This window comes from Hakea prostrata, chromosome 3, assembly GCF_041222555.1.
Source record: "Hakea prostrata isolate BN-2017 chromosome 3, UWA_Hpros_2, whole genome shotgun sequence".
Taxonomy (NCBI): domain Eukaryota; kingdom Viridiplantae; phylum Streptophyta; class Magnoliopsida; order Proteales; family Proteaceae; genus Hakea; species Hakea prostrata.
In genome coordinates this window covers 75,440,453-75,512,541 of record NC_142602.1, presented here as the reverse complement: position 1 = coordinate 75,512,541, position 72,089 = coordinate 75,440,453, and the positions used below count along the sequence as shown (strand labels likewise).

The following is a 72,089-nucleotide window of genomic DNA, read 5'->3' as shown; positions in this document are numbered from 1 at the left end:
CCAACACAGACAAAGATCCTTGTGTGAGAACCATAAACTCAGCTTCCTTCGCATCCTTCACCGCCTCGGGGAAATAATTCATACAAAAAGCCTCTTTGAACAACTCCCAAGTTACAACTCCTGCATGCAAACCTTCCAAAACAGCCGAGTGGAGATCCACCATGCATCAACTTCTTGTTGCAACTTCGTTCAAGCAAACGGAATCTTCTCGAACTTCCGAGCATTGTAGATGTCGGAAAGCCTTCTCCAACTCACGAAGCCACTTGTTAGGAAACAAGGGGTCCTTGGTAACTCCAGTGAAAGTGGGTACTTGCATCTTCAGAAAACTCTCCATCAAGCGAGTATGAGGAGTTCCAGCTAAACCTCCCGCATTCAGGACTGCGGCATGAGGATTCACATTAGCACCAGTTCGAGTCTCATTATGCAGAGTCATGAAACCCACCAACATCTGGTTGAACTGAGCTGCTTGTTGCTGCATCATATTGCCCATAATATTGGCAATATCACGGAAGCTTCCAACATTCGGGGCACCGGGTATCTCATGGGTACCCTGATCAACATTAGGTATCTCACCACCTCCATGAGGTATTTCACCACCACCCCTGAGGTATTTCACCACCTCCTTGACCACCTGGATTCTCCACGCCCACTTCTCGAGTAACCATTCTCGCAAAACCGAGAACATCAAAATACCGAATTTCGAAGTTTCAACATAAACCACAAGTCCAAATGATTTGAAAACTTAAATCATGCTTAAATATACCCATATAGTCATCAAACAATAATCCATAAGGCAAAAATCACATTTTCCAAAAATTCAACAGCAAAAGAGGTCTCTGTGACCATTGGTAGAGTGATTGGTCGACTGACCCATTCGACCAATGCAGACAGAATGCGAAAATTCGCATTATAAGCCTAATTTCCACATTCCAACTTCATTCTATCCTCTTCCAAAGGTGAGAGAGCTCTAGGGAAAATCTCCAAAGGTTCTCACAAGTGTTCTTGAGGTGTTTTGGTGCTTCAACAACAACACATCAACACACAACCATCACAAACAAGGTAAATCTCTCATTCTTTCTTCCATTTTCATCTTCTCATGCTTGCATTTCAATCAAAACCATGCTTTGCTTGTATCCAATGCTAGAAATCATGCTTAGGAATACTTAGAAACATATTCCCTAGGTTTTAAACACAATGCCATGCATAGACAACAAGTTCTAACATATTGGTGTTCATCTCGCAACGTTTTCATACCGAAATCGTTATCTTTAGAAAATTTTCATTTTCTCTCAAACCGCTTGAAATTTTCGCACGAGATCAAATGCTACATGCTCAAGATGATATTGTAGATAGGTCCATAAAATTTGATTTAACAAATTTCAACTTTTCAAAAATCCAATTTTGACCTAAATTGCAAAATCCCCAAATTTCCTTCTTGCTGAATTTTTCGCTTTAATTCAAGTTTTCGATCGATTTTCTTCAAACAAACTTCATAGACATGAAATTCCAAGTATTGCGCACATGATAGTATGTTCAAATCAAATTTCCCCCAAATTTGAAATTTTCCGAAAAATTACGAAAATACCCTTTTGGCTCAAATCTTATAGTAGCACTAACTGGAAATGTCTCTTGTCTCTTTCACAAATACACTATGCAGAGGGGAGGGGGAGGGCGAGGACGAGGTAGAGGTCGTGGTCGCATTGTAGGGGCACTTAGGGGCAGAGGTCAGGTTCCTTTAGAGCCTAGACAGGAGGTTCGGAGACCGGACATGTTCGACACACCTCAGGCCGAGTTTTTGTACGAGGCCTACATTAGTTACTGTAACATCGAGTTGGGACGTCTACTTCACCTACGCCAGCTCAGAGTCTTTAGGATTCTTTAGAGATTCGACACGTTGCAGTGGACTCATCTCTTCACCGAGGATCTGCCGGTATACCTGGAGCTAGTGAGGTTGTTCTTCAGCAACCTAACCTACACAGAGGAGGCTCGAGGTCAAGGACATTCACTTAGACTTGTCCTAAGGAGCAGGGTCTTCCGGACTCAGATTCGCTTTTCCACCCGAGCACCGGGCTGAGATCTTGCGGGTTCCTTACTATCCACAAGCAGTGTGTGTGGATACCTGCAGGAGCAGATTTGGACAGCCATCTGATGTCGTACGAGCTTCGCGAGATATGCTCTACGCTATGGGATAGTCGTCGATGCTTCACTCCATGGACCAGCGGACGGATGACGGATTCTGCACGGATTATCGATCGCATAGTCGGCCGAAACATTATGCCGAAGGCCGGACATCACCATCGGGTCACAGTGATGGAGGCCTTAGTCATCTACCGCATCTACATGGGCTTCGAGATCGATCTCTCCTACATCATTCAGCAGAGGTCATGCTTGGACTTGGTTCTGCGGCCTAGCATGCGGAACCTTTGCTATGGGAGGCTACCGACCTTGATCTTCGGGCATTTCGGGGTGAGTTTCGAGGATACACCGGTGGACACCGGTTCACGGGGATACTCTATCGGGACTCGGACCATTCGTCGGATGAGACTGCAGCAGTCCGAGAGATCTCTCCTGGTCCGGAGGGTGAGGATGATGAGGAGTCGGAGGATGAGGATCAGGAGTCGGAGGATGGAGGAGAGGATATCGGTCCCGATAGTGATGATCAGGCCGGAGATGATAGAAAGATGCACGAGGCTGGGCCAGTGCATCACGAGTTTCCTTCATCGCACTTCGAGGCAGGTGGCCCCTCTCATGCGGTTCCGAGAGACTTCCGATCTTGGGGCACGGATGAGATCGATGACTTCCATGCTAGAGAGGATGGAGGTCGGACAGAGCAGATGTATGAGAGGATGGAGTCACGACGGGATAGGATAGAGCATCGGGTGACTCGGCTAGCGGAGGAGTTCAGAGCATACGAGAGATCGGAGAAGATCACCTAGATAGACTGTACCCTAGGATTTTCATTTATGCATTTCAGATGTAATCGTTGTAAAAGCTTTTGAAATTAATGAAGTTCATTTTGTTTCACTTAATTATTGTATATTATGCACCTTTCTTTTATTTGCATTAGTGACATTTGTTTAAGTATAATTATGGTATGTTATTCGGAAATGTTCTGTTATGCTTCATAGGTTAAGTTTCTAATCCAAGTGTTCTATTATTCACTCCTAAGAGTAGAGGAGTCATTTCAGATCAATGACTCAGGAATGTTTAGTTATTGTCTTTTGTGGTTAGGATTTCCTCGAACCTTGGGCTCTGATACCAATCTGTCACATCCTCCCAGCCGGTACCCTATCTGGCATACCCGAGAGTGTGATCCACAGCCCGAAGATCAGGTATCGAGTAATCAACCTCCCACATAAACGATAACATAATCATGAACAATAATAATAAAAGTGCGGAAGATAAACCATAGATCCAAATAAGGAAAGAATGAATCATATATAAATCAGAGTACTAGATAAAATCAGTGTCTAAAACAGATAAGTAAAGTGAGGCAAAATCCCACTCTACAACCAGCGGAAAAGTAGTTCTAAAAGAGAATAAACAAGATAGAATCTAATCCCAATAGCAGGTACAATGGGTAACTAAATTGTTCTCAACTTTATAGACAACATCCCTATAAGTATAAATCTCATAAACGGCACAAGGGCGCTTCCACTCTATGGTCGGACTAAGCATCGTACGGAGCATAACCACTCGCGGGATCTTCAGTGTAATGGTTGTAACCGCAATCACTTTCCTGGAGATATGCCTCTTCTCCTTGCGCTTCTTCATAGGGGCCGTCATGATATTCAGTACCTGTAGAATAGTCTAACAAACATTGTACAATAAAGGAATGAGTTTCAAAGAAACTCAGTAAGGCAGTTAAATCCATAATAACATAAATGGCAGGATTTCAAAACAAACATAAATGCAATATGGTATGAGACAAACAATGAATGTATGAATCTAACTCTACATATGCTGGTCTCTATTGGCAGACATGCTTTAAGTCATAGCACCGTACTTCTTTAGGAAAGTCTCATTCACTCATCATCAGTTGGTAATGGGTCCGGCATCCCTCGGGACATTCCATGGCTGGGGGTATAGGTCACCACTCTCTCACATCACCATTGGTCTAAGTACCGGCGCATGTCAGGGTAAAGCCTAGCCAAATGCAAGTCTTCTACTTAGTTACATCAAGTCAGATCCAGATACGTCCATTCCTCGTCCCTGACGATCCTTTCCGGTATCCTTCACACTAGAGTCCTCATAGTCCCTGACTACGGACTCATCAACCCTACTGGTCATCCACATATGGTAAACGGGAAGCTCTCACGTCCTCTCACGGGTTGGTTACCGGTCCTAAGCGCCCGTGAGCCCAAGTCTATCCATATGCAACCCTACCAATAAATGGCCCCCACAATGTGATTCCTGTCCTCTCACGGGTTGGTTACCGGTCTTGAGCGCCCATGAATCCCCATTGCTACCACGGGTCGTTCGGTCTCAATACCCCTCCGATTAGGGTCTAACATAACGGGACATCCTAGCCAAACACTACTAGACAGTCCTAAATATGTCATCCAACAGTTTAGGAAGGTGTCCAGAGGGCATCTCCGGAAACATCCCATAATATTCCCGTAGTAGTCCAAGGACGGACGTGTCAAAAGGACACCTCTCCTTTCCAAACCATACTTAAGCATACACAAGCATCAATTCATAACATCACATATATGGTAACTTCATATATGGAAAGAAATCAATAATTACAATCAACTTGCATATAACTGGTAAGTAAATCATACATGAGTCAATTCAATATGAACTAAGTAATGCTACTGATATCAAGACAGTACCACAGTAGTATAACATTATAAGAATCTAATTAAAGAAATAAATTAACAAGATTCAAATATAGAAACTAAGATATGTAATTTATGTTGTTAAAGAAATAACCATCCTTACCTTTTATAACTTGCAAAGGAATCCTAAGAAATCAAGTAAGATCTTGACAAACTTGAGAAGAAGGTCCTAAACAAGTGCATACAACATATTAGGAAAGATCCCTAACAGAAAAGATACCAAAACATCCACAACAGACCAATTCTGGAGTTGCTGTACTCATTGGTCGAGTGGATTGGTCGACTGGTCCAGTCGACCAATCAGTCGACCAATGCAGACAGTAGCCTATAAAATCAGAGTTTTGAGATATAAAATCCGAATTTGGTGGTTCAAAAGGGTACTAATCAAGGGGTAAACTACATTAGTAGTATCCTAACATATAGGGGATCTCAAAACACTAATCAAATCAAGTCATCAAGATCCAAATTAGGAAACAAAAAGTTACCATAATTAGATCAATCATGGATCTTGAAGAATTCAATATAGAAATCAAAGACAAGAACAATAGGAGAATGGATCATTGATTCAGGTAAAGGTATCATGAAAAGCATACTTAGATCTTCAAGAAAATAGACCTAAGAGCATAAATCTAAATAAGGAAACAAAACCTACCATATATGTAACTATCATGATTTATGAAGAAAACATGGTATGGTAGAAGAGAAACAACTAGAGATTGATAGATCATGGATTATGAAAAGAAAACACAGCAATTGACTACTAACATGATCAACATAGTAGATCCAAGGAGATCAGAATTCAAATCAAAAGATAAACAAAGACTAGATCATGGTTTGATCATGATTCCTTCAAAAGCTTGCAATGATCATGGTTAAGATCATTGTTTTAGCCATTAATCCTTAAGAAGATCATGAGAGACAAGTCCAGAGATGTTTGCAACAGAGAATGCAGCATCTCCTCTACTGTCTCAACTCAAAAAGGAAAGAAAAACAGAGATGGAGGAGAAGAAGTGATGCAAAAGGAAGAGTTTTGACGAAGATCCGTCAAGAAAATCACCAAGGATGCAAGGGAGATGACTTGCAGAGGTCTTTGGTTCGTTCCAAAGAGTTTGGAGGCAGAAAATACGAAGTAGACTCGAGATTGGACTTAAATAGAGCAAACAAGACCTAATTGCCAAAGACAGCACTCATTGGTCGAGTGGATTGGTCGACTGGTCCAGTCGACCAATGCAGACAGCAATTCCAAAACAGGGAATTGAAGACCCAGATCAAATCCAATCCTAAAGGGGTTTTGTACACATACCAAGTGACTTACCTAATAGGTAGAAATGCCTTCAAACCATGATAGAGAGCACTCCAAGTCCATCAACTAATCCGATCTTCATCAAGATTCAGTTTCCATAAATAGAACCTCATCATCAACTCTCATAGATTCAAAGCCAGACACCAAGTCCTCCACTGGGATGGCCCAAAGCTGACTTCTTACTTTACTTCGGGTCACTGGACCTACAAATAACAAGGTTTCCGAGTCGAGGTTAGGGCTGTGTTTTACAAAAGCAACAGATAATAGATATCATGAAAAAGACAAGATTCAACTAATCAGAGTGCGGAAATAGATAATATCAATGTCTAAGTGTAATCATAAAGATGAGAGAATAAGTGAAAAGTCACTCTCAAAGCAGCGGAAATGTAGTACTAATCAAGTTAATTACAATCCCATGTTTTAAAAGTAATCCAGAGAAAGTTAATTACATATCCAAATATTCCATAATAAACCAGGGAAATGGGGCACTAGACAAGGGTTTCTTCTATTCTAATGATCGTCTCCTCATAGGTGTGGACGAAGAAAGCCCAACTCTACTGCTCCCGCACAATAGTGGGGCTAACCCTGGTACGAAGAGTAATCCTCTTTGGCACCAAAACTCTGATCTTCACCAAAGCTACCACCCGGAGGGTAGTATGCGGGATCAAAGTCCGTCTCGAAGAATGTACCATCAGAGTCTTCAGTACCTGCAGGATAATCTAACAACATTTGCACAAAAGGAATGATTCAAAGAACTCAGCAAGGCAGTTATTCCATAATTTAACATCATACAAATACAGATCATAACATAATGCAATGTGATATGAGACATGTGATGCGAATATGATTCTAACTCTATGAATGCTAGTCTCTATGGTAGACATGCTAAGTCATAGCACCATACTTCTTTGGGTAGTCAGTCACTCTCCCTCAACCCATTTCGTATCTTGGGAATGTTGTGGTAATTGGGTAAAGTCCTCTCAAACCATGGTAGGGGAATCAGTCACCACTGTCTCACATCACCATTTGGTATAAGTATTGGCGCATGTCACAGTAAGCCTAGCCCAATGCAAGTAATCTACTCTGTCGTATCAAGTCAGATCCAGATACGTCCATTCCTCGCCCCAGGCGATCCTTTCCGGTATCCTTCACATTAGAGTCAGTGTAATCCCAGATTACGAACTCATCAACCCTATTGGTCATCCAAAAATAGTAAACGAGAAGCTCTCACGTCCTCTCACGGGTTGGCTACTGTTCTTGAGCGCCCGTGAGCCCAAGTCTAGCTATTTGCAACCCTACCAATAAATGGCCCCTTTCGGGTATCCATAGCATGGTTTATGTCCTCTCCCAGATTGGTTACCGGTCTTAAGCGCCCATCAGACCATACACTACCACGGGTCGTTCGGTCTCAATGCCCTTCCGATTCGGGTCTGACACGACAAGGACAATCCTAGCCACACAACTAGACAATCCTATGTATGTCATCCAATTACCCGGGAAAGTGTCGATAGGCACCTTCGGAGAACATCCCATACTATTCCCTCCGATGCCCAAGGACAAAAGCGTCAATAGGACACTCCCCAATCCCAAGTTATACTTAGGTAATCACGTATTCAAGTCCATCATTTCTCATACATTCAATACATCTTCATGTTAAGAGTTAAATCATAATATCGAATTGATCCATCATGAATATAAATAACAAGAGTAATAAATCATTCTAACAAGAGTATAAGAAATCACAATACTACTGTTCTAAAACATGTATTACAGTCCTATAAGAATTAAAAGCGATTAAGAGACTATGTTCTTTAAGTTTAAGCCCCAAACATATGTTTATGGTCTATATGTTTATGGAGATAACCATCCTTACCTTAGGTTGAGTTGATGATAAATCGAGAATTACCAAGAAATGGTCCAAAAGTAATGTTAAGACCCTAAACAAACATCAATAATAAGTTAGAGAAGAAATCGGGAAGATCGGATGTTAAACGGATCAAAACTGGCTAAGGTTACTGCCAGCAATAACTTTGGTCGATGGTCTTTGGTCGATGGCATCGACCAAGGAGGATCGACCAAATTGTCTTCGGGACAGAATAGTGGGTTTTGGTCCTAAATTGGTCTTCCGGGGTTCGGATCGATCCGGAACTTGGAGGAATGCTTAAGAACAGTATGAGGACACTACAAATCAAGGAATTAACATAATCCAATGGTCCAAATAAAAAGCCCCAAATTGAGCTACTAAGTTCAAGAGACAAGCATCATAGCATGAATTGAAATTGATTGCATTGACAATGAAAAGGCATGCATTAGCTAAGGGAACTTATAGAAATTCGATTAGGATCATATGCTAGTGATAAACATGTACATAGCATACTATATACCTCAGTTTTGTACAAGATGGCATGATGTTAAGAATAAAATCAAAGAATGTATATGCTAGGCTTGAAATGGGGGCATAGCATTAATAGGTAAGTAAGAGGATCATAGGTTAAGCAAGAGTGGACACTTGGAGTCAGGGGCGGACCTATGAAGGGGCCGGAGGGGGCCATGGCCCCTCCCCCCCCCCGGATTTTTTAAAATTTTATGCGTATTCCCTTAATTCCTTTAATTTTTTGGTTTTCTCTTCCCACATGTGAAATGTCACTATTTGCCCCCCCCCCCCCCCCAAATATTGTGAACAAATTTTTAAAGGTAAAATGATGGGTATAAATGTCATTCCTAATAAAAAAAAACTATTTCATCAATCCCTATTTATTCTCTCCTCTCTTCTCTCTCATCTTTTCTTCCTATTTATTCTCTTCTGTTTCTATAAACGTGGGTTAAAGGAAATTTTTGAAAAAAAATCTTATTAGGTATTGAAAAATCAAAATGTTATTTCTTAGAAATTAACTCTTCAATCCCTATTTATTCTCCTATCTACTCTCTCCTCTCTCTCCTCTCTCTCCTCTCTCTTTCCTATTTATTCTCTTTCCTTTCTAGAAGCGTGGCTTAAGAAAATTTGGAAAAAAATCTACTCCACAATTAGGTCTCTTTCTCAATTTATTTATTGTTTCTAATTCTTTTTAATTTGATTTTATATTCTATGTTTCTTTATTTCTTTTGCAATTTTTGTTATTTTATTTTGTATTGTGAATAAAATGTCTATAATTAGTAGGTAACTAACTATCATTGATTTGCATCTCTTACCTAAAAAAAAATTTAGTTTACATCTCCTACCAAATTTTTTTTTGGTTTGCATCTAACTTTTTAGGATTGAAGTCATGTGAATATTTTTTTTTTTATATTGTTGCTTTAATTTTACCTATATTTTGTCAAAGAAAAAATATCATTATCAATAATTTATCATTTTTTTCAAATATGTGTGGGCCCCACAAAATATGTGGCTCTATTCTTTAATTTAATAAAATAGTTTAGAGGTGGGACCCCAAATGGGAAGGTTATGTGGCTTTCATTCTTCGGCCTCCCCCACCATTGCATCCTGGGTCCGCCACTGCTTGGAGTGATGGTTGTAAGGTTGCAGCACCATCTCCAAGGTTTCAATAGCAAGAGAGGGATAGAAAAGAATAGAAAAAGATAGAATAGAGAGTGGAATGATGAACCATACCTTGTAGTTGTAGATGGAGACAAGAAACAATGATTAACAATGAGTTTTGGTGGAGTCTCCTTCACAAATGCCTAGGAGTTGCTTTGGGAAGCTCCCCCCACGTTCTCAGGAGTGAAAATGATTGCAATAGGGCTCAAAACACAAGGCTAGTATAAAAAGAATAGGGAATATTCCAAAGAATCATTAACTTGTCTGACTGGGCAACTTTGGTCGATGGTCCTTGGTCAATGGCATCGACCAAAGAGGATTGACCAAAATGTTTCTCAGCAGAAAATCAAGTTTAGTTCAGCAACTTCAGACAGGGACTTGGAGGGCTATATAAGGTCAAATTGAATGGGGTTTTCTTCTACAATTTAATCAAGAAGTCTAGTTTCGGGGAATACCTTTGGATTGTGCACGGGAGTTCATTAGGTACTTCAACTAAATCATTCTTCTCCAATGTGCAGACTTTCATTAAACACTGACAATGTACTCAAGTAAGGGGTATCATCATCAATGTCCATGGGCTCGGTCTCCAACTCATAAATATCAATCAAAAGGGTCCATAAGTCTCTTCTACCACCGCTTCGGGTCTTCGGACCTAAAAGCAACAGTGGATCCGAGTTAGGGTCAGGGTTAGAATAGGGGTGGATTATGATGAAATTTGTTCCGCTGTTGCCAAGTATAAAACTATAAGGTTGTTGTTATCCCTAGTTGCTCAAGCAAAAATGACAATAGAGCAAATGGACGTCAAAACTGCCTTTCTTCATGGCAACTTAGAAGAAAGGATTTATATGCAACTTCCTTTAGGCATCTCAGCAGCAGGAGATGGATCTCAAGCTTGCTTGTTGAAGAAATCCCTCTATCGACTCAAACAAGCCCCTAAGCAATGGAACAAACTATTTGATTAATTTGTTTTGAGTGTTGGTTTTAAGAAAAGTGTTTATGACAGTTGCCTCTATTTTCTCATTTCAGATTTTGTTGTTTTGTATCTAATATTGTATGTTGATGATATATTGATTGCTTGTGTTGATTCCAATCTTATTCAAGATGTGAAAGACAAGGTAAAAGTCTGAATTTGAAATGAAGGAACTTGGGACAGCCAAGAAGGTGCTAGGGATTGAAATTTATAGAAGTAAGGGGGAGGATACAATGTTTGTCTGTTAAAGTTTATATTTTCTAAAGGTTCTTGAGAAATTTAATATGTTAAATTGTAAACCAGTGAATATTCCTTTAGCTGCTAATTTTAAACTTTCTAATGATCATTGTCCTAGAAATAGTTTTGAAAATAATGAAATTTCTAAAGTCCCTTATTCTAGTCTTTTAAGTTCTCTTATGTATCTCATGATATGTACTAGACCTGATATTGCTCATGCTGTTAGTGTATTGAATAGATTTATGTCCAATCCTGGTAAGAAGCACTGGCTTGCTCTCAAGTGGCTTTTGAGATATTTGAGAGGTACTGTTCATAAAGGGTCTTGTGTTCAAGTGCTCATCTGATGACCTAATTCTTGAAGGATATACTGACTCTGATTATGCTAGTAATAAAGATAACAAGAAATCATTATCTTCTTATTTCTTCATGTTATTTGGTAATTGCATTAGTTGGAAGGTGCAACAATAGCCTGTAGTTGCCTTGTCTACTACAGAGGCTGAGCTTGTTGCTACATCTGAGTGTGTGTGAAGTATTGCATATGGTTAAATGGCTTGTTATGTGAATTGGGTGTTTTAAAGATTAAGCCTATTGTATTTGTTGATAATCAAAGTGCTATTTTCTTGTGTAAAACCCCAGTTTATCATGATAGGACCAAACACATTGATATTAAGTACTTCTTCCTTAGAGAGAAAATAACTGATGGTGTGCTTTTGATTGACAAAGTAAGTATTGAGCATAATCCTGCAGATTGTGGTACTAAGGCATTGCCTCTTTCCAAGTTTTTACATTGTCTTGATTTGTTGGGAGTTGGTGATGTTGTTTCTTAGTTGTAAAGATATTTTCCAGTATTGAGTTGTATATTAATTGTTCTTTTAGGTTGTGGTGTGTGTTGTGGTATTTTATGTTTATCAAGTTTGCTTTGTTGCACTTTTAGGGGAGATGCTGCTCAATTTTTTACAGCTCTTGTTTGTTTTATCTCTTTTATGGGATGTATGCCTAGTTGGTGCATGTTTACTGTCAATGGTATTTGGTTGAGTGGTGAACTGTGAGTTGTTGTTTAGGGGCTTCTCTACCTATTGCGTTGGTTGCATGGTGTGCTTGCAGGTAGTCCTTTGTTGTTGCATATGTTTAGATATTTGCATATTTGTATTTGTTGGTCTTTTCTTTTGTCTTGTAGGTACACTTGGACGATGACGGTTGAAGTCCAGTCTTTTATAGGTATTTTATGCTTACAGATTAATGGGGAGATTTGTAAGGGTAATCTGGTCTTTTTAGGTTTATTAATTGGTTTGAGCCAGTTCTTTGAACCGGCTTGGTTCACATGTATTGTATATATAACTTTGCTGGTTCGGTTCATTTATTATGTGCGCAATCGTATTTGTGGTTTTCTGATTCGAGAGAGAGCTCTGGCGATGGCGATGGCGATTCCTCTCTATTCTTCAGCATCGTACTTGTTCTTGGAGAGTTTTCTAAGCCGTTGCAACTGGTGATGATCCAGCGAGGAAGAAGAACACTCGATGGTTGATTGAGGGTGCTTCGGTGCCTATTTTGATTACTCTTTGATATGGGAAAAACCGTTGTCGAATCGGGTCCGCCCCTGTTTCAACCCTCGACCCCGGTCGGGAAGAAACAGACCGACTCACATCTGAGCGGGCCGGGTTTAAAAATAACTTGCTGAGGAAGAAACCTGACTCAGTCAACAAGCACGCCCGAATCCGTAATCTTTGGAGTGGACAAATCGTCAAGGAGACGGTTAATGGCATTTACGAGACAAACAATCGTGCTTACTCAGATAACTGTCGAGCTATGATCGTGCTAAGAAAGGAAGTTATCCATTATCCCATCAACGAACGGATCTATCCCCAACAGATCTAATCCTTATGATCGGATGGTCATCCAAAGAAGGCTCGAATAAATCCAACGAAGGAGATTAGAAGGTAAACACTATATAAGACATGACCTACATACAAGAAAGGTGACTGAATCGTATTCCCAATATTAGTATTCATACTTCTGCTCTGTACTCAAGCAAAGCCTTTGTGATCAGTTCATCAACTGACTTAGCCTTCAGAGGAGGACTCCTGACCCCCACCGTCAGGCCACATCTAACGATTGTTTTTGCAGGTCATTCTCAAGTGATCTAAGGGCTGAGCAGATTTTGGACGCATCATTTGGCGCCGTCTGTGGGAAATGCTTTAGAAAATCATGGTTACCAGGTTAGTAGCAGCGGCCGCTGCAGCTCAGCAAGACGCGGACGTTCCACTTCCTGAAGGAAACAACCCTAATGATATCCATGAAGGAAGTCGAGCTCATGAAGTACAAGAAGATGGAGGACAGGGGGTAATGATCAACAACATCCTCCCAATCCTCTCCAACAACAGTTGGATCAAATGCAGCTCCAATTTAGAGATGAACTAGACGCTTCGTGCGTTGGTTAGGCAAGTGGTGGCGCTACAGGCTCCTGATCAGTGAGAAGCGAGAAGGCGTGTGAGAGAAGGCGAGGAAATATTTTCCTCGCTTTCACGAGGACGTTCCCCAAGGAGGGAAAGAAGGTTACCGGAAGGCCAGAATGTTGGCCAGAATTTTCGGGAAGATGCTTGGAGGCAAGGTGGCGAATCAAGAAGAACTGGGGAACTCCTCAGAAGAGATGATCGAGTTATATGACCGCAAGGAAGCTCAACTCATTCAACGACAAGGTTGGATGTTGGAGTGCGAACTCATTCACCAACCTCCAGGCGTATGGTCCGGGACAATGCCCGTATCACCGGTGGACAATCGGTGCGTATTGGCCAAGAGTTGGCTAATATTAATCAGAGGCTCGGGCAACTAGCTAGAGGAAAAATGACTGATAATATATATTCGGTCATTAGGAAGACCTCGTTCGCTGAAGCCATAGCCGGATATAAATTTCCTCAAAATTTCCGGTTACCTACTTTTCTTCGTTTGACGGTTCGGGAGATCCAATCGCTCACATAAGTTACTACCAACAAACAATGGCTGTGGCTGGTAACTCAGATGAAATCCTTTGCAGGGTGTTCGATTCATCATTAACTGGAGCAGCACAAAAATGGTTCTCGAATCTTCCCTTAGGAAGAATCATAGATTTTGAGGAGTTGGCACGAAAATTCATCGGTCGATTCCAAAGCGGAATTCAGATCAAGAAGATCGAGGAAACCTTGTTTACCATTAGGCAAGGGAAAAGTGAATCAATTCGAGAATACTTGAAAAGATTCAACAGGGTCACGATGGAAATCAAGAATTTAGATGAACAGGTAGCTAAATCTGCTTTATTCACTGGACTCACCAACCGAAGACTCTTGGAGTTATTACTCCAAGATATGCCTACCACCTATGCTGAACTGGTACAAAGGTGTCAGAAGCAGGCGGAGGTAACAAAAATTCTGGATGCGCGTCAGGGAGACACGAAGGCCTCTACAAAAGAGCAGAAAGCTCCCGACAAAAAGCAAAAGCCCAAACAGCAAGCTCAAGATCAAGTTGGAAGGCCTCGTACAGCGTGGCAACAGAGGTCTCCTGATCAAAGTGAGTATACACCCTTGAATACCCCCAGTCAAAGATCTTAAATATCATAAAAGGAAAAAATCTCCTAAAATGGCCACCAAAGGTTCCAGCAAAACCCGGGGAGCGAAATATGGAAAGGTATTGTCGTTTTCATAAAGATTACGATCACTATACCAATGATTGCAGACGTCTGAAGGTTGATATCAAGAGATTGATATCTCAAGGTCACCTTTCCAATTTCATCAAGGGAAGACAAGGAGAATCGCGAGCAACTGGAGAGAAAAGGGAGCGTTCGGTAAGTCGGGAGTGGCGAACCGAAGCTCCTAAGTCTAAGAAGGGCAAGTAAGTGATCGATGCCACCCGATCACCAATATTGACGATATTCGGGGGACCCGAGCCTGAGTCGCTCCGAAAGCTAAGTTCATTGGAACTGGAGAAACGCAGAAGCGAAAAAGACCGAATGGTGAGGGTTCGATCACCTTCGATGAAGAAGATGAAAGAGGCATCTGCATGCCTCATGATGACGCCATAGTCATTAAGGTGGAGATTGCCCACCGAGAAGTACACAGAGTGCTAGTTGACACAGGATCTGCTGTAGACCTTTTGTCTATGAAGCTTATTAAAAGCTTAAAATTGAGGAAGATCTAATGGAGCCGTCATCCACACATCTTTATGGTTTTGTCGGGTCGTTTGCTATAGCTGAAGGATCATTACAACTGGATCTGTTAGTTGGAAACTTCCCCAAAGAAGCTACAATTCGGGTGAGCTTCTTGGTGGTTCGGGAACTTTCGGCTTATAACATCATTCTCAGCAGGCCGTCTTTAACAAAGTTAGGTGTTGTAGTTTCGACTAAGCACTTGAAGATAAAATTCCCAACTAGTATGGGAATCTGCCAGGTCTCATCTGACCAAAAAATCTCCCGACAATGCTACGTGGCATATCTAAAAGACAAAGAAGGCCCGAAGAAGGCCACGACATTGCCAATAGAAGTACGTGACGATCGGAATGAGGCAGAAATGCAGAGACTCGAGCCAGTAGAAAAGTTGGAACGAATCCAGTTGGATTCCGACAATGAAAAAAGAACTACTCATATCAGATCCGAGCAAATGGAAGAGTTCAAAACAGAACTGAAGCTATTCCTTCGGGAAAATAGAGATGTGTTCGCATGGTCTGCAAAGGATATGCTAGGAATAAATCGTCAAGTAGCGGAGCACAAGCTTTGGATAGATCCAAAGGTAAAACCAATTATCCAGAAGAGGAGAAACTTCTCGATCAAAAAGCACGAGGCCATCAAGAGCGAAGTCGAAAAGCTGAAGAATTCAGGGTTCATTGAACCCATTGAATGCCCAACCTGGCTGGCCAATGTGGTGATGGTAAAGAAGGCGAATGGAAAATGGAGAATGTGTACAGATTACACGAATCTCAACAAGGCCCGCCCAAAAGACTGCTATCCGCTGCCCCGGATAGATCTTTTAATAGATGCCACCGCTGGATATGAAATGTTAAGTTTTATGGATGCATACTCGGGGTACAACCAGATCCTCATGAATCAGAAGGATGAAAAGAAAATCGCTTTCATGACCGATCGTGAAAGTTTCTACTACAAAGTCATGTTGTTCGGCCTGAAGAACGCAGGAGCTACTTACCAGAGGGCAGTCAACAAAATATTTAGTGATCTGATTGGAAAAAACATGGAAGCATACGTCGACAATATTCTAATAAAAAGCACAGCAAGGACAAAGCATGTCGAACACTTGGCAGAAGTATTTTTGGTGCTCCGAAAATACCAGATGAAGCTAAACCTAGAAAAATGTGTCTTCGGGGTATCATCAGGGAAATTCTTAGGTTTCATGGTATCTCAGAGAGGTATCGAGGCCAACCTGGCGAAAATATAGGCTTTGATTAACATGGAACCTCCCGAACAGGTTTGGGATGTGCAATGCCTAACGGGGAGAGTAGTTGCGCTGAACCGATTTATCTCACAGTCGGGAGAAAAATGCCTCCCTTTCTTCAAAGCACTCAAGGATTTGAGGGGTAGCAGGGAGGCTCGATGGTCAGAAGAATGCCAAAGGCGTTCGAAAATCTGAAGGAAACACTCGGCAAGCCACCACTTTTATCCCGACCAGAGAAGGGAGATGTTTTGCAAGTCTATTTAGCAACATCTCTTTCGGTGGTAAGTGCGGTACTTGTTCGGTAAAAAGAAAAGAAGCAATGGCAAGTCTATTATGTCAGCCACGTGCTCCTCGACACAGAGACGCGATATTCCCAGATCGAGAAGTAGGCCCTGGTTCTTATGACAACGGCCAGGAAGCTAAGGCCGTACTTTTAGGCACATCTGATAGAGGTATGGACTACTTTTCCTCTGAATAAAGTCCTTAATAAACCTGATTTGTCTGGATGAATGGTGGCGTGGTCAGTCGAACTTGGTGAGTTCCATGTGAGCTTCAAGCCACGCACAACATTCAAGGCCCAAGCATTGGCCGATTTCGTGGTAGAAACCATTGCCCCGGCTACCCCAACCGAAGAAGAGGCCGAACCTATTATTCCAACCATGTGGGAGGTATACGTGGACGGCTCGAGCAATAAGCAAGGAGCTGGCACTGGGATCCTTTTGAAAAGCCCAGCAGGATTCATTATTCGCTACGCTTTGAGGTTCACATTTGAAGCAAGCAACAACGAGGTGGAATATGAGGCCTTAATAGCTGGACTTCGCCTGTCAAAGGCCCTGGCAATAGCTGAGGTAACTATCTTCAGTGATTCACAGCTTATTGTCGATCAAGTGCAAGGGGAGTATGCTATCAAGGAGCCCTGACTGTAGAAATATCAAGAAATCGTGCAAGCTTCGCAGAAAGAATTCAAGAATCTGAAAGTATGTCAGATTCCAAGAAAAGAAAATGCGATGGCAGATGAACTTTCAAGATTGGCTAACGCCAAGGAGAAGACGCTCGACCCTTCAGTCTACATTGAGGAATTAACACTCACAATGTAAAATCCAGCTTTTACCTAACCTTGACCCGACCCGGAAATTGTTATGTTTGTAGGTCCGAAGACCCGAAGTGGTGGTAGAAGGGACTTGTGGACCCTACTAGTTGATGACGTGGTGTCAGAACTCCATTCTATGGACATTGATGATGTTGCTCCTTCCTTGAGCACATTATCAGTGTTAAGTTAGAATCTGCGCACTCATGAAGAGTGAGACAATTGAGATATCAAACGGACTCCTTTGCACAACCCGAAGGTGTTCCCCGAAACTAGACTTCTTGAGTGAACTATAGGAGAAAACCCCATGCAATTTGACCTTGTATAGCCCTCCAAGTCCATACCTTAAGTTGCTGAACTATTCTGAAAAAAATTCTGCTGAAACATGTTTGGGTCAGATTTAAAGATTCTCTGGAATATTCTTCACTCTATTTAATCATTTCTCGTGGTTGGAGCCCTATTCCAATGATTGCAACTCCTGAGAACGTGGAAGAGCCTCTCAAGAACACCTCCTTGGTAATGGTGAAGCATCTTCCCCATTAATCATTGCCAACTACTCACTTCCACTCTCTTGCTCTACTCTCAAGGTATGACTCTCTCTCCTAGTCTCTTTCTCACTCATCTTTACTCTCATTTCTGATGTTGGGACCATGGCCAAGGTGCTGCAACTTTGCAAACACCTTGCCATGAGTCTTCTTTACCTCATACATTAATGTTTTCAACCATCTTGCTATGTTCTACTTACCTTTTGATCAATTAATATACATTTCCATGATTTGTTGCTTACCAACTTACTTTATTTACCAAAATTGAGATGAAGCCTATGATTAACCTAATCTATACCTTGCATATGATTTCAATATTGCTCCTAAGTTATTCCCTACCTAATCCACTATGTTTTCCCCCAATTTGCATTAAGAAATAGCCAATGCCATGATTAACAACTCTTGAACTTGATATGCCAATTTGGGGATTTCTAATTTGACTATTTGATGATGTTAATTCTTTGATAATTAGTATCTCTATATTGTGTTTAAGCTGCTCCCCAAGTTTCGTATCGATTCGAGACCTGGAAGACCAACTTTGAGCCAAAAACCCAACTTGCTGTCCGAGACCCTTTGGGTTGATACAGTGGATCAATACCATCAACCCAAGGTATTGACCAACAGTGTTGCTGTCAGAAACTTTTGCCTAGTTTTGATTCGTTCGATCTCCAATTGTTCTGATTTCTTCTCTAATCCTTCATATATGTTTGTTTAGGGTTTTAAGACTAATTGGGCCACTTGCTTGTGATCTTGGACCATCTTCTTCTCCAACTCAAGGTAAGGATAGTTATCACCATAATTACATGGGATGTGTGATTTTGGCACGATGTTCCTAATCTAATGAACATAGTCTCTATCTCATATTCTTACTATTTTAGAATTGTTGCATATGTCTTACGACAGTAACAATGTGTTTACATTAGTTCCATTACAATGCCTTATTATGTTTATCAATTTCAATATATGATGAACTATGTCAATGTTATGAATTTGATTTCTACTTTGATGATGTATCTTGTGAATTGATATGATGGACTTGGGCATGTGATTGCCTAAGTATAACTTGGGATTGAGGAGTGCCCTATTGGTGCTTCTGTCCTTGGACATCGGAGGGAATAGTATGGGATGTTCTCCGAAGATGCCCATCGACGCTTTCCCGGGTTATTGGATGACATACTTAGGACTTGTCTAGTGGTGTTGGCTAGGATGTCCCTGTCATGTCAGACCCGAATCGGAAGGGCATTGAGACCGAACGACCCGTGGTAGTGTATGATTTGATGGGTTCTCAAGACCGGTGAGATGATCCGTGAGAGTACATAAATCATGTTACGGATACCCGAAAGGGGCCATTTATTGGTAGGGTTGCATATGGATAGACTTGGGCTCATGGGCGCTCAAGACCGGTAACCAACCCGTGAGAGGACATGAGAGCTTCCCGTTTACTATATGCGGATGACCAATAGGGTTGGTGAGTCCGGCGAGTAATATCCGTGACTCTAGTGTGAAGGATACCGGAAAGGATCCCTAGAGGGGAGGAATGGAAGTATCTGAACCTGACTTGGCATGACTAAGTAGATGACTTGCATTGGGCTAGGCTTCACCTTGACATGCACCAATACTTAGACCAAATGGTGATGAGAGAGAGTGGTGACCAAATCCCCTACCATGGTTTGAGAGGACTTTACCTAATTACCCTGGCAGACCCAAGATATCTTGTATGATTGAGGGGGAGTGACAGACGACCTAAAGAAGTATGGTGCTATGACTTAAAGCATGTCTACCCCAGATGACCAGCATACTTAGAGTTAGAATCATATTGCATTCATATGTCTCATATCATCTGCATTATTTTATTATTGTTATCATGTGGATTATGTGTTGTGGAATAACTACCTTGCTGAGTTCTTTTGAACTCATTCCTTTTCTGTTGCAATATTTTGTTAGACTACTCTACAGGTGATTATTCAGATGGTATGTTCCCCGAGGCGGACCCGGATACCCCATACCACTATCCGGAGGCTAGCTACAATGAAGTCTTCGGTGACGGTACCAAAGAAGATCCTTCAGCGTATCAGAGTTAGCCCTTGGATAGTTTGGGAGCAGCCATGTTGGATCTCTATGGTCTTCACTTTTGAAGAGAACTTATATGTTGTAGGGGAGACTTATGAGTAGATGCCCACCCCCTTTCTTTTGTGTCTGTTAAACTTGGAGAATTTGTAATAACTTTTGATTTATCCTTATAACTTGGGATCGTAATTAACTAGATTTGACCACACTTTCCGCTTGATTGAAGCAGTGGATTCCGCCCACTGCCTTTTTATCTTATCTGTTAAGATATTTATTTCGGCACTCTGATTATCTTTGGTATCTCATTTCCGAATTCTATTATTATCAATTGCTTAGCTTGATATTGATTGTTTATGATTGTGTTATCATCGATGTGGGTGGTATGGTCCCTGGACTAAGGATCTTTGGGGTGTGGATCACATCCCAGGTATGCCAGATAGGGTACCGGCTGGGTGGATGTGACACCCAAGCATTCAAGGAAAGAAAATATCCTATATTGAAGCCGAACATTGCTGGATGGACCCAATCGTAGAATATCTCAGAGATGATAAGCTATCGAAGGATCCAAAGGAGGCAAGAGTAATAAAGGTGCAGGCGTTAAGGTTTATAATGCAGAATGGAAGACTGTACCGAAGGTCTTATGTCAGAACCCTCTTAAGGTGCTTGGGTCCCGAAGGATCAAATACGGCTTTGGCAGAGGTTCATGAAGGGATATGTGGGGCGCATATGGGTGGTCGAGCTCTAGCCCACAAAATCCTAAGACTCAGTTTATATTGGCCAAAACTTCAAGAGACAGCAATGGAATACGTTCGTCATTGCAAAAACTGTCAAATTCATGCCACAATCTCCAAAAGGCCAGCTGAAACCCTAACTTCAATTCTCGACCCCATCCCCTTTGCGATGTGAGGAATTGATATTATGTGAAAATTCACCAAGGCCACTGGCGGACGGGAGTATCTCATCATAGCAGTCGATTACTTCACAAAATGGGTAGAAGCTATAGCTCTGGCGACCATCACCAAAAGAAGGGTGGAGAAATTCGTGTTGGAATCTATCATCTATCGGATCGGGATGCCAAAAATCCTTGTAACCGACCATGGTACACAATTCGACAACCCACAGTTCGAGCAGTTTTGCAACACCTACCGAATTGAACATCGAATGTCATCAGTAGCATACCAACAGAGCAACGGGTAAGTGGAGGTTACAAACCGAACGCTACTCGATGGAATAAAGAAAAGACTCGAGTCTGACAAAGCCTTATGAGTTAAAGAGTTGCACAATGTTCTATGGGCTTATCGAACTACGGTTCGGACTCCCACTGGAGAAACTCCATTTAAATTAGCCTATGGATCTGAAGCATTGGCACTCGTCGAAGTAATGGCTGGAACACTTCGAGAAAGAGAGTTCGAGGAAAAAGCAAACGAACAAGGATTACTAGATAGCCTTGAGCTGCTAAATGAAGTTCGAACAAAAGAAATCGCCCGAACTCAACATTACCAGCGAAGGATAGCATCAAACTACAATTCCCGAGTAAAGCATCGCCAGTACCGAGCGGGAGACCTAGTTCTAAGGAACACTTTAGCTTCAGATCCACGTCATCAGAAGAAACTAGATCCGTCATGGGAAGGACCATATATAGTAATCAAGCCGGTCGACAAGGGGGCGTATAAGCTGAAGAACATTGCAACAGAATGAGAGTTGGATCGTTCATAGAATGCAAGACAGCTGAAGAAGTACTATCCCTAGAAGTTTATCATTTTCATTCCTGATGTAGAGAATTCAGCTCAATCAATGCAATTTCCTGTTTACAACACCATATCTTTTGATTGGGGGCTACACGCATCATCCAACAAAAGTAGGAAAAATCAAAAGGCATTGGTTCAAAACCCGAGTGAGACCTTCGAAAGCTTAATGAATTTATAAGGAAACTCTTAAGTAGTCATAGAGGCATCGGTTTAAAACCCGAGTGGGACCTCCGAAAGCTTAGAAGAATTCTTCAGAAATCTCTAAGTAAAGGCATTGGTTTAAAACCCGAGTGAGACCTTCAAAAGCTTAATGAATTTCTAAGGAAACTCTTAAGTAGTCATAGAGGCATCGGTTTAAAACCCGAGTGGGACCTCCGAAAGCTTAATGAATTTCTAAGGAAACTCTTAAGTAGTCATAGAGGCATCGGTTTAAAACCCGAGTGGGACCTCCGAAAGCTTAGAAGAATTCTTCGGAAATATCTAAGCAAAGGCTTCCTAGCGAATTGCTCAAGAGAAGACTTTGGTGAATAAATAAATATCTTCGTCGACAAAGCATGAGGATAAAGTTAATTCTTTATTTCTTTAAATGACCAGAAGGGGTTAACCGTTACAACATCAAAAAGTTCTCAGAAAAAATACATGTGAGACAACAAGTGTTGAGGTCAAATCTTAGTTCGGTCGAAAAACAACGAATTCTAAGTATCATCATCGGTGATTGCGAAGAGTTTTGGAAACTTTCCTTTGTTAAAACAGAGTCGGGAAGACATAGTTATACTGCTGGCCGTGGAGACATAGGTCCTCTCATCATTTGACCGATCCCTCTCATCCTCGGTGATTGCGAAGAGTTCTGTAAGCTCCCACCTACAGGGCAAAATCCTCCGCAATTCCATACCCTTCATTGGGCTTTCCCAGGGAAAAATAAGGAACTCTAAGCTTCCTTACCCTTTTGGACCGATGAAGAAGCCTGGCCTTTAGTTAGACCTGCACTCGAGGCAAGCTCTTCATAGCAAATCCTCTAAGGGGGGACAAGGGAGGAGAGTCATCAAGATAATGAATTATATCTGGATCCGGAACGGGCCGGTCCACCACATCTTTAGCCGAAGCAGGAAGAGGAAGTCGCAGCTTTTCAAACACTTCGAGATGACAAATTTGATGGTGGGGAGCCATGTTGAAGTAAGGATTCCTTTTTAGGATCGACTCCCTGACCTAGTTCTCACCGTCCCGATAAGCCTGCAAATTATAGGTATTCAGCATATCAACAAATGGCTTACTCTGCAAGTATTTGAAGATGCAAGCCCTGCGAACATCAGTCGGGAGAGTTTCGGGCAGAGAAGTAATGGCTTGCCTTTGAGGCGTATGAGCTTTGGCTCCATATCCCTTCAGCTCTCCCGAAAGCCTCTCAACTTCCCGCTCCAGCTTACGGATGCGCTCCTTAGCACCATCCAAATCCGAAGAAAGCCGCCCGATTGCAGAATTCTTCACTCGGGCAACTTCCCAAAGATTGTCCCGAAGGCGGGCGATCTCAGCATCTTTAGCTTTGGATTCTTCCCAAAGCCGGGAAAGACCACTACTTAAGCTACTAAGCCGAAAGGCTGATTCCACTTGCTTGTGGAAATTATCAGCAAGGCTCCTGCAGTACCGCAAGAGTTAGTCGGGGGCAGAAAATATTTCAGAAAGAAAAACGATGAAGAAATACTTACATCACAGATGACCTTATAAAGGCCTTGTCTGGAACAACATTGAAGGCTCTATTCTTGGCAGGCATTTGAGCAAAGGTGCACCACTCTAGTGCCTTTTCAAAACGCCCGTCGCCAAATCAGACCTTTTCAGCGACCAGGAAGGCCTGTATACTTCATCATCAGACCAGGGACACTTCCTCTTGGAAGCGGAACCCTCGGCCTCTTGGAAAACCTCCTCCACTGTCGGAGGAACAGTGTCTATGACTGCATCCATGAATGTTGAAGGCGTGGAGGAAGATGCCAACGAGGCGCCAACCAAGGTTTCGGAGATCTGGGCGGCAACAGAAGGAACCACATCTTCTTTGGCAAGCCGAACGGTCTCCATCATGGAAGAAGACGCAAATGAGGCACCAGCTAAGGTTGTGGGAGTTTGAACTTTGGAAGTATCAACAACATCAACCTCTTCGCGTCGAGAGACCTTTATCTATACTGGAGTAGTCTTCTTGACAGCCTTTACCCTAACTGCATCCAAGTTAAGCTTTGGAGGCACTGTAAGGGAAGACGGACATCATCAGTTACAAAAGGCCAAAACAAAAGGGAAAACCCTAGACTTCTGAAGTTCACGAGTACTTTCTGATATCAAAAAGAAACATTCCATCAACAGGACAAAGCTTCCAGAACGAATAACCCCAAGTTAACTACTTTGGAGTTATTCAAGGGAGAGAAGTCAAGAAACCAGACGGAAAAGAATGAGAAAAGGGAAACTTACTTGTTCAAGTCTGGTATGAATGTCACTACAAGTCTTCAGATAGAAATGCAGAAGCAGAACTGGCGGAGAGAAAGTATTTAGACAAAGAAGCAACTGTTTGAGCAAAGGATGAAGGCAAGTTTGAAACACACCTGAGGGATTTAAATAGCCCTAGGGGGTGATGCAACGGGTTAGGGCTCGTGTGAATCAAGGGCCAAGGAAGAGGGACAGTTCGAATACCGGAAACCAAATCCAACATCAACGGTCAGGAGACAATGACGTTTCAAATTCGGAATGTAAAGTAGTCCCAAGTCTCCACGTGGAGCGTTGCATACTTGATTCAAAGGAGCGCAGCTAAAAATAAACCCAACCGTTTCACCAATATTAAATGAAGAGAGCTTTTTCAATTTCTTGAGAAGGATAACCCATGAACCAATACGAGGAGACGTTTAGTTTTCGTCATAAAGTAGGTACAAACTCGAAGAGAAATGCTCCAAGTAAATCATGGGGGCTTCGGATCGAACCAAACCCTCTTTAATGCAGAAGCATATCCCAAGATTCCCGAACTTTAACCTCAACCAAAGTTCCCAAACGTGGCTCCAGAAGAAGAAAAGGAGCCAATTCTCTAAGTACATTAATAACAGAATTCCACTAGTCCACCACAATAGCTATTGCAAGAGCTTGAGGATAAAGGAGGCAAAAATTCATTTCATTATCAAAAGGCCATGGGGGCCAACAAAAAAAAATAAAGAGAGAGAGAGAGAGAGAGAGAGAGAGAGAGAGAGAGAGAAAATTCAGGGGTTTGTTTCCTTTTTTCCTTGATCAGGTTCTGCAGAAGGATCCACGATAGGAGTTGGTTTTCTAGGCTCTTCGGGGAGAGGTGGCGAATCATTAAGAAATTCCTCGATGTCTGGATTCACCGGAAATGGATCTTCGTCTTTCTAAGCCCATTTGGGGAGAGGCTGCTCAAGCTTCCCGAAGACTTCTTTGTGGCAAACACCTTGAAAAGGAGTCGTGTCGAAAGAAGGGTCTACCGTGAGGATAGCCTCCCATACATCGTTCTGCCCCGCCTGGTAGGCTTGAAGATTGTAAGGAACCATCAGATCACTGAAGGGGACACTGTTCAGGTACTTGCGACTGCAGTTCCTCTGAAGATCTTGGGAGAGATGTTTAGGTTTGCAGGGAACGATCGTATTCTTAAGACGTTCATTTTCAAGGGCCAAAATCTCAACCCTATCACTACACTCGGAGGCGAGGTTCACGTTCCAAAGCACCAATACGGCTAGCGGACAAGTCAAGGTCCTTTTCAAGGTGTCGACTTTCACATTCTCTTCCTTTAGCACTGCAGCTTCTTTCTTCAGTCGATCCACTTCAAAATTCACCAGCACCAACTACTCCTCACAACTTTGGAGTCGGGAGCCACCACGACCAATTCGGTTAAAAGCCTCAATGTGCTGGTAGAAATTCTCCAAAGCAGACCTGAAAACCCTAACAATTATTAAGAAGTCCAAGAAAGAGTTATAAGGTAGACGACAGAGGAGAAAGGAAACACAGTACCTGGTAGAGAGACGAACGAGTGTATCGTGGCTCAAAGGCTCAAGAGCTTGACGGTCGGCTGGCATCAAGCAAAGAGGACTCCACTCGGCAGCCTTTTCATGTTCTTGCGTGACCCGATCCAACACGCTCAATGTCCATTGTGGAACGAAAATTTCCTCGGAGTTTTTACTCTTCTAAGACTTTTTCAAGACAAAGGCTTCGGTCGAATCATGCTTCCTTTTGTTTGGGCTGGAGAGGGAACTTCTGCCTCATCTCCAATCGGCCTCTTCCCTTTCCCCGAGGCTTCGACCACTGGTTTCAGATTCCTTACACCCTTGTAAGAAGGGTCTGGAGGAGGAATAGCATCTATCTCCTCTGGTGACAGTACCCGAGGAGACCTTTTCTCTGCAGCCACAACTGCCTTGGCTGCCTTTGCCCGAAGGGCATCTGGGTTAACTCTGGGAGGCACTGCAAAGAAGGCTAAAGTCAAAAAACCAAATAAGGTTGCGGTATATTCAAAAAGACAAATGCAAGAATTAGAAAGCTCACAATGAGCCAGCCCCCAATATTGAAGAATCGGGGTGTATTCCATCTCATAACCATGTATCTCTTGGTACCATGGAATTGACTTGATCTTCTTGGCAGCTGCTTTTTTGGCTTTGGATAAGGGAAGGACACGGTTACCCTCGGAATATGAAGTAAGCAGCTTCCAGGTGATCGGGAAGTTAAGATCTGATTAAGGCGCTCGGGCAGAAAAATATCGTTTGCGCCACCCTTTGTGATTGGAAGGACAGGTTCCCCTAGCAAAGATACTATCCGACCATCCAAGCTCAACCTTATTACGCTTGGAAAGAAAAACCCAATCCGAAGGGTTGGAAAGAGACAAAACATGAAAATGTACAAAGAGAGGAAGAGAAGGATCAATGCTAAGTTCAAAACACGAGCCCAAAAAGCCAACGATAAGACACCAGCTATTGGGGAGAAGCATTCCAGGACAAATGTCCCAATGATTTAAAACAGCAGAAAACAAAGAATTGAAGAATGGAAAACGGACTCCACTCTCCAGAGTATCTAAGTACAAAGAAAACTCTTCGGGCAGGTTCAAATTGGCCCTTCCATCAGGATTAGGAGCTTGAAGAAAGTATGAAGAAGTAAGGGTGTCAATCGGTACGGTTTCGGTAATTCGGTACGGTTCCGGTACGGTACCAACTTTGATATCGAAAACCAGAACGTACCGTACCGAATTTAAACGGTACGGTACAGTTTCGGTATTTAGAAAAATGGTTCGGTACAGTTTCGGTATTAAATCGGTACGGGAAAACGGTTCAAACACGGCATCTAGTGCGGTATAATTTTGGTACGAATGAACTTATGCCACTGTTGTTATTAGTTCATTAAGATCCTAATGAAATTGTGATCAACCAATCAATAGAATTTGAAATTAACAGAAATAAAGCAAGTAAATGTAATTAACAAAACAAAACAAGTAAATCTAAGAAGAGAAATGAATGATAAAACGAAAAACTGAAATAGGGAATTAGGGATATGGTAAAGATAGAGTGTTTTAATTGTAAAATTACAATTTATATCCCTTAATTTGGTACGGTACCAATTCGGTACGGTTTCGGTACATACCGACGGTATGAGTACCTAAACCGGATTCGTACCGAAGAAATTGGGTTTCGGTACGTACCGTACCGAATTTTGAACGGTACGGTACGGTGCGGTTTTAGACGGCGTGGTTTGGTACGGTTTAATGGTTTCGGTACGCAATTGACACCCTTATGAAGAAGGAAGGTCAAAACATTCAATTGCTGAAGAAAGTTCAACTTCGGTAAAGGTGGAAGGAACGAAGTCAGGTTCCTCCTTGGGTCTGCTAGGTTACTTAAATTGCCGAGAGGCCTCGGCAACCATCTTAAGAGTTCTGGACAGTCCAGACTCAGGAGGCAAGAAAGGAACTTCAATATCTTTCTCTACATTTCTCTTTTGGCTCACTTCTTCAAACTCACCCCAAATGGAGGACAAAATTTGCTTGTCACTATCTGACTGTTCAATGAGGACAAAGACAGAAGCCTCACCGCCTGAGTTGCCCTTACCGGCGCTATGTTTAGAAGGACCTTCATCAAAAGTCCTGCCACTTCTCATCACTAGAAAAATCTGATTTTGGTTTTCAATAGAAAAGAAACAAGAGACGAAAGCAAAAGGAAAGATCAAGGCAATTAAAGGATACAAAAGAGTCAATGAACTTACTTGTTCACCAAAGCAGAGAGTGTAAAAGCGAAGACTGTTAGGGCTCAAGGAAAACGACGAAGTTTCAAACTCCAGACACAAAGAATGAAACATGTGAAGACAACGAACAGCTTTTAAGCACCCAGATTATCGAGGACGTGTACGATCAGGATAAGTTCAGGATCGACGATCATGATCGGGAGACGTTTCGAAAAAGTTTGAACGAATCGAATCAGTACAAAACATTTTGAAAAACCGTCATTTCGATTTCACAAGCAATGATGATTTTGGCTGCAGTAAACACGTGGCGTCACCCGCATAAAAAAAAATTAAAAAAAAAAAAAAAGACATTCTCGAAACTTGAGGAAAAAGTAATGCAGTGGCATTAAATGTGATTCGACATTTAATAAGTGAGAGGTAATTTGAAAGCCTCGTTCGACAAATGGATCCAGTTCAAACCAAGCCCTTGGAGTTACCCGAAAGCTTGGTCTGGGGGGCTCGTGAGACGGGAAAAACCGTTGTCAAATCTGGTCCGCCCCTCGACCCTGGTTGGGAAGAAACGGACCGACTCGCATCTGAGCAGGTCGGGTTTAAAGATAACTTGCTAAGGAAGAAACCTGACTCAGTCAACAAGCACGCCCGAATCCGTAATCTTCGGAGTGGACGAATCGTCAAGGAGGACGGTTAACGGCATTTACGGGACAAACGATCGTGCTTACTCGGATAACTGTCGAGCTATGATCGTGCTAACAAAGAAAGTTATCCATTATCCCATCAAAGAACGGATCTATCCCCAACAGATCTAATAGTTATGATCGGATGGTCATCCGAAAAAGGCTTGAATAAATCCAATGAATGAGATTAGAAGGTAAACACTATATAAAACATGACTTACGTACAAGAAAAGTGACCGAATCGTATTCCCAATATTCGATTAAAAAATAAAAAATCAATGTCTAAAGATATATATGCTGCTATTTTATTTGATATTGACGGATTGCCTTGTACATATGTGGTGTAATCATGATGGCTTGTAGCTGGCAGCAATCGCTGAGGCAAGTAAATATCCCCTCCCAAGATTGATGAAAAAAGAGAGTATGTATTTGTACTTTTTGCCACCTGCTATATTAGATGGGAGCTGAGAAATTATGATTACTAGGTTGGGTTCATTGTCTCCCAGGTCAAAGTAAACCTCATTCCCAGCCTTACCCAAAAAGAAGTAGACCCTATTCCTTAACCTGATTATTGTCCTTTTTAATTTTGTAGAAGCTACTCGAATTTTGAAATCCAGGCTGCCAAAATCGAGAAAAGCAAAAAGAACAAGTCTGCACCGACAAAGGCAAACGAAGAAACACTGCTCTAAGTTATCCCTACGGCATGAAATGGACAAACGGGCAGCGGTGGTACCAATATTGCTTGTTAGGTCTGTCACCATTCGGGGGGAAGTAAGGGAACCTGGATCAGCTCTTCCTCAGGGTAGAATAACACTTTTGAAGTGTAGTAGTTTGGTCTGTGCGTTTTCTTCCACGCATGCTAGCGGAGAATAGAAAACGGTTCCTCTTGCTCATCAAACTTATAAGCCAAGTTTTTAAATAAGCCATCCCATATTCCCATCCCAAAAAGAAAGATAAAAAAAAAGGTTTGCTGCGGAAAACACCCCCCGCCCCGGCAACGATTCTATCGGCACTGCTGTGGAACCAAAAGACACAAAATTGCTTCTGCCATTAAGAAGTCCAAACACCCTTTTAAAAGGACACTCACTGCCACTGGGTGAAACAGTCGGTGGTCCATGTCGCTGTTCTTCCTTTTTTTTCTGTTTTATTGATTATTATTATTATTATTATTCATTAACTTCAGACTTTCAATAGTTTATAGCGGGAAAAAAAAATTACATCAAACCATTCACTTTTTCCCTCACCTACTATATTTATTTAGATAAAATAGCAAATTACATATAATCACGGGAAAAAATCGTCTGCTGTGCACATCTCTCTACTGTGCACAGCAGTGCACTACCACAATGTAACACGTGGATTATACTAGATCAATGGTTGAAATTAAGTTACCCGTTTTAAGTGGAAAGGAATTTGAAACTCATTTTACAAATACCCGCCCGTTTCTAGCTACCCGGTTGGACGCCTCATTTCTTCCTCTTTCTTCTTCTCTTCTGGAACTAAAGCACACGTTTATAAACTTATCTGAGGGGCTCCTCTTCCCAGCAAAGAATCCTGCAACTGTACCTTATCGTTGTTGTCTCCATGATCTTGTGCTTTAAATATCAATTTCCTTCGATGATTCTGAAAACCCAGTAAAGAAAACACTGTTAACTCTGTGTTTGCAGACCCAAATCTCTCCCAGCCCTTTCTGGTTTGGTGTTCGATTAACATGTAAGTCAATCTCCTTATGTGGTTCTTTATTTCTTTGTAGGTGCAATTTAATTTTCTAACATGATTATTACCGTGGAGGTAAGAGCAGAGATAAAGAACTGAAGGATGCTTTCAATATGTACGATCGGGACAAGAACAGTTTGATATCGGTTACAGAGCTTCATATGGTGATGAAGCACTTGGGGGAGAAGTGTTCTCACCGTGATTGTTCTAGGATGATTAGCTTTGTTGATGCTGATGGTAATGGAAACGTTAACTTTGAAGAGTTCAAGAAGATGATGACTAATAGCAGAGCTTCCACTCATTAGAGATATTAATAAACTGAAATCAACGCCACAATATTTCTTTAGTTTGTTCTAACTTGAATACAAGTCAGCTATGGTAAGATAATTTCTGTCAGTGATTTCCTCCTTAAAAAGAAAAAACTCAATTCAAAGGAGGAAGTGATGATCTATTCGGTTGTTAAGGCTTTTATTCAGTTATTTTTGATGGGTTTGTGCTTCAGTTCAAGAAGAAAAGAAGAAAAGAAGAAAGGTGGACTCGGGTATTATCGGCTAAATGGGTGGGTATTGGTTAAACGGGATGTAAAATTAGGTGTCTTTCCACTTAAAATGGGTAACTTAATTTCAACGTTTGATTTGGTATAATCCACATGTTACATTGTGGTGGTGCACTGCTGTGCACGACAGAGAAGCAGACGATTTTTTCCCTATAATCACCCTGGAATTGCAACCAGTTAAATTTATTATCCCTGAAAAACAATCAATTACAAATTCACCCCTAAAAAGTTAACTCTATTATTAAATTTAAAATTAATAAATCCTAATATTATTACTTATTCATCTTGATATTAATTAAGATGACTTTATTACCCATACTACCACACTTAAAATCCAAGTTGGATACCAACCCCATTTAACATAGCGAGGCTAGCAGCTAGGGGTGTCAACGGTGCGATTTCGGGCTGGGCCTAACAGTTTTGGGCTAAAAAACACTTAGTCCAAATACGGCCCATTAACAAAATAACGGTTTCGAACCGGTTTCGGTTTGGGCTAACTAAAGGTTTAGATTCGGGTTGACTAACTGTTTATGGTGTGTAAGAAAAATAACAAGAACAAACAATTGAGCATCCTACAACAAAAGCAAAAATTATATGGAAAACAAAGTTGCTATTGGTCAATTTCCATTAAAAAAAAAACCCATCCATTCTATAGAAATCAAGAACCTAGATGTTAAGTAGTAAAATGACTATTTGATCTTTAAATTCATACTTAATTTTTTTAATGGTCTATACCAACTACCTAATGATAATATAATGATTCAAATCTTACCAAAAAAAAAATATATAATGATTCAAATACTATTTAATGTAAAATTACAAAACGGGTTATAACATATTGCGGTTCGGTTTCGGGTTGGTGCGGGCTCCACAACTCTCAGCCCAATTACGACCCATTAAGGTTTGGTTCAGGCCGGTGCGGTTCGGTTTTAACGATTTGGGCTATTAATTGACACCCCTACTAGCAGAGAAAGCCCTTAAGCTCCAATACCCTAGAAACAATGGCAAAGGTTTTGTTCTTCATTACTTTAGTTTCATTGCTCCCATTGCTTGACAGCTCATTCTCTTCTGAAAAACCATACAGATATATAAGAGGGGGTTACCAGGTTAGAGTGTCATCTCCCTCCTCCTCTCAAGGTGACGATCGTTCATCTCAATCGTGGTGGTTCTTTCGACCAATTCACTGGAGTATAACTCTCTCCTGAACCAAAGTGTTAGATCCCATTGCCAAAATACATTAATTGTCTCCATTAAATTTAACCTACGAGATTCATTATCAGTGTAAAATCGAGAAGTTTCCAAGGAAGCCATCATCCTTCTATTTCAATTTTTTTTGTGATCTACTTCCATTTAGGAAAAGAATTTTTTTTTTAAGAGATTTCTTCCTTTCATTAATCATGAATCTACAACTATTGCTTTTCTGAGTTTGATTTAGTGTTGCTTGTCAATGGAGATGTGTTGCTCCAAAATCTGACTTGTGTTCCAACTGGTTCGTTCAAGGAGTGAACATGATTCTTGGTTTCTGAAAAACATGCAAAGTGAGAGTAGGCCGCCTCTGGGGACGGGAAGCCACCTCCAATGATTAAGTCAGATTCTGTTGAACATAATCCTCGTAAGGAAGAGTAAATGCTCCCAGAAGATGAAGAAAAAATGTGTTCTTGGATAGTTGCAGGAGAGTAATAACCAGTGTTAATGGTCAATAATAAAGAAGAGTCAACCATAAACGGAGGTAGAAGATGCAACCAAGATGTAACCAAAGAGAGCTTTGCTACTCCTTTGGCTAAAAATCTGCAAAAAGGTTTCCTTCCCTAGGAGCAAAATGAAAATAAACATGATAAATAGAAGAGGACAACTTCCAAATATTAGTAACATCAAGCTTTTGTTTAGTATAAAAAAAACTTCCTAATATTAGTAAGAAGACCAATACTCCTCCAATATAAGGAGGAAGAACGATCCTGCAAAGCTGAAATTGCTTCCATGCAATTAGAGTTGACTTGTTAATTTAAAATTTCCATCGAAGTCAAAAGCAAAATACCATCTCCAATTGCTTTAAGCTCCAAAACTACTACTTAACCACCAAGACCATTCTTGCAATTAGCTGATACTTTCTTTTTAAGGGTAATACAACGTAATTTATACAACGGCATTTTTTTCTTAGGTAGATATATACAACAGCACCTTATGTAGCAAGACATAGTGTAGTCTCTTTTTCTTCACCCAAAAAGGAAAAAAAAGTGTTCTCTTTTGCTGATTCTATAGGTTTAAATTTGAATATTTCTCAGTTTCACCCAAAAAATTATATTCATCTTTAAGCCCTTTTGCCTTTAGTATTTTTGCACTTCATCTTACAGAGACACACTCCCTCCTCTTCAGGCTCCAGTCTTCTCTTCCGTTGTCTTCTTCGATCTTCACACGCAAACACATGACTGCTTCACCAATCGGACATGGGTTTTCTCTTAATTACTGGTCATAAAAGTTTCCTCCTTTAAAGCCATTTAATTCCATAAGCATATTTCTCTTTTTCTCCCTTTCTCTGTGTCTATTATGAGAGCTACATTTACTCAAGACGTTTTTCAACAGAGCAGAGGGATTTGAAGTAATTGGTTGGAGATTTGAAACGTAATAGTAAATGTGAAATCCAAGGGTTGGTTACCGAATCTGAGATCTTAGAGGGCTTAGAGGCCGTGAAGAGAGAAGCAATGAGGATTTTGGGGGAGGCTTCTTGGTGTTTCTGTAATGGAGGAGGGAAGTCCGAGAGGATGAAAGGGAGCATTTTCTGCAATAAAGGTGCGGCCATGTCGAGGGTCGGTGGTGGGACTGGTTTTCTCATCCATAGGAACCTGTTGTTGACGACCCACGTTAACCTTCCTTCGGTGTCGGCAGCTGATGGGTTGGAGATCCGGTTGCAGGACCGTATTGCTGCTAAGCTTTTCCCTCACAGGTATGGCTTTCATTTGCTTGCATCCTTAATGTGGGTCGTTAACTCTTCCCATAGTCTGTTTTGGTGGATAGGATCCAAATTCAGTGTCTCTGAATTTTGCTATTTGTGATGGGCTGTTGCTGTATCAATTAGCTGAACCCTAACATGTTCTCTCTTTGCATTGCACTTGGTAAACCAAAAATCCATACTTTTGAGGTAATAGTGAACCTGGGGAGTCTTCACTTAAATCCGGTCATGGACATGATGTTCTTCTGGTCTCTACTTCAGAAGTGTATCTGCAGATTTGTCTACTTCAGATAATGCAAATATAAAGTTAAATTGATGTTAGCTCCTGTTGGTTCTGATTGTTTTTGAAAATGGTCGAGTCACACATACCCCTTGTTGCTAAATTTTGCTTTCAACTCTGGTTGGTTTTGATCTGTCAAACATCAGACACAACAACCAACCCTCTCTTCTCCTCCAACACCCCCCAACCATAAAAAATAAAAAAAAATAAATAAATAAAAAAACACAACACACACTCGCACAACCCCAAATAAATAAATAAGAAGCTACCGCTTGCGTTACCCCATATTGATAAAGTTTGCGTTTGTAAACTTAGAAAGAAAAGCGAGTGAGAGATTTTAGTACATTTACAAGGGGTTGTAGATGAATAACAGCATGAACAATCTGTAGTTGAGCATACTTCTGATGATGTTAATCTGATCTCACAACCAAGCATGTTGCTGGAATTGGAGGCTTCTTCCAAGTAAAATATGTTCACAAGTCACTGTGAGTGGTGTTTGACCTGATCTTGACATTTCCTTTTGATGAAATTAAAAAACACTACATTAGATTAAAAGGCAGAGTTACATAGAGTCTCTTGAGTACAACCAACCTCGTGACTTTATTGTAATTCCATGAGAGCTAAAGAGGTTACATACATCACATTAGGTAGATCATCAAAACAATAAACAGTAGATGAGAGGACTTTTAGATACATGTACCAGCATATGAATTAGATAACAGAGCCATGGTTTAGTAGGTTGTGGTAATAATGTATCCAAAAATCAACAACTGAGTCTTCACAAGCACTGGCTTGCCAGATACATCAAAATCCTGATTTGTAGCCTCAAAAAGGCCATATACTAGTGCAGCTGATAAGTCTACCTAATGCAAGAGTTGATCTCGAACCAGATAAACAGCGGACGATTGATTGCAACCAGGAATCAATACACTAATGAAGACAAAAGTATAGTAATTTGGACTTGACAAAAGTATAATAAACTGAAGTCCTAAATCTCTCAAGAATAAAATCTTCATGTAATCTGATCTTGGGCCTGACAAATCCTCTATTGAACATTTCTGATATGCCAAAATGATGTGCTGTGATCCTGTTCACGTGAATAGTGATGTGAACAGTGTTTTGACCCTTCTAAAAGACCATCTGAACTGAACTGAATGGGCTGGCTTGAGATGGCCTGGTCCATTGCTGTCCAATTGGTCCTATTTCCATGGTTTTCCTCTTTCCAGCCTCTGATTCTATATCACTCCCTTTTGTAGTGTCCCTGCCTTTTGCAGAATGCACCTGCATGCTGTACAAAACAGAGGCACCAAGCTTGGTCTTCAGATTTATCAACAGTTAGTCTTCACAAGTACTAGCTTGCCAGACCTAATGTTGACTTATAACCATGCATATTTATCATTTTTTTCTCATTGTGTCTGATCGGGTTGCAGGTTCTTCATTAGCAGCTCTGTCCTTGATCTTACCATTGTGGGTTTAGATTCTACTGACGGAGACTCAAATACCCAAGGGCATCAGCCTCAGTGCTTGAAGACCTGCTTGAATCCAAGTCTTGATTTGGGCAGCTTAGTTTATCTTCTAGGCTACACGGACAAGAGGGACTTGACAGTAGGTGAGGGAAAGGTGGTGATAGCTACTGATAATCTCATAAAAGTATCAACGGATGGAATAACATGGAGCCCTGGGTCTGCTGGCTTTGATGCCCAAGGTAATCTTGCTTTCATGGTTTGCGATCCTATGAAGCTTGCTACATCTCCAACTGCCAAGTCTGCATCAACCTCATCATCTTCGTCATCGTCATGGAAGAAGGATGGTGCTATGCAATTTGGCATCCCCATTCCCATTATCTGTGATTGGTTATACCAGCACTGGGAGGGCAGCCTGGATGAAGTGAACAAGCCAAGGCTACCACTCATTCGGTTGATGTCCTCAGGGCATAAGAGTGAACATTCCTGTGCTTCCTTCACAATGCGACAGGTATTTAAATCAACGGTTGGTGAAAAAAAAGACACCTCGACATCATCACACACTGTATCGGGGCAGCAAAATCAGCAAGGACTTAGCTGTTCTGCTGCTGCAAATGTATTCCAGGAGGACATCCCAGTTACTGATGTGTGTTCTACTATTCATGAGCAGGGTATTCCAACTCCTGAGATTTATGAATCTCCAAGATTGATCTCAACACCTGTTCAAAAGAAGGAAAAACCCCAAATCCAGCTTCTGGATATTAATTTCCCTCCAGTTGCCCCCAGAGCTATAGTCTTGCCACAGATCATTAAAATGATGCCACCTAGCTCCAATGGAAATTGTTTTGCAGAACTTGCATCCACAACTGCATTGAGAGGAAACGGTCCAGTTGAAGGAAGAGCCTCACCTGGTCCTAGTGGGGATGCTGTAATATCAACTTGTTCTGTTAATGGGGACCACAGTGAGGTCGAGTCCAGTTCATCTCCAATAGAAGTTGCAGGTTGGCAGAATGAGGGGAACGAGTTCCGTACTGGCTATAGCAGTGAGGGGGAAACCATGTATTCAGCCGAAACAGCAGAGAGCCGAAATTACCCGAGCCCTAAGGTTGAAAAGTTTCAACAAGTGGGGAGGAGCCACAGCTGTGTAAGTTACAACAGATGGAATACTGTTCAAAGAAATCCTGTTGCACGCAGGGCATCGCTGGATAATCACCGAAGCTTCATCCAGGGCAGGAAAATACATTCACAGGGAGCAACATCTCAGCGGAGCCATGAATACTTCAGCCCCACTGTTTCCTCAGTCATGAAGAAGCGTAATAATTCAGAGCAGCTGAACAAACCCCGCCAAAGTGCTGTCTGCTCTAATTCTCCAAGATGGATGTTTTAATCAAACCTCACAGGGTATAACAACTGGGAAGACTGATGGAAATTGTCAAGAATCCTCTGATATCCATCTCGAATGATACCCTAGCTACCTTGTATCATCTGGATGTTTTCACATAATACACTTTGTCTACTTTTTCTTGTTTATTCTATGTGCAGAACACTAGGTGAATAAGAAGTTTTTCGCTCAATAGAAGAGGTACATATCTCATTAGCATTGTATCATCTTTGCTCAAAATAGTCTGTTTGTTGACATTACCATTTAAGTTATAGTATCTTACAGGCTCTCAATCTTTATTGGTCATTTATGATGACTTAAATTTTACATGCAAGACTTGTCTGCATATATTGATTTTACAGAATCTGGTAATGTGTCATTCTACATTACCAGATTAAACTTGGTACTCAGCCTGATGTTATTAGTAAACACTTGCAAAAAACAACCCCATAGTGAATGGCAGCCTTGTGTTTGTTGAACCAAAGAAGATGCATTGCAAGGAATGGCACTTTTAATAACTGCATGCATATATCTACTGACTACTGCTGCATTCACATTAGCATGAATCATATATGGTGGAAGTAAAGAAAATGCTTGAAGACATGAAGCCAAAAGCCTAATAGATTAAATCATCATGATGAATAGGTCTGCAAGAACTTTCGTATGAAAAAGCTGCGTGTTGTTGAACTGAAAATGTTAAAATGAATGTGTGGTAAAACTAGGTAAAGTGTGGAACAAACACATTACAGCTAACATGGAAGTTGCCTGCCTCATTCAACAACACCTCCCATGTTGCTTTGAGGATTTTCTCATTAGTCTTCCACGGGAGAATATTTGTTTATTTATTTAAGTAACAAAATGAATAATTGAAAACAGTCGATGAGAGGATGTTGACTGCCCTACCTGTGCAGAGCATCCTTTCCCTTTCAATATATATATATATATATCAAAAAATATATAAATAAAAAAGGAAAGATGGTGAGCCAATAATATAACACATGATGTGGGTTTGGATGCATGGAAACAAATAAAGAGTCGCCATTTATAGCGATATGATTAAGCAGAACAAGGTTCTCTGAACCATATTAAACAATTTATTCATTTATTTAAATTTTCAAATGAACAAGAATATGAAACAGTATTTCTGCACCCTTTTCTATAAAGATAATATAATAATTGCGGTTTAGGAAGATGCATGATGTGATGTATCTTCCGCCTCACTTGGACGTGGACGGCACTTTAGAAAAAAATAAATGAATTTAAATAAAAAAAAGTCGGTAGTTGTACTTCTACAGTTCTACCACATTCACATTCAACAACAACAACAACATATAAAATTATTATTAGCTATATATGTAATTGTAAATTAATGGCAACGGAGGGGGAACCAAGTATAAATTCCAAATCCCAAACAGTGAAAAGTGCAAATGAAGAGCAAAGAAGCTACTAGCTAGACACCCACACTAACACACATTCCATAAGATAGAGCTGCTAGCTGTGTTCTCTGTGCTTAATTTGGTTAGTGCAGAAGGTGTCAAAGTCAGCAACTGGTGTTGGAGGCAATGGAAAGAGTAGCGGTGGTGATGGTGGCGGTGGTGGTGGGTTTGGTCGGAGGAGGAGGAGGAGGAGTGGAGGCGCAGACGTGGTGCGTGGCGATAAGTAGCGCAAGCGATCAGGCGCTGCAGACGGGGTTGGACTACGCATGTGGTTCTTCTGTTGCGGACTGTAGCACGATCCAGGCCAACGGGGTGTGCTACCTGCCGAACACGGTGCAATCACACGCCTCGTACGCCTTCAATAGCTACTACCAGCGCATGGGACAGGCCACTGGCTCCTGCAACTTCGCTGGCACCGCCACCATTGCCACTTCCGATCCCAGTACGTTCCTTTCTTCCTTCCTAACTTCTTTCCTTCTTTCCTTCTTTCCTTCTTTCTGCCCTGCACTGGGCTGCCGGTGTTTTTAAATTTAAAAAAATTAATTTTGTTGTGTCGCGTGCAGGTTATGGATCTTGTGTTTACCCATCTTCTCCAAGGTATGAGTAATCCTTTTCTTCACTTTTGTTTGTTTATTATTTACCAAAATCTGTCTCCTGCATGTCTTGTTGTTGTTTCCACTTTATTTCTTTTCTGGTTTTTAATTATTTTGCCATATATGAAAGGAAAGGAAAAGCAGAGCTAAGCTAGGAATTAACCAATTAAGTAATGCAAGAACAGCTCTCTCTCTCTCTCTCTCTCTCTCTCTCTCTCTCTCTCTCTCTCTCTCTATCGAGGTGCATGGAAGCTCTCTCTCTCTAGAGTAGAATATATGTATATATTACTGGTGAGTGGTGAGTGAAAATCGATGATCAGGAGGAGCTGCATGAACCTGACCCAGCAACGTAGGTACCATTGACTTGTTGCTTAATTTGATCTCGGGGAGGTCGATCGTATCTGCACAGTAAAGACAATCTCTGTGGTCGTATAGTGTCAGTCAGTCGTTACTGTTTCAATTATGAGCTACTAGATATATAGCTAGTATCTTCTACTTGGGGAGGTCGTATTTGAAATCAATGATTGATCGATCATCGATAAATGTATGTTGCTCTTTTCTGTTGGTTTTTCCATGACCTTTCGAGTTTCGACTTGCATGGGAATAATTAGGTGTGTGAACACTGTACGTACTTTGAGAATTAATTTCATTTTTTCTTGATTATTAATTAATCCTCACCCATGCTCGACGACGTACTAGCTAACAGCTTTGATAATGTAGGGTTATTTAATTTCTTTCCTCAAAACCATACCCTACTTGGCTTCTTCTTAACTAGGTTTTTTTCTTTTCTTTTTTTTGGCATGGTGTAGTGATTGTGGTCCTTATGCTTCCGGTGTTCAACTAGAAAGAATTATTATTAGTTAGTAATCAAATTTTGAACATTATTTTTTCTTCTTCTTCTGGTAGAGTAGAGAAGGAGGAGGTAGAACTAGTGACTCGAAATCGAGTCATATTTAGTGTTAGGTGGCCAAAAAATCAAACTCGAAGCAGCTGGCATGTCCCTGTCAAAGTGTCAATAACCCAATCCGGTATGTATCTTCTTCTGCATTAATTGCTTGTTCATAGAAAATGATGATTCCTTGAGTGTGACTGTGTGAGTCAGTCTGCTTCAGCTGGTCAACCATTTATGTATATCAACTACACCAAGTTAGCAGTTATTCACACTGAAGTAGGGGTGTCAACGGTGCGGTTTGGGCTGAAAAATACCTAGTCCAAACACGGTCCATTAGCAAAATAATAGTTTCGGGCCAGTTTCGATTTGGTGTGGTTTGGATTCGGGCTAATTAACAGTTTAGATTCGGGTTGACTAACGGTTTATGGTGTGTAAGAAAAAAAAACAAGAAGAAACAATTGAGCATCTTGCAACAAAGATGAAAATTATATGAAAAGCAAAGTTGCTATTGGTCAATTTTCATTAAAAAAAACCTACCCATTCTATAGAAATCAAGAACCTAGATATTAAGTAGTAAAATGACTATTTGATCTTTCAATTCATGCTTAATTTTTTTATTTGTCTATACCAACTACCTAATGGTTATATAATGATTCAAATACTATTTAATGTAAAATTATAAAACGAGTTATAACGGGTTGCGGTTCGGTTTCGGGTTGATGCGGGCTCCACAACTCTTAGACCAATTAGAACCCATTTATGTTTGGTTCGGGCCGGTACGGTTCGGACTATAAATTGACACCCCTACACTGAAGAGTGAAGGCTGGTTTTGTGTATTCACACCCGCAGATTAGACATTCTAACTTACATAATATTTAGATATAAATAAACAACTGGATGGATCTGTGCATGCTTAATTAGGTACATGAATACTTAAAACAAACACAAACACTGCTAGACAAAGATTCGTTTTTTATGCTAGAGATCCAGACACTTCATACACAAGTTTAGGTGGTGAGATGCGTGTTTCTAGGTTAGCCACTTCTTTTTATCTTTCTTCCCCCCAACTCCTTTTTGACGGAAACCAAAAGAAGCTACTATAATCACCCAATGGATATTTCTTAGTCAATTAATTTCTGTTTTTTTGGGAACAATTTATTTTTGTTATATCATCAAGTAGGTAGAAATGGAATCTAGCTACGACCTTTTTACTAAGAGGTGTCGGTCTTACCTGCCGCCGAACAAAAACACATAAAAAAATAATACAATTACCGGTCCATGCATCACGCCCCCTCAAAATACATATATAGTCCAGGGGACCAGCTGCTGCTGCATATATCATCGAGCATTTTCTCAAAAGAATTCTTTTTAGATATCTTCTTAATTAATTCATGAATAAATAATACTAGTTTAGTTAATCCCTCAAAAGATGCTGCTTGCTTGATGTCGTCGTCATTGTTAAAAATGTATTATTTTCCTTGGAATAATGTTTGTGTTTCTTGTGTATGAGACATAGAAGAGAGAAATATTGGAAAAAAGCTATTTGGTCTGGCATCTAAATATTGTATCTATATAAATGCTGTTGTTGGTGAAGATGATAATTGTAGGTTGGTGGTGGTTCTTGCAAGGTTGCTTGATCATTTTACATGTTTCAATTCCCTCCCTAATTCCCTAGCTGCTTGCATAATAAATAACTTGAATTTCTTGCATGGCAGCGCGGCTGCAGGAAATACATCGACCACCACTCCCACCAGCACACCAACGACGACGCCGACAACTCCCACCACAACCACGCCATCAACGACTACACCTCTCTTCGGCATTGGGCCGAGTTCATCTTCATCCTTGAACTCTAACGGAGCTGCTTTTCGGCCTTCCATTGCCATCGTCTTGCATTCCTCTTTCTTACTACTACTTTCACTTTTGTTTTCACCATGCTATGTAATGTAATGTAATGTAGTGGTCAGTGTTCAGCTACAACATGTAAAATTAAATTTTCTTTGTAGAAAGGCTTGCTTTCATTTTTGTTCCATGCTCGGGCCTAGCTATTTGCTGGTGACACATTATTCCCATCTCTGTTGTCACAAATAATTTATACCCTGTCTACCTATGTTGTAGATATTCTAAAAGGTCATGCATAGGGCAGCCATTCCAATAAAATTTTGATTCAAAAACCAACAGAATCAATCTTTATTTAAATCGACTTTGATGGACATATACCAATAATTCCCTCAGCTGTACACCAATTCCAGTGTTCTATTGGTGTTTTACAGTTTTAAATATGCACATATATTAAATGAAAGGAAAAGAAAAAGGTTAAGTATCATACATTAAGACTGAAACTGATAGTTTCTGTTTACTGATTCAATAACAGAAGCCCTTAATGTCTACCTATGGATATTGGAGTACGTCAAATTTCAACTCAAATGAAGTTTCTCAGAAGACAGGATAGCGCCCAAGCAGGCAAACAACCAAAGCGAATAGCTTACAGAATCTCTTTTTCTTTTGCCATGGCAACATAATTTTATTGACATGGGTCTGGAATGTTGTCTCTTGGAATAGGATTTACATTGCCTAGAAACAAACTAGTAAACACGGATTGATGTGAACTAACTAACATCTCTAGAATATTTACTTCTTATCCTTTTATCTTTACCCACCAACATTATATTGCAGGTTACATTTCCACTCTATCAATCCCACTATCTTCATCCCCAGGGTTAAATTCACCTCGAGAGATCATATTCATGAATGTCTTTGTAGCCCGGCCAACAGCATGTGACGTCTTCTTTGCAGCTCCTGCAACAACTGGTTGCAAAGAAATTATTGGCAAACTAGCCCTCTCCTGTATAATAGCTGCATATCATAAACAAGCCAAATGATCAGTTCAGCACAAGGGTAGTCCAAAACCAATGCAAGATCGCTCTAGCAAGCGTTAACATACAGATTGTCTGCTGCCGGGCAAGGGAACCTATCTGTCGAATTCCAGCTTCTGCTGCTTGCATAGCTTGAGCAGATTTGCTAACCCCATCAGCTATCTCTTGGCTGAGCAGTCAAAAATAAATAAATAAATAAATAGATATAAACACACATTAGGTACAAAGCATTTTTATATCAACTCCCCAATAGCTACTGGAAGATTTGATGAATAGGAATAGGGCTTTAGTCACAGCTTCAACCTGGTATTTTAGGTTTCAATCTACTGAAGAAAGACAGGTTTGCACTTTTGTTGTAGAGAAGCAATGCACATTTTGGGTAGTTTTAGGTTCCAAGCCATGACAGAACAACTCCTTGCATCAGTGTTGGACAACATAAGTTTCCCTTCACATAACTTGAAGGGAGCACTTCAACAAGGAGTTTATTCAGAGACAACCACAAGCAAAGAAAGACAACTAACACTTGCAAGATTTATGAGAGCTCAGAACAGCTCAGATCAGCATATCAACCCTTGGATCTGAGAGCCAGATGGGAAGTCAGAAACCACTTGTCTTGGCACCTATGAGAGCTCAGTTATTAATAACACTGTGAGAGGTTGGAGGTAGGTGGATCAAACACAACCTCTCCCTGTACTTACCCAAGACCTCCACTGCTAATTCACGATGGTAGATTTGTTTGAAGTGTGACTTGAATCCCATTTTGATTAGGACTATAGTCAGTTAGTTCCAAATATACCTTAGAGTTAGTTTCCTATCTATAATCTATCAATTTTTCTTATCTAATTAAAGTATTACGAAAGAATGAAGCTTCAATCCAAATCATGGCCTCCTCTTTCTCATCTTTCTCATCTTTCTCATCTTCCTTTATAATTCACAAAAGTCTTCATCTAGCAAACTCAAAATTCCCATAGATCATAACTTTATCAGCTTCATGATATTTAGAACATTGCTTGATGTCTACTCCCCTCTTTGAAGCAAGTCAGAGAATAACTTCATTGAAATTTTAGAGAATTGATTATTTCTACTTTTCACCCGTGAAACCTCGTTATCCGTTCCTCCTATGAACTGCATCAAACCAAAGGAGTCGAGAGGAAGAAGAACACAGAACAGGGGAGAGAAGAGATGGCGATAGAATTGAGAGGAGCCTTAATCATTGTGAGGAACTCCATCAAACTGCACTTTTATTTATAAGAAAAACAGTCAGACTTATAGTCGAATTCAACATATGAAAGGAGTGCAACAACACAAATTATACCCAAATCAAGTCCTAAAATGCCCTCCAACATTGCTCCTCGAGCTAGAGAACAAACATCAAATGTTCCCAACTTGTTACAAATACACTCAACCCCCGTACTCCCCCGAACTTTAGTAAAAGTGTGCTAATTGTTCTCCTATACTGACATGACTGGGAGATATCACATTCTATTGTAGTTCTTGATGAATAAATTGACAGTGTACTTCAACTTGCTCAATGCTTTCATGAAAGACTGTTGGAAGCTATGTGAACAATAGCCCAGTTGTCGCACTGTCGCAACACAATTTTATGGGTGATTCATCAGAAAACCCAAGTTCTTTAAGTAATTGTCTTATCCATATTAGCTCACACACGACATGTGCCATGGCACGATATTCTAATTCTACACTTGATATAGTCACTACTGTTTGTTTCTTACTTTTCTAAGATACAAGGTTTCCACCAACAAATCTACAATACCTTGTCGTTTATCTTCTATTAACAAGAGATCTAGCCCAGTTTACATCAGAAGAACCATCAACATGCCTATGTCCATGATGTTTATACAAAAGCCCATGTCTAGGAGCTTTCTTAAGATATCTCAAGCTTCATATAACAACATCCCAGTGACACATCCGAGGAGTGGATAAAAAATGACGCACCACATTAACTAGAAAAGCAATATCAGGTCAAGTTACAGTCAAATAATTTAATTTTCCTACAAATCTTTGATACTTTCTAGGATTATCAAGAAGTCCCATCATTTGGCATAAGCATTAAGTTGGTTTCATGGGGGTATCTGAAGGTTTTGACCCTAGCACACCTGTTTCAAAGTAAATCAATTATATATTCCCTTTGAAGACCAAAAGGTGCCTTTCTTTGATTGAGTGGCTTCAACACCTAGAAATTACTTGAGATTTTCCAAGTCTTTATATTGAAAAATCTATCGTAAATATATTTTCAGTCTTTTAATTCCCAACTAATTATCCCATGTAATGATAATAACGTCATCCACATAAACCACAAGAAATACTTTACACGTGTTAAGAGTGTTTAAAGAATACAGAATGATTACTCTCACATTGTGTCAACCCAAATTCTAACATGACTGTAGTGAGCCGACCAATCCATGCTCAGGGCAATTGTTTAGCCAATATAGTGACCTTTCGATTTAACAAACCTTACCTTGCTCCCCTTGAGCAACAAACTTTAGGAGGTTGCTCCATATATATTTCCTTATAAAGATCATGATAAAGGAAAGCATTCTTCACATTTAACTAATATATTGATCAATGATATGGTAACAGCAAGAGAAACCACAACACGAATAAAAGTAGATTTATCAACAGGTGAAAAAGTGCCCTAAATAATCAACTTTATACACCTGGGCATAACTCTGGGCAACAAGTCTTGCCTTTAGCCGAGCTAAAGAACCACCAGGGTTAACCTTCAATGCAAAGAACCATGGATCGTCAATAGCATTCTTTCCTGAGGGCAGAGAAACAAGGTCCCAAGTTTGATTATCTTCTAAGGTCATTAACTCTTCAGTCATCGTAGCAATCCACCCTAGATCAGACAAAGCTTTGGAAAAATTTTAGGTAATGGATGTTGTTTGACAGTGGACAGAGGAGTGGTTAAGCAAGATAATAAACCAACATAGGAATAAAATTAGAAATAAGGTATTTAGCACAACTATGTGTACCTTCATAAAGGACAACGATCGGATGAAGGGGGAACTACCTCAAGCTTTCTTGACAAAGACAATGATGAGGTAGAGTCCATAGGAGCAAGGGGCAACAAACCGTTCTTAGATGACAAACATAAACTTTGGTGATTGCTAGTGGTGTGGCGGGTGGCAAAGTTGTACCCTAAGAAAACAGACTTTGAATAACAAAAAGGTCTTCAATAAGTTCAATTAAACTAATAGGTTCATTAAAATAAGGAGTAGATTCAAAGAAATAGACATTAACAATTACAAAATTTTTGCATAAGTCAAAAGAATAACAACGATAACCCTTTTGAGTACCAAAATATTCAAGTATCCAACAAACAAACAAACATTTGAGAGCTCAAGAATCAAGTTTAGACTTCCTAAGATGATGACCATAAATAAAACAAACACTACCAAAAACACAGGAGATAAAGCAAATAAAGGGAAGACGGAAATAGTAAAGAATATGAAATACCCACCCTGCAATATAGAAGAAAGTATACCATTAATAAGAGCCAATCAAAACAACATTAGCCTAAAAGAATTTGGAGACCTTCATCTCAAATAAGAGAGTGGGTGGCCTCCATTACGTGTATTTTTTGTTTTGCAACTCCGTTTTTATTAAGGGGTGTTAGTACAAGAAAATTGATGAACAATTCCATTAAAAACCATAAAAGTATGAAACGGGTTAGAAATATATTATTTTCCATTTTCACTAGGAAAAGTGTGAAATGGAACATTAAATTGAGTACGAATTTCAGCCACAAATTCACAAAATTATCCAATAATTTTGACCATTTTTTATTATGTGAATCCAAGTAACTCGAGAATAGTCATCCACAAAAGTAACAAAGCATCAAAAGCCCAAATTAGACGTAGTTGGACAAGGTCCCCATACATCAGAGTGAACTAAAGAAAATGGTTGGTCAGGCCATTTAAAAACATCAGGGGGATAGCTCATACGGTGAAGCTTCCCAACTGAAAAGACTCGCAATTTAAATTAGAAAGAGCATGAAAAATATTATCTAACAATTTTAAATTTTCTAATGAAAGATGTCACAGCCGACAATGGATTTGATATGGAATGGAGAGATTAGAGCAAGCAATAGGTGAAGTATTCTCGAACAAGTACAAACCTCTAGACATACAGCCTCTACCAAAGATCTTCTTCATCTATAAGATCCTAGAATAGTCTAAAGTCAGAAAGAGAAAAAGAGGAGAAAAAAAGAAGATAACATAATAGTTATATGTGGTAATGAATTTATAAAAGACAATAAATTGAAAAGGAAACTAAAGATGCAAAGGACAAAAGATAAGGGGAGAGAATCAATAAGTTTGACAGCGCTCATTCCTTTAACGTTGGTAGGGGAACCATCAACTAATGTAATAGTGGAACAAGATGACTAAAAGAGGAAAAGATACCCGTGGCCCCGATCATGTGATTAGATGCTTCTGAATCAATAATTTAAGGGTGGGATGTGGGTGGCAGTGGAAGGCTATAACTAAGTAGCCTAAAACTAAGAAAAGCAAAAATAATCTTCATCGGACATTTTTACCATCTTACCCTCAAGTTGAACTCTAGCGGTTGTAGGTGGGGACTCTAGAGTGGTGGCTACATTTGGAATATGTGGTGGTTTCTAATGAAGATTCAAACAGAATGCTGAATGTGGCCAAGACGTCCACAATGATGACATGTCTTACTTTGTCCTAAAGAATTAGGAGTTTTTTTATGAACCAAAATTTTTCCAGGATTAATTCCACGACTCTATCTTGCATACTCCCCTCCTGAGGTACTACAGGAAATAGTGGCAAGAGCAGATCTATATGTAGTGGTGTGAGGGCTTTCTTTAGCAACACGTAAGACTCTCCAAGAAGTGTCAACTAGAGTGGGATCCTAATCACTACCAAGAATTTGAGGTCAGCATCAAATTCTTTACCAAGGCCCCCCAAGAAACTTACCAAGGAGGTTGTTCTCTTTGTTTTTGCATTATTTTCACATCAAAAGAAATAGGTAGAATAGAGTTTAATTCTTCATACATTCTTTTGAAGTTTGCAAATTATTGAGTAAGATCCCTACCGTTTCTTATCAAACACAATAAACTCCTATGATAAATCATATTTTCTGGGTAGATTATTCTGACTAGAATTTAACACATTTATATGCTCCCACAAGTCCTTAACAATCTCCAAGTGGGTTACAAGGTCAACAATGTGATTTGCCAATGAGTTAAAACATCAGTGCAAGCATACGAGCATCAGTAACCACCCAATTATCATCACCTTTAGGGACTGGTTTGGTCAAATGATTTAGTTATTCACATCTAGTGACAACTACATTTATTATAGCTCTCCATTGATGAAAGTTTGATGCACCTTCTAATTTCTTTTCAATCAACCTATGGGAATATGATGAAATAATTTCAGTCATGGCACTTTTATTGGTTGTAGATTCAGTTTCCCCTATTATCCAAACAAAGTTACTCCAAACCACAGAAATAAGAATGACTTTCAACTATAGACTATCCACAGATTTTCAAATATCAACGATAGGCTACCCATACGTATTTCAAGCTTCAGTCACAGACTACCCACAGATTTTCAAACATTAACCACAAAGTCACAGACTACCCACATTTATTAGATATACTTCAGGAAACTTCAACCCAAGAGATAAATTCAGTAATAACCCAGAAAATGTATCCAAACCAACCGCAAATACAATGAATCTTCTTTAAGAAGAAATCTCAGAAACAGAGTAAAGTACCAATTGCAGAAGGTAACCAAAATCAAACACCAATTGTAGAATCCAGAAAAATTAAAGAACTGGTCTAGCCCTAGAGTATGGATGCAGCATACAACTGAACTGATTTGCTCACTTACGACAAAGAAGAGAGCCCATTAAGAACTCTGTAGATTACCTCAGATCACTCAGTTCTAGTGTAAGATCACTAATTTCCATTCCTGAAAGCCTAATTGCAGCCATTGTACTGGGAAGCTCCTCACGGGCTGTATCTGCCAACTTTGAAAGGGAAGTTGCAGCTCTCCCCATTGCCTAGGAGTAAAGAACAAACGGAGAGAATCTATAGTCATTAAAAGCTAGAGGATTCAGAGACCTCAAAGTTGGATGCACACATGAATTAGTGAAATTTCCAGGCACTGGAAATAGAAAATCAATCCAAATAAAAAAATTCAATAAACAGAAAATCTTCTTTAACATTCCTGGTTTTTTTTTTAAATTAATTAATTATTTTTTTTAAATTAATTAATTAAATTTTTTTTTTTTTTTAATATCTTTGATAGGTGTCTATCTCCTTTGGTACACTTATATGGTAATATGTCAATTTCCATGTGGATGATACAGGCACAATGATAAAGAAATGCCATAAGCCATATGCAAGTAGATCCACATTCACTAATCTTTAGAATATCAACCAGTATATTGTCTGATGATACATATATGTGTTGTAGTGCAAACACAAGCTAAACATTCCTTTCTATCTAGAAGAAGGCTACAGTTACATGGTTATTTCTTACTTTGATAGTGAACAGATGATGGCTTTCAATATCAGATGGCAACGATCAATATTTGGATCCTTCATCTCCTAATGATGTTTCCCAATCATGAGAGTGTTTAACTGCTCACCTAATGCTACAGCATTACTTCAGTTTAAGTGAAATATGTATGAGTTTCTGAAAAAATCCTACCCTTTTTCTTAGGTAAGAAGCTGCATGCTCTTCCTTCATGCGATGTATTTAAAGAAGGGAGGAAAAAAAAAAAGAAGGAAGCTGATAAGACCCTGATCTCAAAAACGATGAATAAATTCACTCACAACGATAATAGCAACATTGAATCAAATAATCTCCAGACAAAACACACTACTAGCAGTAGGTGAATCCTACGACTACCCAAGAGCAATAGCTCTCACCTAAACTTCCCCAATAACTCCAAAAAACTGTCCCCTCTACTATTCCTTCCCCCTATTTATAGCAATTACGTTCCTACAGTATTAATTAACAAAATCATCCCAATTCGAATAGAACTCTTCAAATCTAATCCTAAAAAGTAATTCGAATAGGACTCTTTGAATCTAATCCTAAGTGTAATATGACTCTTCAAATCTTCCAATTGTTTCCTTCCCTAGATTTTAGGGATTTGCTTTCCACGCTGTCGAGTGTAGACTCGTGATACAAGGGGCTTATCAATACTCCCCTCCAACAGTTTCACCTTGTCCTCAAGGTGAAAATCTGGAAAGTGGGACTGCATCTCGTCATAAGTTTCCCAAGTATTTTCACAAGGAGGCAGTCCTTTCCATTGAATCAAAACTTCCAAAAACCCCTGGGCAGAGAAGCGAATGCTGAGCAATTGTTCTGGTGTGGGATGTAACTCGCCATTCTCTCCCAAACATGAGGGAAGAGGCTGGGGGACCATGTGTTGACCAACTACTGGTTTCAACTGCGAAACGTGGAACACAGGGTGGATGCGAGTCCCCTCGGTAAACTGTAACCGATAAGCCGCGGGCCCCACTTGCTCTATGATTTGGTATGGCCCGTAGAAACGATGGCTTAGCTTTTCGTTTGGGCAGTTAGCAAGTTTCTGAAAACGATAAGGCTAGAGCTTAAGAAAGACCTCATCCCCCACCCTGTAGTGCACCTCCCGGCGATTGGGATCAGCGGTGGCGCGCATCCGTTCTTGGGCCACCCGGTTAGATTTGAGATCATCCAATACTCAATTTCGCTCACGAAGGAACACATCAACATCATCAACCTTGGACCGGCCATCTTCCCAACGCAAAAGTGAAGGCGGTTCACGGCCATATACATCTGGAATGGAGACATTTTAGTGGCTGAATTGAATGTCGTGTTGTACCAATACTCCGCCTAAGGTAACCAATTAATCCAATCCTTTGGTTGGCGAGCACAGAAACAGCGTAAGTAAATTTTAAGGCTGCAATTCACCACTTCTATTTGGCCATCGGTTTGTGGATGATAGGCGCTACTATACTTCAGGTGGGTGCCTGCTAGCTTGAATAACTCCATCCAGAAGTGATTAAGGAAGACACGATCGCGATCTAAGACAATGGATCGCGGAAATCCATGCAAGCGGATAACTTCCCTAGTGAATGATGCAGCCACTTCCTTAGTAGAGTAAGGGTGTGAAAGAGCAAGGAAATGGGCGTATTTGGTGAGACGATCCACTACCACCAGCACTGTGTCCCCACCTTAGTCTTGGGTAAGCCGCCAATAAAATCCATACTAATATCCTCCCAAATGCATTCCGGAATTGGCAGCGGTTGAAGGAGACCTGCGGGTTTCATAGCCAAGTACTTACTGCGCTGACAGGCATCACAACTAGCCACAAAGTCTCGAACAGCAGCCTTCATTCCCACCCAATAGACCATAGCCGTCAATCGCTTGTAGGTCCGCAGAAACCCTGAATGCCCACCAACTGGGGTGGAGTGATATTCGGACAATAATTTGGGAATTAGGGGGGATCCTTCAGGGATGACTAACCTGTTTTTATAGAGTAATGTTCCTTGTTGGAGATGATAGTTAGGATAGTCTTGGGATCCTTTCAGCAAGGCCTGAATAATCTTCTAGTAACGCTCTGAGGCGTGAACTGCCGCATCTAAACCCTCACTTTCCTGCCAAGTTGCTGTTGTCATAGAGAGAAGTTGCTTATCATCCTCTGACCGTTGCGAGAGAGCGTCGGCGGCTTTGTTTTCGCTGCCCGGTCGGTACAATATCTCAAAATCAAATCCCAAAAGCTTTAAGACCCACTTTTGTTGATCAGTAGACACAATGCGTTGTTCCAGCAAATATTTCAGACTCTTTTGATCAGTTCGTACTTTGAAATGTCTCCCTATCAAATAGTGACGCCATTTCTGGATAGCTAGCACAATTGCCATTAGTTCTTTCTTATAGACCGACTTGGTTTGTGCACGAGGGGACAACACTTGGCTCCAGTAGGCGATGGGGTGGCCATCTTGCATCAAAACCGCACCCAGCCCAAAACCTGAAGCATCAGTCTCCACCAAAAACTCCTTTGTGAAATCTGGCATAACCAATACTGGAACGGTTGTCATTGTTGTCTTGAGGGCGTTAAACGCCGTTGTTGCCTCTTTACTCCACTGAAATGCATCTTTCCTCAATAAGTTAGTAAGCTGAGCGGCAATCTTTCCATAATCTTGGACAAATCTACGGTAATACCCGGTTAAACCTAAAAACCCTAGCAAGGTTTTAAGATTGGCAGGTTGGGGCCACTCCGCCATGCACTTGATCTTTCGTGGATCCGCAGCAACTCCGTCTTTAGATATGATGTGCCCTAAATACTCCAGTGTAGCAACCCCAAACATGCATTTTTTTTTTTTTTTGTTGACAATGAGGTGGTGATGTGTGAGAAGTATAAAGGTGGTTCGCAAATGACCCACATGTTCATCCATGATCCTGCTATACACCAAGATATCGTCAAACACCAAAATAAATTTTCGCAAATGTTCTCGAAATACCTCATTCATGAGTGATGGAAATGTGGTCGGAGCATTCAAAAGCCCAAATGGCATCACCAGGAACTCGTAATGCCCATTATGGGTACGAAAAGCCGTCTTTTCCTCATCACCTTCCGCCATTCTGATCTGGTGGTATCCTGCTCTCAGATCAAGTTTGGTGAACACTGTGGCTCCGCCCAACTCATCCAACAGTTCGTCAATTGCGGGAATGGGGAACTTGTCAGGAACTGTGAGTTTATTCAGGGCACGATAATCCACGTAGAAACGCCATCCGCCATCCTTCTTTCGAACCAACAAAACTGGACTGGAGTAAGGACTCACACTAAGCCGTACCAATCCTGCTATTAGCATTTCCTGTACCAACCTTTTGACCTCGTTTTTTTGAGAGTGTGGGTAACGATAGGGTCGAATATTAGGTGGGTTACTTTTCTCGGCTAGCCATATCCGGTGGTTTTGCTTCCTTCTTGGTGGCAGTTCAGTTGGTTCAGCAAATAGTTAAGCAAAGTCGGTTAATAAATTTGATACTGTTGTACTCTGGTGTACCTCTATATCGTCTCTGTCGGGATGCTGAGGCTGCAGCCAGTAGCCATCACCGCCTGCTTGAATAGAATGTAGCACATTTTTCAATGTTTCCAATTGCAGCAAGGTCGGATCCCCATTTAGTTTCACGGGTTGTCCTTGCCACTCAAAGTTCATGGTTCTCAAACGCCAATTATTGCGCACCTCCCCGAGTGTCTGCAACCATTCTACGCCCAAGATTATATCAATGCTACCCAAATTGAAAGGGTAAAAATTTTGTACAAAGACCTCACCGCCCAATTGAATCGGAATCTGTCGACAGATCCCCGTACCTTTGCTAATCGTTCCATTGCCCAAAGCAACCTGAAATTTTGTTTTCTGGATTACCAATCCCAACGGCTCCACCAACTCTTGAGCGACGAAATTGTGCGTTGCACCACAATCGATCAAAATGATGACTTCACAGCCATTTATCTGTCTCGTTAGTTTCAGGGTATGTGGTGAATCAATTCCCACCAAAGAAGTATGCGAGAGTTCCGTCTCGAGCACTGGCTCCATTTCGACCGTCGTATTGTCGTCATCGATCACTCCTTCCGCTGCTGCAACTTCTGGATTATCATCGTCGTGGAGTAACAGCAACCTTAGTTGCTTTAGAGGGCATCGGTGGCCTTTGGAGTATGGAGCGTCACACCTGAAACATACCCCTTTGTCCATTTTATCTTTGATTTCTTCCTAGGATAGCCATCATGAGCGTCCTGAGTTCACCGTCGCCGCTGTGGTTGCAGGTCGAGATTGTGAAGAAGAAGACGAGGGTTCACTTCTTTGGTTTGGGCGAACCGAGCTGTTAAAGCTTTGGTTCATTCCGGTTCCCTGAACCGTATTGGTTCCTCTAATATTGGTGTTGGGTGGGCTGAAGTTAATAAAATGTGAGGTTAAATTTTGGGCTGATTGAGTGGGCTGGGCCAAGAAAGATTTCTTATTTTTCCCCACTCTATTTTTGTCCTCCACGTCTTGGGCTAGGTCCATTATTTGGCCCAATTTGGTGAGGCCAAATAATCGTACCTCCGCCCTCACTTCTTCGTTTAAACCAGCGAAAAACACCCCTTTCAACCATTCTTCATCTACCGCTCTGGCTGCCGCTACTAATTTCTCAAACCCTTCTCTATATGCTGCAAACGTCCCACTTTGCTTATGATTAATCAACGCTTCTTGGGGAGTCTTCAGCTGTGCTGAGTTAAATCGATGGATCATCAATTCTTTCAAGTTTCTCCATGATGACAATGGCTGCTGCAATTCTCGGAAGCGTATCCATCCCAGTGCCGCACCTTCAAAACAAAGAGTTGCAGTTCTGAGTTTCTCTACATCGCTCATTTTGTACAGGTCAAAGTACCTCTCAACCCGTGCGATCCACCCCATCGGATCTTCCCCCATAAAAATCGGCATCTCAAGATGTCTAGGAAGGAAGTCTCTCGATTTCTCTGGTTTGATCTTGTTCGCTCGCTGTAATCTGGAGTTCCTTTGTTTTCATTCACCTCAGGCGTTAAGGTATGCACCTCTGTTGATTTTCCTTTCAACAGCATGACCCTTAATTCCTCTCTGAAATCGTCATTCGCCTTTTCTCCTTTTTCTATGTTGTGCCAAGAGTCAAACTTGACCTTGAATCTCTTTCACGATACTTTCCAATTCCTCTACCCTCTGCTCCATTCGGCTCTTTACCATTCCCTTGGAATCGATGGCTCTGATACCAAATTGATAAGACCCCGATCTAAAAAACGATGAATAAATTCACTCACAACGATAATAGCAACATTGAATCAAATAATCTCCAGACAAAACACACTACTAGCAGTAGGTGAATCCTACGACTACCCAAGAGCAATAGCTCTCACCTAAACTTCCCCAATAACTCCAAAAAACTGTCCCCTCTACTATTCCTTCCCCCTATTTATAGCAATTACGTTCCTACAGTATTAATTAATAGAATCATCCCAATTCGAATAGGACTCTTCAAATCTAATCCTAAAAAGTAATTCGAATAGGACTCTTCGAATCTAATCCTAAATGTAATATGACTCTTCAAATCTTCCAAACGTTTCCTTCCCTAGATTTTAGGGATTTGCTTTCCACGCTATCGAGTGTAGACTCGTGATACAAGGGGCTTATCAGAAGCAAACAAACAAACTCTACAACAGAGGGCTTTGTGCCCGAGAGCCTAGCTATCACTCCGAGAAGATCCAACTGATTAACACCCAACTAGGTTCTTTTTTCCTCAGGAGAAAATACGCCAACTTGCAACCTTTTCAAAGCAATTTGGGACTTTATTTTCAAAGATTTTTATGCTTTGAAAGCAATCCCTGACTTCTAGCTTAGTATTATTTGAGGTTCCAAAAGGACCAGTATACGAAGTAACAGCCACTCTTACATCTTCCAGAAACACTCTCCGATCATGGTTTCTGCAACCTTGCTAAAAGACCTATCAAGAAACAGTAATTTTATATTACCCAACTAAGCTTTCCATACTCGAGTAGAAGCTTCCCTAGGGATGCAAACTTTCCATGATGACAAGCATTCCATTCAAGAGCTATATCACTTGGAGGTTTGGACTTAGGACTCTTAAGAACCTAATTGCAATTTCGGTTGAAATGATTGAAATTTCCCAGAAATTTTCAGATTCTTGAAAAGTAGAAGACAAAACCATGTCAACTCTAGGTATACAAATGTTTCAAAGAAAAAAAAATCTGGTTTTTCAGGGTCAAATGACAGTACTAACTTAACATTTTAGTGTCCTGCAAGCAAAACTATATTGGTAGTTAATCTAAACCTCCTTTGTGTTGCATTAGCATGGGGGGAAATCCAAGATTTTTGGTGAAATCACTTACAGTTCTTGATGATACAAAGTGTTGGGGACAACTGCAACACATCTACATCAATCACCACAACAACAAGAAGCCTTATCCCAACTAAATGGGTCAGCTACATGGATCCTTGCCTTTCAATCAGCTCTATTTAAGGCCATACTGAATACAAGTCCAAATTTGAACAAGATTTTTGTTAAAAGAACAATGATATGCTGTAATGCTTGAATGATTGATGAGATCAGTCAACACCTATATATATGGAAGGAAAATTACACAAATAGCCCCCTCTTGACTAAACTCTACTGATTAGAGATGATGGAAGGGTAAAGTTACCAATATGTCACCAACATGGGCATGATGTTACAAATTAACAACCCCCGGGGGGGGCATTTTTCTCTCTGTTTCTCAGCTTGGATAGTAACAACAACAACAACAATAAGCCTTGTCCCAACTAAATGGGGTCGGCTACATGGATTCTTGCCCTCCAATCAGTTCTGTATGAGGCCATGCTAGATACAAGGCCTAAGCTAAACATATCATTTCTAACCACTTCTCCTAAGGTTATCTTAGGTCTACCCCTAGCTCTTCTAGTTCCTTCAATATGGATTATATCACTTCTCCGTATAGGGACATTTATAGGTCTCCGTTGAACGTGGCCGTGCCACCTCAAACGACTTTCTCGAAGCTTATCACTTATGGGAGCAACTCTCAGACCAACTCTAATATGATCATTTCTTATCGTATCCATCCTAGTTTTGCCACTCATCCATCTTAGCATCCTCATTTCTGCTACACTGAGTTTACCCATATGATTCTTTTTAACAGCCCATCACTCTGCACCGTACATCATAGCCGGTCGAACAACGGTCCTATAAAATTTTCCTTTAAGCTCTAATGGAATACGCCAATCACATAAGACCCCGGATGCACCTCTCCACTTCATCCACCCTATTTTAATTCTTTGGAAAACTCCATCCTCTAAATCACTTCTTTTACTTATGATTGAACCTAGGTACCTTAAACAATCACTCTGAGGAATCTCTTTATCATCAAGTATCACTGCCTTATCATCTGCCCGATCATGACTAAAGTTACAAACTAGATATTTTGTCTTCGATCTACTAAGTTTAAAGCCTTTTGATTCCAAAGCTACTCTCCATGATTCTAATTTGGTATTAATCCCCACTTGGATCTCATCAATCAACACAATAACATCCGCAAAAAGCATACACCAGGGGACCTCATCTTGAATGTCTTTGGTTAATTCATCCATTACCAGTGCAAACAGATATGGGCTTAAAGTTGACCCTTGATGTAACCCAACTGTTATCAGGAATTCATTACTTTGTCCCCCCACAGTTCTAACACTAGTCACCGAACCATCATACATATCCTTAACTATAGCTACATATTTACTTGCAACACTTTTTTTCTCTAGTACTTGCTAAATTAATGCTCTAGGGACTCTATCATAAGCTTTTCTCTAGTACTTGCTGTTAGGATATCGGCTGATTTCCCTTTTGAGAACAAAAATCGCAGTTCCTCTCTGAATTTTTCCCCTTTTTCAATCTGATATGCTAAGGCCCTACCTGACCTTGAATCTCTTTAACCATGGTTTCTAATTCCTCTACCCTCTGTTCCATTCTGCTTTTTACCATTACGCTAGAGTCGTTTGGCTCTGAAGCCAATTTGTTAAGTACCCGAATGAGGCAACTTAACAAAGATGGAATAACTCAAGAAGATGATAATAATAATGGACTTTGAATAAAAGTTGAACAAGAAACAAAACACACTACTAGTAGTAGGTGAATCCTACGGCTACCCAAGAGCAATAGCTCTCACCTAAACTTCCCCAATAACTCAAAACCTGTTTTTTCTAATCTTTCTTCCCCCTATTTATAGCAATTACGTTCCTACAGTATTAATCAATAGAATCATCCCAATTCGAATAGGACTCTTCAAATCTAATCCTAAAAAGTAATTCGAATAGGACTCTTCAAATCTAATCCTAAAAAGTAACATGAATGTAATATGACTCTTCAAATCTAATCCTAAAAAGTAACCTGAATGTAATATGACTCTTCCAATCTTCCAATTGTTTCCTTCCCTAGATTTTAGGGATTTGCTTCCAATCGTTTCCTTCCCTAGATACAAGGGGCTTATCAGATATCTATGTTAATTGGGATTTGTAAAAAAGAAACTCCTACGATGGAGGGAATCTCTCCAAGTGAGAGATCACCTTAGTTGATGATCCTTTAACAGCATCTAGGTTTCCTTGAATGAAGTGATATCTCACACTAGGTATTTGTTATTCTTTCCCTAATCTTATTGAAAACATATAATATTTTCTAATTGTATTTGATACTAAACTTTAGATGGTTTGAAGGATCTGGTGCAGCCAATTGTAAACATGATCTGTAGTATTGGTATTAACTAGAAGAAGGAAACACTTTTGAGAAACTGAAGAAACAAGACTGGAATGAGTGGCATAATAAATTTAATTTAATATTTCTAAAAGAATTTGACATTTGGATAATTGAGGGCTTCTATAATAATAACAATGGTAACAATGTCAGGTTTCTTGAATAATTGGGATATGTATCTAATATTTTAAGGTTAAGTTCAAAGAAGAAAGAAAGGACAACCACTTTAGAAAGCAAAAGAAGTAAATAATTGGAACACCCTGGAATATTTACATGAACGCATTAACATTTTCTGGTTGATTGGATTATTCGACTTGGCTACTGCATTTTTGGAACAGTTTATGTGCATGGTCTTTGCTAAAGTATTCCGTAATCCTCCATCGAAGATTTGAATTCTCCCCAAATACATTCACTTTGCACGGTGTTTCTTATTCATCTCTGATTGACTACATACCATCATATGAAACAATAAAAAAATGCCCAACTACTTGTATCTAATTTTTATTTTAATTTTTATTTTATTTTGACTCCCTGGAAAATAGAGAATAATTTGAATATCTTTTTTACTGAAGAAGTCCATTGCATTCTTGAAAATCCTTTATAAATGTAGCAGGATAATTGTACTGTAGGAATTCCCTCTAAACATCAACATTGAACTTATTGCAAATATTTAATTTCAAAAGAGAAGCAAGAAGAAGAAAAGAGGCTTATGGGCAGTTGTTGCAGATGAGAAAGAAGAGTGAAGTTACAATGTTAAATAGAAGGCTTGAAAATACCACTCGGAAATTGAAGATAAGGAAGGGACTAGAATTTGAACTTCCTGAATTGTCTTCTTCCATTTCATTTATGGTTGTTCTTTACCTTGAGCTTTCACCTCTTTTTTGAAAAATTAGGATTCTCTTAATGTCTTGTACTTTAGTTAGAATGTCTTACCAAATGGTTGTGGTTTGTCATTTGTGATTGACAAGATAATACTAACACTAATACGGATTTGATTTTCTAATCTCAGATTGGTTGGATATATGGGTCTGTTACGGAAGATATCTCAAGTGGGTTTAAGATGCACTGTTGAGGATGGAGATCAATTTACTGCATACCCTTGAGGCCAACATTCAAAGGCTCAGCACCCATCAACTTATTGATCGGCTGCACCAGGTTCTAAGGTGGGCCCTTGAATCGATTGATATTTTCTTCAGCAGACATTGTCCCCTCTGGTATGGATTTGGAGGAGTTTGTCTCAAGTGGCTGCAAAGACTAGCATATATAAACACCATTGTTTACCCATTCACTTCCCTCCCGCTTATAGCTTACTGCTCGCTTCCTGCAATATGTCTTCTCATTTGGAAATTTCTCATACCCACGATAATTCTTTCCCTGCCATATGAAATCTAGGACATAAAGCACTAAATGTAAAGTTACGAGATTATATCCTGACTATAGTTTACTATTATAACTTCGATATTTTAGTTATACAGAGACCTGGGTGAACTGCCCAAGTGGCTTCTGTCATTTTAAGTATATTTAGGCCTTCTATTTACTTAATTCTGTGTTTTAAGGTACATCTAAATTTTGAAGCACATTATTCTAAAGAAACAAATGACATTTTACCTGAACTTTATCTTCCTAATTTTCAGCTTTCATATCTTGCAACTGTGGTTTCTTGGTCTTTTCATCTCCATCATAGCAACTAGCGTGCTTGAGCTGAGGTGGAATGGTGTTGGTATTGAAGACTTGTGGCGCAATGAACAATTTCGAGTTATTGGCGGTGTTTCAGCCCATCACTTTGCTGTCTTCCAAGGATTCCTAAAGATGGCTGCTGGGCTTGTACTAACCTGACAGTTACATCAAAAGCTACAGAACACACAGTTAATACTAAGATTTCTTTTTCTTTTCCTTTCAATGTCAATTTTTATTTGAACGTACTATTTCAACCAAAATTATTTATTTTTATTATTATAGCACTATCTGTTTAGCATATAATGCACACCAAATGATGTGCATTTGCAAGCGCAAATTTTTACTAATATATATATATATACTAGATTTTATCCCTAAAAATCAATCCCCCTTCAGACTGGCACAGAAATTGGTCTCCTTTATACTTGAAGATCTACCCTCTTTGTTGGGGAATGTTCCCTTTGGATACCTAACCTTGCAGGAGATCTGAAGATTTATTTTTCCTATGGTACCCTAGCAGTTATGATCCCATTACAATTTTATTTTTGCAGGACTGCAATTAATAACAGTTCAAGAATTCGTCATTATTTTTCATTTGTCAAACAAGTTTCTCTGAGTTGAAAAACATCCATGGATGCTGGAAACCAGAAACTGTCGATAATTTTGGAGGTGGAGAGACGCTGGCGGTCCTCTCAGGGAGTTGACAATCGGAAATCCTCTCCCGCTCCTGTCTCGTAGGTTTTCTAAAGCAAACTTGAGACCAAAAGTTGTTGGCGATTCTGGAGGCTGAGAGACGCCGGTGGTCCTCCGCCTGTTTCTCCTCTCTCTCTCTCTCTCTCCTCTTCTCCTCTACCACTTTTTCACCCTCCTCTTCCTTCTCTCTCTCTATGCTCCTCCACCTCTAGTTCTCATCTTCTCTCTGTTTCTCTGCCCCTTGTTCTCTTCTTCTCTCTGCTTCTCATCTCCTCCTCTCTCCTCTCTGTTCAAATAAAAGAAGAAAGTGAGGCTGCTCCAAGGTTCTCTTTCAGGTTGCCAAGCGTTCTTGTCTTCAAGGGTCTCTCTGGCATCGGGGGAAAGCCATAAGGGCCATGATTGCTGATCTCTTCAATTCATCTGGACTCATCTCCTCCCTCTCTCTGTCTCTCGTTCTCTCTCCCTCTTCCCTTTTTGTTTCTAGGTTCAACTTCATCGTCGAGGGTTCTAGTCCTCGATGGCCTCTCTGGTGTCGAGGGAAGCCGTGAGGACCATCATTGCTGATCTCTCCGAGTCAGGTTCAATCTCAGATCCATATTCATCCCTCTGGTTCTCCTCTCGCCCTCTCCCCTTTCTTTCTTTCTTCCCTTTCCTATCTCTCTCCCATTTCTATTTCTGGGTTTAGCTTCAAATCGTCAAGGGCACCAGCCTCTTTGGCATCAGGGGGAAAGCCATAAGGGTCATCTTTGTTGATCCCCCTAATTCAGGTTCAAATTCAAATGTGGTTTCATCAGTTTTGTCTCAACCTTGTGATGCTACCAACACTGGCATTTGTGGTGTTGCGTTGGTCCTTGTTGCATGTCTCGTGCGTTGTTGCAATGAAGGCTTTTCGTGTCATCGACCGACCAGGAGACTACGTCAGTCTAGCTGGGTCTACTGCTCTTTTGGTTCATTTTGGTCGTGGTTGTATTTTCTAGTTTGATTGTACAATTGTGTGCCACTTGTGCTTGTGTTGTGCACTTGTTTTATTGAGCCTGTCTTTGGCTTTGTACTATTCCATCCCCTTTTCTCCTATTTGGTTAATGAATTTATTTATTCATTCCCCCAAAAAAGAAAAAAGTTCAATAATTTTTCCTTTTTGTCCTAACTTACCTACCCTAAATTGGTTGTAATTCTACCCTAATTACAACATTAAAATTGGGAAGAAGATGACTACATCAGAATTAACTACAAAAACATGGACCATCCATCTACTGCGACTTATAGGTCAACCCTTTAGACTGAAACTGGAAATAGTAAAGAGGTACCAAAAGAAGTTACTGACGTGAACATTGTGGTAAACTATGCATGCAAAGGAGAAGCATGGGAAACTCCGCAGGAATCACGTAGACTTTGATCGGCATTAGTCGTGGAAAGAATAGGGAAAAGACTTATACAATCAAACTGAAGCTAACTCCGTAACTTGCAATGCGGAGACGCTCTCAAAGCTTTCCAACGAGGAACTACAAGCTCTTCATCGGTTACTATAAGCTGCCTCCAGTAACACTACATCTACAAATACCTCAAGCCCACTTAGATATTTTTGACCTACCTTTTGTGTTTCGACTATATCTACCTCCTGGATTACAGATTCTGGGGCTACCGATCACACAACTAGTTCTTCCACTAAATTCCATCAATACAGCCCTTTGTCAAGAAAAAACACACTCCATGTGGCAAATGGATCCCCCTCCTCCATCTTTAGGAAAGGGACCATTCGTTACTCTTCTACCTTCACCTTGTTTTCTGTTTTGCATATTCCCTCATTTTCTACTAGTCTCTTTTCTATCAGATTAGTTACGATCTAACGGTGTAATGGGCCTTTGTAGGAGAGTTCAATTACCAATAGAATTCAGTATTTATACTATAAATACTAGCTGGAAGCAGCAGTCTGGGTATTCAAAACTAGATACTCATGGTGTAATGCTTTAAGCAACCTCGTGCTTAAACCCTAACCCTAACAATCTTAAAGCATTATCTTAGATTGAGAAGTTCTTGTTCGAAAAAGGTGATCGAACGCTGCTCGACTCGAAGTTATCTGCAATTTAGAGTGAGTTAACTCTTTCGCACAAGTAAGTGGCTCCCTTCATCTTGATTGATTTCTTTTTTGAAGAAATTTGTTTCGTTCATAGGGTTCGAACGAATGATATTTTAGGCGGAAAATTAAATAATCCGTCTCTTGGTTTTCGTTCACATTACGTTATATTTCCTTTGAAAAACGGAGACATCATCCTGGCTGTACTCGTTTTTTGAGAATTAGTAACCTGCTCAAGCCTCATGTTTATTTGAAAGGAAGTTTACTCACTCGCTTTTCGAGTATTGGATTTAGTGAGTTTTTTTTTTAATAGCAAAAAACTCGTTTTTCGTGGAATTACGAAGGTTTGATAAGTTTGCTTTTACAAAGCAAAAATCTTGTCAAATAGTGTTTTGTCAGATATTACTATTATTGTCTGCTTTTCAGAGCTTTTGGATCAATTAGAATTAAAGTGACGGTTGATCAAAATTGCCTTGACAATGACATGTTTATTATATTGAATTGATCTTATTTTTTGAAATAAGAGTTATTCTAACATTGTCAATCTTGATTTTCTTGGGACTCGATTTTATGAGATATGCATAAAGTAATTTTATGATTAAAGATTTTAATCAAAAAGGCAAAAATCACTTTATTGATTCAGTTTTCTAAGAGCTGAACTTGATTCTGACAATACCAATCAGTTATATTACTGTTGATACTTTAATTTATTAAATGTCAATTTTTGTCTTTTCTTAAAGACTAGGTTTTTGTGAACGACTTACTAATTCGGTTTTTTTGAGAGCCGAACTTTTCTTTCATGATTTAACGAGAAAAGTGATGTTTAACATTAACTTTTTCCTACTTGACTCGTTTTATGAGTATTCAGTCATATAAGTACTCTTCTGTTGTATGAAGACTTTAATAAAGTAGATATATGGTTAACCATTGGTACTGACTACTAAGATACCCTCAAAGTTGCCATATTATCAGATAATTAGAAATTTGTGGGAATTTGACCATTGATTATCAATCAATTTTCTGAAAGATGAATATGTTGTGATGGGAATTGTCCCTCTCTCAAAGGAAAAAAATTATCTGAAATATGCAAATTGTCATGAATGCAAACTATGGTTAGATGAAATTCGAACAATTCAAAATAACATATATTGAGATTAAGACCTATCTATCTATATGGTCTTTAACCTCATCTCCCCCACAATTTTGAATGTCCGATTTGTATTTCAATCCCTTTGTAAGGGCATCTGCTATGTTCTATATTGATCAACTAAAGTGATCACTTCTCGTTTTATTAGATAATTCAGCACTACCTGCATTAGCCTAATTTGTCTCCTCTTACCATTAAAGAGTGAGGTATTAGCTATCATTGTTGTTGCTTAATTATCACAAAACAAGATTCAAGTTAATCATAGGAATATCCAGGATCAAATCTTTTATCCACTCTCTGCCTTATCTCTCCTGAGGCTAGAGAATATAATTCTGATTCCATAAAAGATAGAACTCAAAATAATACAAGTTCATCTATTGGATTTCCTTTTAACAACCACTTCAACTAATGTAAGAATAATCACTAGTAGATTGTTGTTTCTATTTCTGAGCAATAAGATGCATCAAAATTATCCTTCCAAAATTTGAGGATTTTCAATTTAAAGAAGAGCATAGTTTGTAGTACCCTTAAGATATCTCATTAACCTTTTGAGGGCATTCCAGTGCTTTGTACTAGGATTACATATGAAACAACTCAGTATGCCTACTGTATAGGCTATGTCTAGCCTAGTGCAACTCATTGCATACATAAGACTACCAATCAGTTTAGAATATTCTAACTGATTCACAGCTTTACCATCTTTTGATACAGGCTGTTATAATCATATGGTGCCTCTACTGGTTTGCATCCAGTGTATCCCCATTTAGAAAGTAGTTTTTCAATATAACTAGATTGGCTAAGGGTAATTCCTTGCCCAGAAAAACTTACTTTCATGCCAAGAATGGTGTCTACAACACCAAGATCTCCCATGTCAAATTCTTTAGCTAAGGTTTCTTTGATGTCACTCACTACAGAATGATCAGAACCAAGAATCAACATATTGTCTACATATAAGCAAATAATTATGACCTTATTTGACACAAACTTATAGTAAAGGCATTTATCAGAGTTACTTGTTTAAAACCCAAAGCTCTTTACTTATTTTGTCAAAAAAAATTTGTACCATAATTTATGTGCTTATTTAAGATCAAATGACTAAATTAATTTATAGTCTTTATGTTCGAAACCTTTCATGACACACCCTTCAAGTTTGTTCATGTAGGTTGTATAATTAATATACTCTTTGTCCATATTATTCATTCTATCAGAATCCATAAAATTTAAAACCGATATGAATCACTTGATATGAAACAAAAAACTTAGAGACATGTCATTTTCATTTACAAGACCAGGAATCAATAACACAAGAATCATGAGACTGAATCAAAAAACACATTAGTGTTCTATAAAACAAATTTAGACTCTTTCATCCAAATTTTGTTCTCTCTTTCTTGTATTGATTTTAGACCTAAAGAAGGTCTCTAACTTGGTCAGGTTAATTGGACACATATCTCCTCCAGATGTTCTCTCTCTTCACCTCCCTTTTTTTTTCTTCAAAAAAAAATGCTAAAAAAAAACTCTTAACAAAAGAGAGTAAGTCTCAATTTCTTTCTAGATTTTATAACCAATTTCTTTTATTTATAAAAATAATATAAAAGAAATCAAAGGAAAAAAATATAGAGAGAGGGACAATTCCCATCACAACATATTCATCTTTCAAAAAATTGATTGATAATCAATGGTCAAATTCCCACAAATTTCTAATTATCTGATAATATGGCAACTTTGAGGGTATCTTAATATATTCTACTTTATTAAAGTCTTCATGCAACAGAAGAGTACTTATATGACTGAATACTTATAAAACGAGTCAAATAGGAAAAAGTTAATGTTAACGTTAAACATCACTTTTCTCGTTAAATCATGAAAGAAAAGTTCGGCTCTCAAAAAAACCGAATCAGTAAGTCGTTCACAAAAACCTAATCTTTAAGAAAAGACAAAAATTGACATTTAATATATTAAAGTATCAACAGTAATATAACTGATTGGTATTGTCAGAATCAAGTTCAGCTCTTCGAAAACCGAATCAATAAAGTGATTTTTGCCTTTTTGATTAAAATCTTTAATCATAAAATTACTTTATGCATATCTCATAAAATCGAGTCCCAAGAAAATCAAGATTGACAATGTCAGAATAACTCTTATTTCAAAAAATAAGATCAATTCAATATAATAAACATGTCATTGTCAAGGCACTTTTGATCAACCATCATTTTAATTCTAATTGATCCAAAAACTCTGAAAAGCAGACAATAATAGTAATATCTGACAAAACACTATTTGACAAGATTTTTGCTTTGTAAAAGCAAACTTATCAAACCTTCGTAATTCCATGAAAAACTAGTTTTTTGCTATTAAAAAAAAACTCACTAAATCCAATACTCAAAAAGCGAGTGAGTAAACTTCCTTTCAAATAAACATGAGGCTTGAGCAAGTTACTAATTCTCACAAAACGAGTACAGCCAGGATGATGTCTCCGTTTTTCAAAGGAAATATAACGTAATGTGAACGAAAACCGAGAGACGGATTATTTAATTTTCCGCCTAAAATATCATTCGTTCGAACCCTATGAACGAAACAAATTTCTTCAAAAAAGAAATCAATCAAGATGAAGGGAGCCACTTACTTGTGCGAAAGAGTTAACTCACTCTAAATTGCAGATAACTTCGAGTCGAGCAGCGTTCGATCACCTTTTTCGAACAAGAACTTCTCAATCTAAGATAATGCTTTAAAATTGTTAGGGTTAGGGTTTAAGCACGAGGTTGCTTAAAGCATTACACCCTGAGTATCTAGTTTTGAATACCCAGACCGCTGCTTCCAGCTAGTATTTATAGTATAAATACTGAATTCTATTGGTAATTGGACTCTCCTACAAAGGCCCATTACACTGTTAGATCGTAACTAATCTGATGGCTAATATTAGAATATAAGTTGAGTATGACTCAAATACCTCAACAATAAGTTGGGTATAACTTGAGTACATCAACACAAGTTGGGTATGACTCAAATACCTCAACAACTTTGTACCCATGGTAGAAGATCTTGCTCTCGAGCGAGATCTCGCCTCCTAAAAAAACCAAGATCTCTACCATCTCGGCGAGATCTCGGTCGAGATATACAATTTTTTGGCATCAACTCGGTGGCCCATCTCGGTAGATTTTAGGGTCCCAGTTGGGTTGAAACTTGGTACTTAGACTATTCAAGGCATTTTGAACAGATTGGTGGCATTGTATTTGGTAGAAAACAACCATATGTATGACTTTTAAGTCTACCCAAAGTGTAAAACCGAAATGTAGTAGGATTAGGGGATGCAAGGTTATACAACATGTAATATAGAACCTTTAAGGCATATAAATGAAAAGCAAGTGTATCAAATGCATTAAGCAACCTTAATGTAATCAAAATTCCATCCATATGAGTATCACAATCTCAATCTTCAAGAATAGAATAATAAAATTATACAACCATTAGAAGTTCTATATAAGTCATTAAATCATAAGTTTATAAGACAAGTAGAGAATGATTGATCTTCCTTCAATGTTGTAGATGTGCTAAGAGTAGTTGCAAGCAAAAATTCAGCCAAAATCCAAAAAAAAAAAGGCAAAAATTGAGAGTTCCAACGAGATCCAGGGCAAGATAGGGCGAGATATGGCGAGATATGGCAAGATATAGCGAGAGATGGCGAGATCTCGAGTGAGATATCCCAACTCTCTGCTCTCGACCTCCATCTCGTCTCGCCTATCTCAAAAAATCAGATATCTCGCAAAATCTCAATCTCCCACCATGTTTGTACCTTCGTCGGTGGGAATTTGGTCACTTGGCGAAGCAATAAGAATGTTGTTGCAAGATCTAGTGTTGAAGTAGAATTAAGAGCTATTGCTCAACAAGCTTGTTAGTTGTTATGGTTACATGGTTTACTTGAGGATCTTCGTGTACCAACGCCTCTTCCCATGATGCTCTGTTGTGACAATAAGGCTGCCAAAAGCATTCTCAATAGTCCAATACAACATGACATGACAAATCATTTGGAGATTCAAAGGCATTTATAAAAATAGAGGTTGGAAAGAGGCATCATCTATATGCCATTTGTAAAGTCTAAAGATCAAGTAGTAGGTTTCTTCACCAAAGGTATACCTAGATGGGTGTTTCATTGTTTGACCAATTTGGGTATGTGTAATATGTGAGCCCAACTTGAGGGGGAGTGTTGTGAGAGTGTCCTAATTAAAATAGGACTCTCATCTCCTTATGTCTTTAGGACCTTTAGTTATTTCTTATTTCATTCCTCATCTGTTTTCTCTCTAAGTTAATTCTAGTTTATGGTTGATAAATCTATAAATACCCTATTAGGGTGAATTAATGAAATCAACTTTAGGGAGCAACGTATTCTTACTTTACAATAAATTTCAAGAAGACATTCAACAAAACAGTGATGAGGAGAAGACAATGGTCATCAATAAGATGAAACATGAACGAGTAGACCAGGCCATACGATGGACTATATACCAAGCAAGGTTGATTACGAATATCTTTGAATTGACATCAATAAGAGGGAAAAAATGGGGGAGGGGAACTACATCAGCTTTGAGTGAGCAGCAACAAAATAAAGACCCCAAGTAATAACAATATGCATGTTCATTGAGGTTTCTACAAGAGGCCTATAAGGAAGAACAAAAAACTTGGAGTACACATCATCATAGATGGCTTTCCAAATTTGGTCTTGGGATCTGGATTTGGAAGTCCATCTGTGAAGATTCCTTTTAAGCCAAAGACGTGAAATTCAAGAGTTGGAACCCAACTTCCCAACTGTGTCTGCAATGGAGAAAACCTGAAACAAAGAAGAGACCCAGCAAGATTCGAGATTCAAGGGCTAAGGATGCCTGGACTAGTGCTAGATGGGAGCAAGAGCAAGGCACTAGATTGGTTGAGAAAAAGGGCAGGCAAAGAAGAGGTGAGGAGGAATTTCAATATCCAAAGAGCAGAGGATACACTGGAGGGAGATCGGGATATGGTGACAAAGGAGAAGAGATTGGGTAGGAAGGCAATATAAATTTAAATTTTAAAAAAATTAATAATAATAATAATAAAATATAAAAAAAGTAAAAGATGAAACAAGTCTTCTAAAATAGCAGGGGGATGATGTCTACCCACGAAAACTATTCTACCAAGTACCAATACCATTAGACCTCGATTAATCTGAAGACTAGAGAATTAAGAAAACATAAAAACAATGTGATACTTTGACTATTTTCATAAGAATATTGAAAATTCTGCAGAACATCACTAACCAGACAGCATGTAGAGTCCAATAACTTACATACAAAGTAGGAACAGCTGCAATCACGAGGCTTGTAAATGCTACACAGGTCTGCATTTATGGCACAAATGCGTAAGTATTAAATAACCAGATTGAGACAATTTGTAACTCCAGACCCCATAAATTCAAGCTAAAACCATGAATTCCAACCCAAAGAAACCAAGACACCATAAATTATCACCAAAAAAAAATAGATATTTCATTAAAAAACACTGATAACAAAATCCAGTACGAGACATAAGCGAAAGAATCCATACAGTGCAAGCAATGAAGGCAAAGAGGAAGGACGCTTGATCAACCAGGCTCAGCTTCACCGGAGAAACAAACGCCGGAAGAGAAGGCTTTCCCACGACGACGTTCAGTTTACTTTCTCCCTCACCTTGGAGAAAAAACCCATTTGCAACCTCCACTTCCGAACCTCGATTCACAGATTCAGATTCAGAGGGTTTGACCTCCCCGGCCAGGCAACTTACGGTCGAACGAGAGGTCCTGAATGTAGAGTTCACCGAGTTACTCTGAGCTGAAAATGAAATGTCACGAAACACATTTGAAATCCGAACTGGGTATTCCTTGTTTAGACAAGAGAACTCCAGCCCATAAGATCTTATGGGGAAATTTGCAGTGAGGGAAGAGGAATTCGCATACAGCAAAGAATAGTTCATGTTAGAGAAACTCTAAAGAGGAAATAGAGTGGAGATTGACAAGGCTATGGCAAAGCTGTGAATAGGTTCATATTGCGCTGCAACTGCAAATTCGAGGGGTTTGATGGAGGAGAGATGGCGTTGCTGCCGGGGAGTTATTTGTTTACCGACTTATCAAGCTTAGCTTGGACTTGGAGGCCTCGAGGCCTTCCAGAGATTAAATGATTCTCCCGGTGAGCTGCTGACTGCTAGAGAGGTAAAGCCAAACTCGGCCAAATGTGGGTTGATCACTTGATCCCAGCAGCCTTCGGGTTTCAATTTGGAACCTAACTCTTATTTATTTATTTATTTTGTTAAAAAAACTTTTCTAACGTGTTTGGTGACTGTTTTCTTGTCTACTGAGTGGGGTGTAAATGGGGATTTTTATTTGCGGCAGCCGCTGCTGTCAGCAGCTAGCGGCTGCGATCACACCACGTGCAGATGCAAATCAAACGGTTATGAATTAAAGGGTAAGGACATAAGTGTAAATATAAATTTTTTAATTTACAAAATCTCAAATCATTTTTTAAAATTTACAAATACTACTCCCTGTATTCAACGACTGAACACAGGGAACAGGAGGATGAATTCGATTTAGGGCTTTTCGATTCTCCCACTTTCTTCTTCCTCTCTTCCCTTTCTCGCTAGTGCTCTTCCCTGAATCCATCCTCGCCTTGCAGATCTTCGGATTCCGACACCGCATCATGATGCACACCCTTCTCCAGACCGATTTCCGATTCAGTCGTCTACCACAACTTCAACTACGGCACTGCCGATGTTGCTGTGTCGGCGAGGTTATCAAGCACGAATGCCTCATCGATGACCGATTCTATATAACATGCAAAGGGCAGGAGAGATTCCATGTTTTCACAATCGTTCGTAACAGACCTTACTTGGTCAACAAGGTTTCTCTTATCTGGAAGCCGAACAAAGAGATATCTTGCTTTCTCAAGCTCCCTGTTTCGAGTAAAGCAAGTAATCATCAGAGTCCACGAAAATATATCGCTTTTGAGCATTTTGTTAAACAATACAGAAGCTTCATTTATTTGATCATTATGCAAGTATCCTGCTATCATTGTGTTCCAAGAGACGAGGTTTTTAGAGTGCATTTGATCAAAAAGGCGCTTTGCATCAGTTATTCTGCCGTTCTTGGCGTAAGCAGAGATCATCGAATTCCAAGTCTTTCAATATTCCATTTTTTCGAAGATTTTGATGGCTTCTTGGATTCAACCACACTTTCCCAACTGGGCTATTCTCAGATTTTGATTATACAGTAGGTTTCCACCATCAGCAATGGATTTCACCGCCGATCTCATTGCTTGGGAGAATCAAAAAACCCTAAATCGAATTCAACTTAGTCGGAGTCGATGAACACGGGAGTTGTGTTTGTAAATATAAAAAAATCAGTACAGATTTTGTAAAATAAACAAATATATATTTACATTGACATCCCTGCACTTTTATTTATAACCGTTAGATTTAGATATGCACACGTGGCACGATCACAGCCGCTAGCTGCTGGCAGCAGCGGCTGCCGCAAATAAAAATCCGTGTAAATGGAGGATTTTTATTCGCGGCAGAGCGGACATCGTCTGCGCACTGCCGCGAACGTGACACGTGTCATATGAAAATCCAATGGTTAAAAGTAAGTAATGGGATGTAATGGTGAATACAAATTTGTTTTACAACTGTGGTTTTAAAATTTTTAAATTTACAATCAAACCCCTCAAAATCGATGAAAGCATCGTTCTCTATCAAATTTAGACCCTCCTTCTCAGGCAACGGCAACGGCAATGGAAGCGGTAGCAGCAACGACAACATCAACGGGCGACCAAATACTTGAATAAGGGTGTTAATCAATACCATTGCATCTAATTTCTTCAGCCATTCCCTCTAAGTTCCAGGGCGAGCCCATCTTTGATTCTTCTCCAATTTACTCGATTCAGGTATGCTTCTTCTCCGTTTTATACTTTCGTAATCAAGAATTGATGAGGTGAGTTGTGGCGATGTAGTTGTTGGTGGGAGTTGTTTGTCTATTTGGTTTTGGGAAAAATGATTTAAGCCGATAAGTGAGGCTATCAGCTTCCTGCACAGTCTCTTAAAGAAAATTTCTTTAACTTTCGGTAACGAGAAGATTAGCTTTTAATCAAATTTACAGGAGGGAATAATGGGCACAAAGTAGGGCACATCAGCTTTCTAATATTCTTTATAAAGCGGATGAACTCCATTATTGTAATTTATATGATGTGGACCGTTGGTTTATCATTTTTCAGAAAATTCAAAGTTGAGTTCAGGTCTTGGCCGGGACCATTGTTGATCTACTTTTCTTTCCTTTTTCCTTCCTTGCCCTGTTGCAACAGACATGCCATGCCACGGCCTTCATTGCTCTGTAACAACTTATCAATTATAACCAATATACGATGCTCCATTCCCTTGCCGGTAA

General features: G+C 39.9%; 3 protein-coding genes across 3 annotated transcripts; 2 read left to right on the top strand and 1 right to left on the bottom strand.

Moving 5' to 3' along the window:
* Positions 1 to 33,210: 33,210 nt before the first annotated feature.
* Positions 33,211 to 37,261, top strand: LOC149023097 (uncharacterized). The gene is made up of 2 exons (XM_089150950.1): positions 33,211 to 33,823; positions 35,540 to 37,261. The coding sequence occupies exons 1-2, from the start codon at positions 33,582 to 33,584 to the stop codon at positions 36,957 to 36,959; spliced, it is 1,662 nt and encodes a 553-aa protein (XP_089007076.1). The 5' UTR covers positions 33,211 to 33,581; the 3' UTR covers positions 36,960 to 37,261.
* A 1,074-nt stretch (positions 37,262 to 38,335) lies between these two features.
* On the top strand, positions 38,336 to 41,824 carry LOC149023096 (PLASMODESMATA CALLOSE-BINDING PROTEIN 2-like). Its single transcript, XM_089147766.1, has 3 exons — positions 38,336 to 38,831; positions 38,953 to 38,986; positions 41,590 to 41,824. The coding sequence occupies exons 1-3, from the start codon at positions 38,516 to 38,518 to the stop codon at positions 41,822 to 41,824; spliced, it is 585 nt and encodes a 194-aa protein (XP_089003892.1). The 5' UTR covers positions 38,336 to 38,515.
* On the bottom strand, positions 41,575 to 69,931 carry LOC149023095 (chitinase-like protein). Its single transcript, XM_089150949.1, has 5 exons — positions 69,224 to 69,931; positions 68,967 to 69,017; positions 48,674 to 48,807; positions 42,819 to 42,919; positions 41,575 to 42,730 (listed from the first exon to the last, which is right to left on the bottom strand). The coding sequence occupies exons 1-5, from the start codon at positions 69,626 to 69,628 to the stop codon at positions 42,552 to 42,554; spliced, it is 870 nt and encodes a 289-aa protein (XP_089007075.1). The 5' UTR covers positions 69,629 to 69,931; the 3' UTR covers positions 41,575 to 42,551.
* Between the last annotated feature and the right edge of the window lie 2,158 nt (positions 69,932 to 72,089).

Excerpts from the sequence above, each read along its gene's own strand:
- LOC149023097 (XM_089150950.1), top strand. The coding sequence starts at position 33,582 with ATGAGGATTTTGGGGGAGGCTTCTTGGTGTTTCTGTAATGGAGGAGGG. Across the intron at positions 33,824-35,539 it reads GCTAAGCTTTTCCCTCACAG|GTTCTTCATTAGCAGCTCTG; the intron begins GTATGGCTTTCA and ends ATCGGGTTGCAG.
- LOC149023096 (XM_089147766.1), top strand. The coding sequence starts at position 38,516 with ATGGAAAGAGTAGCGGTGGTGATGGTGGCGGTGGTGGTGGGTTTGGTC. Across the intron at positions 38,832-38,952 it reads CATTGCCACTTCCGATCCCA|GTTATGGATCTTGTGTTTAC; the intron begins GTACGTTCCTTT and ends TGTCGCGTGCAG. Across the intron at positions 38,987-41,589 it reads GTTTACCCATCTTCTCCAAG|CGCGGCTGCAGGAAATACAT; the intron begins GTATGAGTAATC and ends CTTGCATGGCAG.
- LOC149023095 (XM_089150949.1), bottom strand. The coding sequence starts at position 69,628 with ATGAACTATTCTTTGCTGTATGCGAATTCCTCTTCCCTCACTGCAAAT. Across the intron at positions 42,920-48,673 it reads CTAGAACTGAGTGATCTGAG|CCAAGAGATAGCTGATGGGG; the intron begins GTAATCTACAGA and ends TTGACTGCTCAG. Across the intron at positions 42,731-42,818 it reads TGCCCGGCAGCAGACAATCT|CTATTATACAGGAGAGGGCT; the intron begins GTATGTTAACGC and ends TATGATATGCAG.